General features: G+C 46.0%; 1 protein-coding gene across 1 annotated transcript; it reads right to left on the reverse strand.

Annotated features, from left to right (window-relative positions):
* Positions 1–5442: 5442 nt before the first annotated feature.
* On the reverse strand, positions 5443–56356 carry LOC138492811 (mucin-4-like). The gene is made up of 9 exons (XM_069620164.1): positions 56272–56356; positions 54920–55044; positions 52428–52595; positions 34317–34490; positions 33220–33353; positions 30439–30569; positions 28467–28682; positions 23292–23522; positions 5443–5531 (listed from the first exon to the last, which is right to left on the reverse strand). Exons 1-9 carry the CDS (start codon positions 56354–56356, stop codon positions 5443–5445), a joined length of 1353 nt encoding a protein of 450 aa, XP_069476265.1.
* Between the last annotated feature and the right edge of the window lie 15733 nt (positions 56357–72089).

Consider the following 72089-nt stretch of genomic DNA (forward strand, 5'->3'; position numbering starts at 1 on the left):
TACCTCAAAAATGTGAAGAGCTGGAAACTCAAGGCAAAATCTATCCTAGGGCTCTCTGCTTCTCTGCCCTCTGAATATCTGGATTACCAGGACGTGCTCCAGAAGGAGCAAGCAAACACCCTGCCTCCACACAGACCTTACGACTGCAAGATCGATGTGGTGTCCGGAGCACAAATTCCCTGCAGTCAGATTTACGCTCTAAAGGAGCAAGAAAACCAGCATCTGAAAACTTACCTGGATCAGTAACTAGCTAACGGCTTCATCTGCCTGTCTAAGTCCGCTGCCCCCTCGGCTCTCTTTTTCTACCAAAGAAAGAGGGCAACTTAAGAACTTGTATAGATTATAGAGCGCTTAACCAAATCATGGTAAAGAACAGATACCCCCTGCCACATATCCCGGAGCTTCTAGATCAGGTGAAGAATGCTCAAATTTACACTAAACTGGACCTACGAGGAGCATATCACCTTGTGAGGGTTAAAAAGGGAGACGAGTGGAAGACGGCATTCCGAACCAAATATGGGGCCTCATTCCTGGTTTGGAGCTAACCATGGAGTAATTAGCTCCATGGTTGCCTCCGAAACCGTCCCAAATCCGGCATGGTGAATGGAGTAATTACCGGTCCATTCCAGGGTTGGAGGGACCGGTAATTCCCCATTCACCTTTTGCCCTTCCCCATTCCCATTTCTGCCCCATAGGGCTCAATCGGAATGGGGAAGGAGGTAATTACGGCACCGTAAATTACGGTACCGTAATTACCTCTGAAGTACCTTTGCGGGTCCCGTACTTTAATCCTGCTAAAAGCAGGAGGTAAGGAAGGACCCGCAAAGGGACCTCGGAATACAGAGGTAAGGGATTACCGGCATCGGCACCCTTACCGGTGCTGGTAATTCCTTACCTCCAACCTCGGAATGACCCCCATGGACTTTTCGAGTATCAAGTCATGCCTTTTGGATTATGTAATGCCCCAGCGGCGTTTCAATTCTTTATGAATGATGTGCTTCATGAATTATTCGACGTTTGCGCACTCGTCTACATAGATGACATTCTTATTTATTCGGCTTCCAAGGAGGACCACATCGGCCATGTAAGAGCAGTTTTGGAAAAGCTTTGACAACATTGGCTGTTTGCCAAGTGTTTCTTCCATGTTACAGAAGTTGAATTTTTGAGCTTCATGCTCGCACCACGAGGGGTACACATGGACACACACAAGGTGGATGCTATCCTTCAATGGCCATCACCAACATCCACAAACGGAGTACACAGTGTGCTTGGATTTGCCAATTTTTATTGTCGGTTTATTCCAAGGTTTTTACCAATAGTTCATCCAATTACCTCCCTACTGAGAAAAAATAAGAAATTCTTCTGGTCTCCCGAAGCAGAGAACGCCTTCCAGGAGCTAAAACTTGCCTTCACCACAGCACCAGTTCTTCGACATCCTCAACCAGACTTGCCATACGTGGTCGAAACAGACACCTCCAACGTAGCCATGGGAGTGGTATTATGGCAAAAGGACCCTGACACGGGGCAATTACATCCCATAGCATTTTGGTCTTGTAAGTTTTCTGCGCCTTATTTGAACTATGCAATCACTGACAAGGAACTGATAGCGATTAAGGGAGCCTTCAAAACATGGGCCGTCATTAGGACCCCGGCGGAAAACCATGGTGCGATTAGCACTATGGTCGATGCCGGAGTCTGCCATGGCGGAATGGGGAATTACCACCCCATTCCAAGGTTGGCGGGGTGGTAATTCCCCATGCCACCATGGCCCTTCACCATTCCCATTTTTGCCCCATTGGGCTCAATGGGAATGGGGAAGGCGCTAATTACGGTACCGCAAATTGCGGTACCGTAATTAGCACCAAGGTCCCTTTGCGGGTCCCTACTTTAACAGCTGGTAAAACCAGCCGTTAAGGTCGGGTCCCGCAAAGGGACCTCGTAATTAGGCGCTAGGTGTTTAACAGCGCTGCAGCCTTTTATGGCGCTGGTAAACACTTAGCGCCTGGGTCATAATGAGGCCACGGAGTCAATGGGGGTCATTACGAGTTAGGAGGTAGCCATGCCACTATTAGCGGCATGGCTATCCCCTTACCGGGTACTGGGTCCGAGTTCCTTAAATGAGGAATTACCGAGCCATTCCAACCTTGGAGGGCCCGGTAATTCCTCATTCAAGGCATGTATTCAAGGTACATGCCAATTCCCATTCGAGCCCCCATAGGGCTCAAAGGGAATGGGGAGGGTGCTAACAATGGGCCCGTTAATAACGGGCCCTTTGTTAGGAACCTGGTCTGCTCGCAGGACCCGCTAAGCGTGCTTGGTAAAACCAGGTGGTCTTAGCGGGTCCCTCAAGGAGACCTCGTAATGGGGCGCTAAGGGGTTGATGGCTCTGGCACCTTTACCGACACTGTTAACCCCTTACCTCCCAACTCGTAGTGACCCCCACTATCTTTTGGGAGCAAGACACACGGTCACAGTTATCACAGATCACCGTAATCTACAATACTTGAAGATGCCAAGGCCCAATCCTCACGCCTGCTTCGCTGGGCTCTCTTTTTTGCAGAATATGATTTTGTCATTACTTACCCAACAGGAGTACGCAATGGGTAAGCAGACGCTCTGTCATGCATGGGTGAGGACAAAGAAGCTTTCACCACATCAGAGCCTGTGCCATCATTCCCGAAGAACGGATCCAAAATCAAATCACTGCAACCGCCTGTTTGGAGGCCTTGAAAACCGATCTCCAATCTCAGATGAACCAAACAGCACAACAGGAGTGGCTAGCTAGAGGAGACCAATACACCATCAAAAATGATGTACCCTATTTTCAAGGGAGACTATGGGCCTCATTCTGAGGTTGGAGGTAAGGGGTTAACGGCGCCAGTAATGGTGCGGTGCCGTTAACCCCTTATCGCTGCATTACGAAGTCCTTTAGCAGGTCCTGCTATGGGCAGCTGGTTTTTCCAGGCGCCCTTAGTGAGAGCCGCTAAAGAACCAGCATGCTAATAACGGGCCCGTTAATAAAAGGACCGTTATTAGCATGGTCCCCATTCCCATTGAGCCCCATGGGGGCTCAAATGGGAATGGGGAAGGACCAGGTCTGTGTTCCTTGAATGAGGAATTACCACGACCTCCAAGGTTGGAATAGCCCAGTAATTCCCCATTCAGGGAACCCGGACCCGGTATGCGGTAAGGGGGTAGCCATGGTGCTAAAAGCACCATGGCTACCTCCAACCTCTAATGACCCCTCTATATGTTCAGGACAAGAAATTACAAGACCAGATAATAGCAAAATACCACAAATCATTAGTGGAAAGACACCCAGGGATTGCCAAGACTCAAGCTAAAATACAAAAGGGCTATTGGTGGCCAACCTGGAGAAAAGACATTGCCCAATTCATTGCAACCTGTGGCGTCTGCGTGCAACACAAATCTCAGAAGTTAAGTCCAGCAGGGTTACTACGTCCTTTGACAGTACCACCAACACCATGGCATACGCTGTCTATGGACTTTATCACCGATCTTCCTCCATGCAACGGATTTAACACGATGCTGGTTATTGTAGACTTATTCTCCAAGATAGCCCATTTTATTCCATTGCAGGGGCTTTCCACTGCTTCCGCCCTTGCCATCGTGTTTTTGGAGCAAATTGTCAAGTTACACGGTTTCCCATCGGTGTTGATATCAGATCGCGGAACACAATTTGTCTCAGCACTCTGGGGGAGGTGCTGCAAAATAGCCAATATTGATCTCCAGTTATCCGTGAGTCATCATCCCCAAACCGATGACCAAACGGAATGGACCAACCAGACCTTGGGGTAATACCTGAGGTGTATTTTACAACAAACTGAGGAGTCCTGGAAAAACATCCTTTGGTTGACCGAATTCGCCTACAATAATTCCATCCACACTAGCACCGGACAGACCCCATTCTATACCATGCAAGGTCGACATCCTTGAACGTCCACTTTTGATTGACTTGACGAATTAGAAATGCCAGCAGTTACAGCCTTTCACAAAACTATCACTCGAACCCTTATAAAGAAGCAGCTGAAAATCTGACCAGAGCCAAAGAACAACAGTAATAATTTGCAGATCGACACCGAAGAGAGGCTCCACATTATCAGGTCGGGGATAAAGTCTGGTTGGCACCCGAGAACATTCCCTTGAAAGGACCACAAGCCTTCCGTCCCAGGTACCTGGGACCTTAATCCATCAAAGGCAAGAAATGAACACATCTGCACAATGAAAAGATCAGAAATGAACCTGTTTACTGGTTTTTAGGTGAGTCATGAGGTGCAGAGGAGAGTAACACAACTCTGGCACTAGGTTGTGGGTTTGAGAAAACAAATGGAGGGAGGGTACCCACAGGTTGTGGACTTCTCGCGTCCCCTGCACACTCAGGCTACTGTCAATAGACAGTCAATTAGTATCATTTTCAAGAAATGGCTCTATATTCCTATATAAATCAACTTATTTAGGAAAAAGCTTTCACCAAGTAGTTCTCTAAGTAATTGTTTACTAATACTATGTATATTAAGGTATCTCTAACCGGATATTATTCCATCAAAGCCATAATTAACCCTGCAGCCATGAAATTAGATTTACCATCTAATATGCGGATCCATCCGGTGTTCCATGTTTCTCTCTTGAAACCAATGAAACCAGGTACTCGGATTGAGGCACTGCCCGAGCCCGACATCATAGAAGGAGAACCGGAATACGAGGTCAAGACTTCTAGATTCCAAGATAATGGGATCTAAACTGTACTACCTTATAGACTGGAAAGGTTATGGACCACAAGACCGTACATGGGAACCTAGTGAATTTGTTCATGCTCCATCAGGCAATTCCATCGCAACAACCCCTCCAAGCCAGGACCAGGAGCAAGAGCACCCATGAGAGGGGCCTTGAGGGGGAGTGCTGTCATGGCCACTGGGCAAGAACCACAAGCTCCACTACATAAAAGGTCCAGTTGGACCCACCCCGGGCATCTTTGCCGCCAGGCTCATAAGAAAGTATGCTGTGCAGACTTTTATTCTGGTGCACATGCTGTTTTTTCCCCTGCAGGTCCTCCACATGCCTCCAGGTCAGGCCTGCCCATAGGAGAGAATTGGGCCACATGTGCAGCATCCTCTAGGAGTGGCAGGGTGGGGCCTCGAGTCAGAACAAATGGGCGTGGCTGGGACAGGCTATTTAAGCCTGCCCCACCCTCATGCAAGCGCTTCACGTTAGTCTGCTTATAGCAGCGTAACGCTCACCGCCGCCTGAAGCGCATCCTTACCTGATTCCAGCAGCAACCGCAGTCAGAGCACATCCTTACCTGATTCCAGAAGCAACCGTATTCGGAGCCCATCCTTACCTGATTCCAGCAGCAACCGCAGTCGGAGCGCATCCTTACCTGATTCCGGCTCCCAGCCACAACAGTTACTCGGGAGTCCACTTTCAGCCAGCATCATCACGGATCCAGGCCTCCTTCACTCGCCGGCAGATCTTCGGATAATGCATTCCAGTCCGACATCGCCAGACAATCCCTGCAAGAGAAAAAGACAAAACAAGGTTAGAAAAGCGATAAAGACATTACGCTAAGGTTGCGCTTAGACCAATCCTCGCGCTTGACCTTAAAACCAAACTTACCACCTATTGGGACATCGTGAACTCGCTTTTCTTCCATTGGGGCTCGCTTCTTGCACCGCAACTACCGCTGGGCCTCATATCACCTATTGGGGAAAAGGAAAGACATTACAAAAGATATAGGGCCTCATTACACGGTAGGCGGTAACCATGGCGCTGTTAGCGCCATGGTTGCCCCCGGTATTTTACCGTTCCCGCCTTGGTGGATGGCGGAATTACCGCCCTACTCCAAGGTGAGCAGGGGCGGTAATTCCCCATTCACCAAGGCCCTTCCCCATTCCCATTTTTGCCCCATATTGGGAATGGGGAAGGCACTAATTACGGTCCCGCAAATTGCGGTACCGTAATTAGCACTGAGGTCCCTTTGCTGCACCCTACTTTAACGGCTGGTAGAACCAGCCGTTAAGGTCGGGTCCCACAAAGGGAACTCATAGTAAGGCGTTAAGGGTTTACCGGTACCCGTGCCCTTACCGGTACCAGTAAACCCTTACCGCCTACCGCGTAATGAGGCCCATAGACATTAATCAAGGAAAGACATTACAAAAGAATATGGACAATATTAATTATTGAAAGGATACTTACCTTTGGAGTGCTTCAGCCACAGCCGGTCTGGGCTGTCACGCACAATGACCAGTGAAGAAACTCGGTCTATCTTAAAGCGCCCCTGCAGTGAGAAGCAGGACGGAGAGCTCACCATCATAATTAAACAGTGGCAGTGACAACAACAAGCGCAGTCCACAACACAAGAGCAGGGGAAGAAGCCTGACCAAGGGAAGCCAGTTCCAGCAAGGGCTGCAACTGTGCCTCAACATCCCTGCAGAGACCAGGTGAGGGTAACAGAAACATGCAGATCAGGATATAACAGTGTACAGAGACTCCGCCTACATGACGTTGATTGTTCACTCAGGTCTAGCACGTTGGAAAAGGAGGGGCTACCTCGAGCCAATGGCACTCCAGTGCAGCATGTCACCTTATTTGATAGGCTTATTAAAGCAGTGGAACTCCCAGTAAGCATTGCAGTCATTAAATGGGCAGCTCACACTAATAAGACAGATTTTATCTCACGTGGAAATCAAGCAGCTGATGATGAGGCCAAGCACGCTGCTTATTCACATTCTGTAATGATGAATGTTGAAACACCTGATGTAAATGAAAGCATTGTGGTAATGATGAGTGTGTCCAAATGTTATAGCATTCTGTCCAGGACACAAATAATAAAGGTTCAGGGGGAAGCACCCCAAGATGAAAAAAACTTGTGGACATGAAGAGGGTGTCTTTAAACCCCTCTGAAGCACTGTGGTGACAAGACGGCACTGGAAAACCTGTGATGCCTCCAGCCTTATTAAGGGTGGCGCTGGAACAGCTATACTACACTGCCACACACTAGAGAGAACCTCGCTGCAACTATTGCAGGGGATTTGTTCGTACCAAATTTGTTAGAACACATTGCATTCTATGTAGTGAATTGCATTGTATGCCAAACATATACCTAATGGCCCCTTTCAGCATTTGCATATCGACTATGTCGACATGCTGCAAGTATGCAATGGATATAGATACATGACTGTAGTATTTTGTCCCTTATAAAGGTGGATTGAAGCTGGTCCATGTACACACCCAGATTCCACCTGTGCAGCAACTTTTTTAGTACCAGGAGTGTTTCCTAGTTGGGGAATTTGTGAAGTATTAAGATCAGAAAATGATCCTCATTTTGTAAACCAAATCTTTGAACAGATAAGCTTGTTGCTTGGCATAAAGCACAAGTTTTCCTCAGTTTATCATCCACAAGGAAATGGAATATGCGAGAGGCTCAATGGCTTGCTTAAAGAAAGAATAGCCAAGTTGAAGCTTACCTTGAATTAAGGGTGGTTGCATTGCCTACCACAGGCATTATATGCATTGAGGAAACAACCAGGTTCGGACCACCATCCTACCCCCATGAGACAGTGACAGGGAGGCGAATGAGGACATCCCTCACACCTCCATCCAGAGGTAGAAGTGATGCCCAGCCAACATCAGAATTGTTAGGACTGGAGCTACTTGATTACGGTACCTGTATGACTTCAAGCATCTATGTCATTTCAGATCAGCTTCGGTGAAAAGGGTGTGGGTCAATACAGAACACAGAAGGTGATGCCTCAACAAGTAGAATTCAAGAACTTTGTGTTCCCAAATTATTCCCTGGAGATGCAGTCCTAATCCATAACTTTAAAGGAAGTGGCATGAGCCTCGTTTTACTGGCCCGTTCATCGTAGAGGACGTCACTGCATCTGCAGTCAAAGTGCGGGCAGACGTGCTTGGATTTATTTTCTTGGTGATGTCAAAATGTATGCTGGAGAAACCCCTTTACGCTCGCCCCCTTTGGAAGAAAGCATCGGGGAAGAACCTCAGAACGTGCGGACTAGGACTATTATGTGGAAGAAGGATGCAGAAGCTGTCAAGTAAAAGATCAAGAGTTCATTGGACTGTGGCTTGTTTCAAACAATCTTTTCAGTCAATCATAAAAGAGTTAAGAGAAGTTATTTGGTCATGAGTCACAGAAATGTGTTAATTTTGGACTGAGGCACGCTTAAGCCTTGAGAAGAAGAAAATGTGCCAGCTCTTAAGTTAGTTTTCAGCAATTGGAAGAGGGTAATTTTGCACACATATCCTGCAATTGTGGGGAGAACTACTAGCATTTATGTTTTCCTGCAAGATCCTAAGAAGGGTCTCATCGTAAGGAGATTGCTCACAGCAATCATTGAGCAAGTCCTCCAGTTTCCTGAGTACAGTGGTGAGAGTGCAAATGCCCATATCAGCTGACAATGCACACAGACTGGTCAGCCTAATGTTTTACTACCTGATCAAAGAATGTCCGCAGCTCGTTAATTGACACACTGATGTTCGAACTTTCCTAAGAGACCCAAGAAATAAAGCAGCACTCAATGAAATTTTTAGATACATCATAGTGCAAGTGAACACATATTCCGAGAGAACACTGAGATCCGAGTAAAACTTTCCTCCAAGGGACAGATCCAAGGGTTGCTGGCTAGAACAAATTCTTGTTTCATGCTGGTAGAAGCTCATCATGTCATCTGGTGAAAGACCGATTAGAGGAATTCACTGGGAGTTCGTATTTATCATCCAGTGAGCGGACAGCTGTTTACAGACCGTTGCAGAATCGAATCAGCAGTTTCCAGAATTGGTGCATAATGTTGGAATATTAAAGATTTTACTTTTTCCTTCCTTAATAACAAGGGGCAGTTCTAATAGCAATATCATCATACCAGATCCTGAGAGATTTCCACGTTGTCCAAAAAGTCGATGCTACAAGTTTTCATATTTGTGCATTATTTATGCTTGCATTCTGTTCATAATAATACTGCTCTCACTCACATTGCGCACATCATATTACATAGATGTAAATGGAGCAAAGACGTCTGTGAGTCTTCCTAAGCAGAAGGAGGATACAGACGTGGGAACTACTAGGCTGCCTAGAACCCATGTAGTTATTCCTGTTTAAAAGATTGATGAAACATTACCAGAGTTTGAGGTAATTGTCACTAACCATCGTACTCATGCCAAAAGTGTCTTTGAGATTATTTTTGGACACCAGAAACAGGCCCCACAGGAGAAACAAAGAAAAGGGTGTGTTAGAAAGTGAACCTACTACAGAAGTAGGCCTGAATGTTCCTACTCCCTAATTAGACAAATCTGAGTTACCTTTTGGGGGAAGGTCACATGCAGAGATTATAGCAGATTCCATATGGCCCGCTTTTGCTAAGGCCAAACAGAAATTCTGGGATAGAAATAAACTTTTAGACATTTCTCCTACAAAGATGACACTTGTAAAAGTCCCCAGTCCACTGACAAATGTTCCTATGATTAATCCAATAAGGCGAAGTTATGCTGACTTAATTCATGAGATAATTATAGAAGGTCACAAGAGAAGAATGAGATCCAAGAGGGATGCCAGGGAGGATCATACTGAGCTAAATGATTACCTGGACAGTACAGCACACTTGGGGAATAACATCTGGTATCAACATATGAAGGAAGTGGGAAGAAGAACCTCAAAGGAGGGATGCTTTGTGTGTGCACCCCTACCTTAAATTATGGGGAAGTCTAACATCTTCATAGCTATTGAAATAGATGTCCAGACAGCGCATTGCCTTTCACATATAGCACCTTGCTGCACAAGAGGCCAGTTCTTGGGCCGAGATGCCTACCTCAAATGAGCAACTGAATGGACAGATCCAGATGAAGATGATTATGTGCAAGACTCCAAGACAAGAGACAGAGCTCAGACCAAGAATCACGTGATCAGATACGAGAGGCCTGGAGTAAATGGAGCTGGAATCAGATGAGAAGTAAACAAAAGACTTGAGAGTCCAGAAAAATCTGCACAAGATGTTCGAAAATGTAAAAACAGAGGACAGATGCAGATCTGGGGATCACTGCTTTCTCCAGATGGATGGGAAGAAGGAGTGGTTATCTGTAGAGCCTGGGTAATAATTGGATTCTATAAAGAGAGAGTTGACATACTGTGAAATGGATGCAAACCGTTATGGCCAAGGCTTGCTAAATTACTGACCTGGGTCGAAGATGGAGGAGGACCCTTGCAGATAGTACCTCTGGAAAAAGTTAAATTGTGCTTCAGAAACAATGGCACAAGGAAAATGGGAGAACATCAGAACTATGGACGGATCTTTGATGTACCAGGAATGAAGATTGGAACAGCAGTGATGATGGATCACTACTGGGATTGTGGAGCCAGAGATATATATAAAGTTGCCAGAGAATTGGGGAGGACTTTGCTCAATAGTGAATGTTCAAGTTCCAGCATTGGTGATTCCGAAAAGCAACCTGAATCTTGACAGTTTCTCGAAAGCAGATGCTCACCTAAAAAAGAAGAGATCTGTGGAGCTGATAAAAAGAATAAAGCGAGAGAACTATTTCTCAGCCAAATCAATAGAAGCCTTTGACACTATTCCATATGAACACAGATTGTTCAGCCGGACAGCTTCACTGTTTACACTGATCTTCATTCCAAGTATCCAAGTTGGAGCAAATACCAAATGGCTGCAGATTACCAGATGGGAATTACTACAGACGGTCATCACAACCATAAAGGGATTTAATGCTATCAGAGAAGAGATGAGAGCCATAAGACTGATAACTCTCCAGAACAGATATGTCTTGGACATGATCACAGCTATGGATGGAGTTGTTTGTGTAAAAATCAGAGAATCATGTTGCACGTCTCATGATGACGAGAATGGTACCCTGACGGAGGCCATAGACATGCTGATGAAGCTACATGGCTAGATTTTAGCTGAAGTAGAAGACATTGCCAATGACCACTGGTTTGGAACTCTTTTCTCATGGGTTCCACAATGGATGGCAGACATGTTCAGGTTGCTTGGAGCCCTGATAATAATGATATTGCTTGGATTCTGTGTGATCAAGATAATAATCTCGAAGTGCAAAAAGACTTCAAAGAAAGCCATAGGGATGAAGATCATGATTGATGTTGAACCACGATGGAAGGCCGAAGACCTGACAGATGAAGAAATCAGAGACTTTGTGAAGGCCAGTATCCAAGCACCTGAAGGAACAAAGTTCCTGTATCCAAAGAAAGAACCATAAGAAATATTTGGGATGGTGGATCTACTGCAGTCCAAGTGGACAGTGCAGGCTCATGACATGGAACAAAGATGAGCATGTCAAATCAGCCGGATGCCTGAAGGGAGTCATAAAAATATGGATACCAAAGAAGTGTTACTTCAGACCTCAATGTCTGGATATGAAGGATGATGAGACAGTGGTTGATAAATCACCCATGGGGGGGTGTAGAGGAGGAGCCAAGTACCCCCACCAAAACCACTTAGCCCATATTGCCTATATGTTGGGAGCCAGAGTGTAAAAATATTGCAGTGCCATTGGCGATACTGATACCTAGGAGAATCACGGCAGCATACAAGAAAATATGATGGCCATTTAAACAAGATTCTGCAGAAAGCAGAACAAATGAATGGTCAAGATGAATGGTGACGTCACACAGAGTTGAGCTGATGTGCATAAGAGGATGCAGAGATGAGAGAGTGAAGCTATTCTATAAGACATCAAGAAAGCACCAAGGATAAGTGATATCTCAGGCTCAAGGTGAAGAAGCTTATGCCACAGAAATGATAAAGATATCAAGTCATTTTACACGTGTACAGATGCAAAGAAACGCAAGCAGACAAAGTATTCTTAAAGCTAGCTTTATAGAGAATAGATTGCGGCAAGGGCCAAGGTGTACATATATGTATATGGACAAGTAAAGGATGGATGTTTCTACTACTTATTATAGCAGTGCTGGACGGAAGAAAGAAGGCCTCATTTCTAGTGTGTCACAGTTAAAAACAGTTGAATTACAAAGTGAATCTCTGAAAGGCGAGGCTGGATGAACCCAAGAAGCCATCATCTTCTCAGACTGGAGTATGCTGACATTGGACACAAATCGTGTGAAAGAACGAAGCTCCTGTTCAGGAGGCATAGACAAAACAAAGAAGATGTCAGAGGTCTATTAGAAAATAGTATTTTAATGCACCAAAAGCTCAATTCCATGCTCTTGAGTCACATGGAAGAATGAAGTTGGATGAGGAAGATGGTCACACCTACGCATGAGGGCAGAGCATGCCTTCCCTCCCCTGAATTCTCCAGAGCTAAGAACACTCCCAAGGACATGTTCAAAGCCCTAATTGACAGCAGACCACTGAGGTGATGATGGACGATTATGCTACTTGGCGGTAAGCAATAGTTAAAACGAGCTCACCAGCACCTGGAAGTCCCACCTGCGTGCTGCAAGATGCAGGTGGAAAAGTAATGACGGAAGTTAGAGTGCCAACCAATTGTAGGGGACTGCGTAATTAGGGGTCCTATAGTTTGTGTAGCCAATGGGATGTCTTCCATTTAGTGACATTCATAATGGGCATTTTGAGGGGAGGGCTTAGTTGCTCCACCTGATGTTAAGTAACCAATCACATAAGTTTTACTCTCTTAGACTAATATGGAACGTATCCCAAGATGTTCACTCAGAGCCTATCGCCGCCACTCGTAGGTTTTTGTAGTTTTCCAAATAGGATGACGTTAGTAACAGGAAGGTTAACGTCAATGATGACAAGTTTTTAGGACATAAGCTACGTTTTTTATAATACTCGTTGAGTAAGTGGATCAAGCGTGATCGTTGATGTTCATTGTACTCCCTGTTTTAGATAATTGATATTAAAACAGTTTGCCAACTACCTGAGTCGTTTCGATTATTGATGTATGAATACAAATCTGCATCCCCATCTATCTCCAGGGTATTTCGACTCATCTTAAAGGGCTGGGTTACCCAGTTCAGCATCTAATACCACTTTCCCTTTCTCTTCTCTTCGCTCATTTGCTTCCCTCCAGCACATTAAGGTCTGGAGGTTACCCCTGGAGGGGCATAACGCGCAACTGTATAGACAGGCTTAGATGCTCTGAATCTACTACAGGGGCTATTTGGTGCACTATAAAAGCCTGCTAACATAACATAATATTTCCATCCAGCCACCTGAACCCGTCCCTTGAGGCTGGCAATCTGCAGATTGTTTTGGACACTGACCTCAAACTCCAACACTTATCATCTACGCTGTTACTCTAGGTTACCCTATTTAACAATTCCAAACTTGCCCCAAAATTTTGCATTTGTTCTTGTTTTACAATCTTGTTGTTCTGCATCCTGTCATTGCACATACATTCTGTAAATCACACACTTGAAACTGCATGAGTACCTACACCACACTGGTAAAAGCCTCCAGTTCTATTAGCCTTTTAACTGTAAGTGCTGTAGAAACTTTAGGCACTTCATTGACACATTCATTAGTCTTAACCACTGTAAATAAAGAAAAAGCAGGTGGCCCTTCCCCCCGAAAGATGGGCCTGCACATCTGGCTCTCCATTTCTTTTAAGTACAACTCCTATGATGTCTTATCATGTCCTATGTTGTGTACATCTGATGGGAGATGTAGTTCAGAACATCTGGAGAGCCCAAGGTTACAGATTCCTGACTCAAACCATAAAACAGCTCAGTGACTTCAATGTTATGATTCAATTCCGGCAGGTAACCTGTTGTGCGGTGTTCCTTATCGCCCAACGTCAAATTCAAGCCCTAAGTGGCAGAGGTGACATTTTATGTTCTGTGAGAACACTTTGTTTTCCGAGTTAAAGTAGAAACACACAAAATATGTGTCAGAAGGTCTCCTAGAAAAATGAAAAACGGAGTTCCCAGTGTAAATCCTAGAAGCATGTGGGTTCAAAGTACAGGACCCTGTTCTGCTTAGGGTGCATTGGATCCGGCTCAGGGTGCATTCAATCCGGCCCAGGGGCAGCAGGACCTTAGTCTTTCTGCTTAGGGTGCATTGAATCCGGCCCAGGGGCAGCAGGACCTTAGTCTGCTTATGGTGCATTGAATCCGGCCCAGGGGCAGCAGGACCATAGTCTGCTTTGAATGCATTGAATCTGGCCCAGGTGCAGCAGGACCATAGTCTGCTTTGAATGCATTGAATCTGGCCCAGTGGCAGCAGGACCTTAGTATGCTTAGGGTGCATTGAATCCAGCTCAGGGTGCATTGAACCCGGCCCAGGGGCAGCAGGACCTTAGTCTGCTTAGGGTGCATTGAATCCGGCCCAGGGGCAGCAGGACCTTAGTCTGCTTAGGGTGCATTGAATCCGGCCCTGGGGCAGCAGGACCTTAGTCTTCTTAGGGTGCATTGAATCCGGCCCAGGGGCAGCAGGACCTTAGTCTGCTCAGGGTGCATTGAATCCAGTCCAGGGGCAGCAGGACCTTAGTCTGCTCAGAGTGCATTGAATCCAGCCCAGGGTGCATTGAATCCGGCCCAGGGGCAGCAGGACCTTAGTCTGCACAGCGTGCATTGAATCCGGCCCAGGGGCAGCAGGACCTTAGTCTGCTTAGGGTGCATTGAATCTGGCCCAGGGGCAGCAGGACCTTAGTCCGCTTAGGGTGCATTGCATCCGGCCCAGGGTGCATTGAAACCGGCCCAGGGGCAGCAGGACCTTAGTCTGCTCAGGGTGCATTGAATCTGGCCCAGGGGCAGCAGGACCTTAGTCAGCTCAGGGTGCATTAAATCCAGTCCAGGGGCAGCAGGACCTTAGTCTGCTTAGGATGCATTGACCAGAAAAAGGTGTGATATAAGAAGAGAGAGATGTGTTGAAGTAAACTCGGCAGTGGGGGCGGGGGGGGTTAGAAGGTGTGCACGTTCACAGGTTACTAGTATCATGCAACCTAAACATGCAAACACAGAATCCCATTAAACAGACATTGTATGCAGGTGTATAAAGTCAATATTAATTTAAATTGTTCAGTGAGCGGAAGTCTCATAACTCACCGAAGATGCCATTGCTCATGAGTAAAGGCCACTCACCATGTTCACTAACCTTCAAATAAATCCTGTAGGACCAGATTCTCAAAAAATAGTGTAAATCAAAGGAGCACGGAGATGGACTCGCTTCATTGGTGTTTTTTATTAGGAATGCTCTGGTCACCTTATACCCAAAGGTGACCTGTGCATTGCAGGAGGGGGCAGGCCAGTGCCGCAAAGACGCGCTGTCCAGCCCCATGCATACGTTGGCATATGGAGCCCGCTCACGGCACTAATGTGTGACAGGTCCCCAGCAACCACATGGTTGCTAATCCGCAGGGGGGATGACCCTCATTTCACGGCATTTAAAAGTGCATCCTGGTGAATTCGGAAGCCCTGAAAATTCCCTGAAATTCCCCCTTATTTGTACAAGTACTTAAAGGAAGAAAAAGGTGCATTAGAATGAGTGTGTCTGAGATGAGCTCACTCGGACACCCTTTCAGAATTGGGCTGATGCTTGTTCGGGAATCCGGTCCTATTCTGTCTTGCGATGGCTCTAGGGCATGAAAATAAACCATATGGTGGAAGGCCATGTATTTTGTAAATGCCGCCTCTAGTTAAATGCAGCATCCAGAAAGCTCCTGAGAAAGTTCAAATAAGCTCCATAACAATACATCAGTACCTCTGATGAAATTCCCGGTCACTCCTCCCGAGGTATCGCAATAACCTCTTTCTTTTGTGCAAAAAAAAAATATTTATTATTTCAATTCAAAGTGCTTGATATCTCAAGTTCACATGAGGATTCACTTTCCTCTTTTAAAGTTCAAATAAGGCCAAGGTTACAGTAGAGGGGGGAAGTATGGGATGTTGAAGTGGCCTGGTGATGCTATGGGTGCCTGGGATATTAATTATTATTATTATTACCTATCTTTTTAAAGGGGATCTACATTTGGAGAAGATGTTTTTTCTATTCAGAAGTGTAGCCCTGCTGAAGGTGAGATATCCCGAAACATATCACTGCATGCAGTGCCTTCAGAACACTATGACAAAGCATTTGGCAAAAGTTAAGGGGGGGCATTGTATTGCTGTTACTATGGGGAAACAGAAAACAACTTGAAACTTTGCTTATAAATTACCAAAATAATTTAGGATGAACTACACCATTTGCCGTATTATTTTGCTGAGTAAAATTAATCTTTTTAGGATGATAGACATTTGATTTAAAACAAAACAAACACTGTCTGAGTCTCGAGTTGTGCAACTTTAAAACCGGTTGAGTAAAATGTAGGCTAACATTTGGACCAGACTTTAATTGGCCCTGTAGGAAGTGCTGCAGAGCAGCCGTGCAGTCAGATGTTTCTAAAATATAGAGCATGGAGATTCTTTGGGAGGCCAGCATCTCTGAAAAGTCTGTTTGGCTGGAGAAGAGTGAGGCATGCCACAATCCAAACCAAATACGCCCGTGGCCAGATCTTAACTAAACAATAAGCAAGGGAGTATGGGGTGTTACCAGCCAGTAGCAGCCTGAGGCTCAAGTCACAAGCCTTACCAAACTGACTGCATTAGCATATGCCTTGGCACTATTCTGCCCTGTAAAGCTGCCAGGCGATTTGAGATATTAGTACTCTGTGACAGTCAGTGTATGCCGCAGGGTCCAGAGGTACTGATTAGGTGGGCTGAGGTTAGATGGAGCACTGGAGAAGGCCACAGTGGGAGAGAAGCAGGAGACAGAACATCAATAGCAGCAGAGGACATGTGGCCCTATATGTGGTGTGGAGGCAATGGGCCTCATTACGACCCAGGAGGTAAGTTACCGCCTGGGCCGTGACTTTACCACCATGGCGTAAACTACGTTTACGCCATGGTGGTTGGCGGACTTACCGCCCCATTCCGAGGTTGTCGGGGGCGGTAAGTCCCCAATCCCCATGTACCCTTCCCCATTCCCATTTTTGCCCCATAGGGCATAATGGGATTGGGGAAGGCGTTAATTACGCCACCGTAAATTACGGTGGCGTAATTAACTCCATGGTCCCTTAGCGCCATGGATTTTAACACCTGCTAAAAGCAGGTGTTAAAAGCGCCATGGCGCTAAGGGACCTCGTACTCAGGCGGTAAGGGTCGGCGCTGTTAACGCTGCCGTAAACCCCTTACCGCCTGGGTCGTAATGAGGCCCAATGACATCAACACACCATAATGTAGGAGGTTATATGAAAGAAGGAATTTCACAGTGGGTGTGTGAGGGAGGGCAGTGCAGGCTTGAGATCTTGAACAGATCTAGGTGTCAAGGGAGGAGCTAGGCGCCAAAGGACAGAGTAGGTGAACATGACAGGTGGATTGAGGAATCTTGGCAGAGCTGATGGGGCTTGGCAGGCATATGATCACTGGCATTACCATCAGATAAGTCCCACTGGCCAGCCAATCAGCAAGATGCTGGTCTTTATGCCGACCACTAATACTACATCTGCCACCTAGTCTAAATTAAGGGGCTCAAAAAATGTCAAGTGTTTTTAATTCACTTGGTACACTTTGGTAATCAATGGATCACACCCTTCGACCTCCATTCTATTGTGGTAAAAATGCAAGTTTAGCGTGGTAAAAGTGTGCACAATTATCAGCTGTGGGAGTAGTACTCTGTTTGGGGAGGGGGCTTCCTTGATACCCACACAATAATTTCAACCAGGCTGGAGAATGCCCTAAAAAACAGTATCTCAGGTTAAAGAGCCATAGATAATAAAGATGGGTCACAGGTAAGTATACAAAATTTAGGATTAGGCTGAGCCACGGCAAACAGGCCTCAAATTTGCTAGAAGCCTCAGCAGTTGCAAAAACCCAGGATCCGAGGATCGCACAGTGGGAACCAAACAATGTTTGTTACTTTCGATGTCATAAGCCAGAGGTCATGGGTCCTGCCAAACGGCAATGAATGCACAATCATTTTATAAGTTGGCATATTAATTTACAAAGCCCGATCTACTGACGGTTTCAGGAAGCCCGTGGCGGTTTCAAATTGCCCCTGAATACATTTCTGCCTGGGAAGAAGCTTGAAGAGTTCTTAATGTGCAACATTTACATGTTAACGTGTTCTTGGTTCAAGGCTCTGACAGTGTCATGGTAGAAAACGTTCTCATGAGAATGTAAATGGGATGACCAGGACAGATGAAACACGTTCTGCTAGTCATCTCAAATGTTTCAATGAATTGGCACTATGATGCGGGAATTGGGGGTTAGATTGTAAGCTCACAAAGGGAAGCTAGGTGTGGTGTCGTAAGGTTTGTGGGACCCAATCATAGAAGATAATATATGCCATTATATAGGGGTACGATATGCTTTGACCAATCAGCTTCTTATAGGGAGACATTCAATATTGAAAAATGATTGATGTTAATTAGTTTAGATGACTAGAAAAGCTTTTGATTTAGGGGTGTTAATTTGACAGCGCCTTTTCTGTAGTTCTGTTCTGCGTTCTGTTTGAATATTGCTGTCCCAGCTTCGTCTGGGGGCCCTGAATAAATCTGTGTTACTTCTTGCATGGCGTACACTCCTTTTGACTACTTCTGCAAGTTTTTACTGTTGAGTTCCTGAGGCAACTCACTGAGCACTATACTAAAGGGCATGGTGTGGAGTGGTCTGGCTTTGCACTGCACTGGGGCATGCAATCTCCTCATTAGTACATTCTTTACTAGAAGCCTAGTATTATGGACCATACCTTTAGGGCAATGCAGGTCATGGCTTGCAAGTCTGGCAGGGAGAGAAAACCTCTGCATGTGCCATTGTGCAACCTGCTACCTGAGCACAGCAGGCCTTGTCAAAACCAGCATGGACAGGTCTATGGGCACAATAAACTCAAAACATCCATCATTTCATTTCATCCTCTACAACTAGTGTGAGTTCTTACAACTGATGCCCCAGTGTCTGTAGGCAAAATGCACTTAGAAGGATGTGTGCAGAAATGGGCCACCTTCTGCCCCGGCTGCTTGCTATGCCCAAGAGAGGCCTTACAGCTACTGGCTACTAGACTGAATGGAATGTCATTGTGGTCTTTCAAACCACAATGCCCAGAATGTTCCAGATCACCTCTGGCTCCACAGATGATTTTGGTTGGTTAGAGAAGCCCTGCTTATGACCAATGTGTGTGGCTAGAATGCAGGGAGTTCTGGCAAGTATGCTTCCTCCGGGCCCTCCGTCTGCCGGCGAGCAGAATGCCTTCCCATTGTGTTTCCTGCAGCCGAATCCAGAGTGATTCAGAAAAAAAGGTTTTCAAACAGAAAATTGTGTCCACCCCAAGTGTTGGTAAAAGTAGTGCTAGTGTTCAGACATACCAGTAGTGAACATGTCAGTAAAGCGCATAGTGACAGCAGGCATTAGATTAAGTGAAAAGGTTGTTGCTGGAAAGGTCACATAGGTAATCACTGTTCTAAAACAGAGATATGGGCATGTGGGATATTGCATATCAGACAGCTGGTTGAATAGATGTCCTGGTTGTGGGCCAAAACATAAAAACCATACTCAAAACACAACGAACAGACATAACTCTGGATCTACAGACTGGGTTCTGGGTGGGCAGACAAAGGAAAAAGGCCCCACTCCAGGTCCACAGGCCCCGGTTTGTGTCCACAGACCTAACTCATAACCATCTCCTACCTATTTCCAGGTCCATGGGCACAAACAATGCTCTTTGGGTCCTGCTCCAGGTTCCTGGTCCTTTCAGACCCTGCTCCATATCCATAGACTGGCTGAGACCTGGGTCTGGTGACACAGATCCATTAGACTCACTTTAGACCCGACTCTGGGTCCACAGGTCCCACTGCACGTCCATGCGATCCCTAGACATAGCTATGTGTGCACAGGCAAAGATCAGACTCCAGTCCAGAGTACCAGGTTGGTCCCAAAAAGGTAGATCACACCCAGATCAGACCATCCACAGGGTCTACCTGATGGGTTCAGTCCTCCCTGTGGATCTGTGGACCCCAGTGAGGACTGTGGGTCTTGCTCCAGGTCAATGGGATCCACCCCTTGTCTGTAGACACAACGTCAGGTCTCCTTTTCCCCAGGTCCATGCTCAGGTAAAAATATTTCTCCACCAAACATTCTTTCTAGGTTTTTGGGCATCTAAAAAGCTCACCTTTCCTTTCCAAGTTTGGTGTGTGCTACTTTTTCTCTACTGCAGAATTTACTAAGCAACTGTTCAACTCATCCCTAGCCAATCAGAGGGGCCTTGTTTGAAGGAACCAATGAGAATTAATTTTGCCCAGCTCTGTAGATCCGAAATGGATCTAAATGAGTTGATCAGATTTTGGTCATTTTCGGCTCTTTTTCAGGTATTTCATAAAACACGCTGAATGGATTTCCCCAGATCAAAGGAAGATGACAAGTGGGTCCAGGCCCCACCTTCTCATGCACGTGTGGTGGCTCCAGGCCCCACCTTCGTAGGCACGTTTGGTGGGTCCAGGCCCCACCTTCTCATGCACGTGTGGTGGCTCCAGGCCCGACCTTCTCATGCAAATCTATCCCCCAGTCTTTACTGTACAAGAGGAGAACAAAAAGGGAGATTGAAAGGGGGATATGACGTTTGGGATGCCCCCCATTAACTTCACCCCTCTCTGGAAGGAAGTTCAGAAAATATTCCAAAAATGTCAGCGTTGGATGTAAACTCATTTTTGCAAAGTTGTGTGTAGTTTTATCAAACATCATACAAGTTATGCATCTGAGAAGCCGATCTTCCTTCGGAGAGTCCAGTTTAACGATAACCACAGAGTTACTATCACTGACTCCGTAACAGGTTTATACTTAGTGAAAAAGTAGTTGCAACGCAAAACCTACAAACCCCTGAAATGTGCCACTCGTGGTTGGGAAAGTCCCCCTCGCCATGCATCGCTCGTGATGCGTTTGACAATAAGTTCACATTACGTTTGGGCTTCGGTTTAATCTGATCCTCAAACATAAACAAGTCAGCATAAGCACTGTTGGGGGTTATTGTTCCCCAGTAACATTTCTTTCCTTATGCCCTGTGAGCAATGTGGGTACATGTCTCTAAGCACTATTCTTGGGCCACTTATTGTAACCCTGAAGCAAGCCTTCTTAAGTGTCCTTCAAAGCGCCTCGATGCCTGTGGGCTGTAGTGCGCTCTACAAATCCAAAACAAGTAAATAATTAAATAAATAAATGTATGTCATCTCTGACGTTATATGTGATGCAATCAGCACTGAATGGCGGAGGGCCAATTGAGGTTCGCACCCCTTAAGTTATTTTTACTTGAGATGTGTCCATTCTTTTGTTTTGAATGATAAATGCACCCGTGGGTGTCCGTGCCCAGCTGACACCTGCAGTCCTAAAGACATGGTCCAGGCAGCCAAACTCCCTGCACTGCCCGGAAGGCATGTTTACCTTTCTCCATGGTTATCCGATGCTCTTGGTATGTTCAGTGTGCCTGGAACATTAGACATACAGGCAGTGCCTTCTAGGGCACTATGCCCAGGACATGGTCTTCGGCCATGCCTCAGGCACAGTGCATATAACAGAGATGCCCAGTGGGTGCGTCTTGTGACCAGGGCTGGACTGGCAACCAAAAGAGGCCCCGGAAAGAATTCTCAAAATGGACCCATGTCACACCACTCAACAAGCCCAAGCTTTCACCTATGAGAAGATGTGGAAATACCACATGGAAGAGGCCCAGGGTACAGAGCCCTATGGAGGAATTCTAGAGTTCCATATAGGCCAGTCCAGCCCTTCTTGTGACCATACCCACAGGGCACTGTGCCTGATTGCCTTTGCCCATCCCTTGGGCACAGTGCACATACCACAAGCGATATGCTGTGCATAAGGTCAGGTATATAGCCATGGCTAGTAGATAGTGTGCCCACAACAGAGAACAGATCAAGAGTACCCAGAGTGCCCACTGGGCATGACCTAGGCCATGCCCATCGGGTATTGTTGGTATATTCCCTCCTGTAGGAGCAGTGACCATAGCAACAGTGCCGTCTGGGAACAGCCTAGTCTCATTTCCACAGACGTCTGCGTCTAGGCCATGTGCACAGGATAACAGTGCTCGCTGCATGAACTGCAGCCAATCACGGTCGACAAAATGCCAGGGGCATGGCCTTCAGACATTCTCCGGGCATTGTGCACATACCAACAGTGCTCACAGGACCCATTTTGCTGGGAATGGCATAAGGCCGTGCTCTGGGAAGAGGGATCATACCAATAGAGCCTGCTGGACAGAAGCTTCGCCGCTCTCCATCGGGCCCTGGTGATACGTTGACTGTTCTCGAGCCGGCTTCAATATTGCTTGTGAGTGAAGTGGATCTCAGAGGCGAATTGAACTGTGCGGCCTGGTGCCGTGTGGCTTGAGATCCTGCTACAACCTGTTCAGATTCTGCACCTCTCCTTGCTCCTCCCTCCTACCTCATTGTGGTCAGGGCTGCTGGAGCACAGGCAAAGGGAGAGCCAATGAGCACCAACGGCTGTTTGCGCGGTGGACATCAGCAGGAGCCTAACTGACCCACCTGTAGAGTTGTAAAGCGGCTGGGTGATTGGTGGTGTGAGCTGAACACACTTCAGGAAGGACACTACGATGCCGAAAGCTGTAAGACGAGGGCCTGTAAACCCAGCGTTGCCCCTATTTGAAGGCCTCTGCAGGGGTGTTGGCGCAGGGTGTCAGGCAATTGATGAGTGTAGGTGGTTTATGGATGGAGGTAAGGTGTAGGCTGTCTTCTGCTCTGGTGCTATGTTCTGGAGCCCTCAGGGCCCTGGCAAATTGAGCCTCAATGTGCCCCTGAACGCGTGACCTTGGATGTGGAAAGTTGTGTAGCGGCCATTAGGAACTGGTTGTCCTAAATGGATGGTGTGGCCCTTCTCCATTGGAACAATAAATAGTTAAACAGTTACTCTGTTGGCTAAACTTCCAGTGTAACTGTGGGTGCTGGCTTGTCCCCCTTGAAAGATGAATGACGTTTACTGGAACCTTAAAGGGATAATGTACTATCCTTTTGTGGTGGACAACAACATACTACTTTTAACATCATACACTGTTTAACTTTTAGTGTGTTAAATTTCTCCATAAACCCTTTTTCTGTACAAACATCTAGACTAAAGGAAACCTATATGAGCTCACATCATGTACCCTGCAGTGCCAGTTGCTTTGTCGTCAAACACTCTCTGGTCTTACCATTTGATGCGTCATTCCTTGACACTTTAACCTTCACACAGGCTGTTCTGCGAGCATATTATTTTCAGTTGGCGCACAAAAATAGGATAGCAAGCTGTGGAATCATATGTGTTGTAAACAGACTACCTTTATATGCATCCCGTGATCTTGGGAGCTGAACATTCCAGAAGTGGTTGTAGTATTGCTGGCGGTATACAGTGGGATTATATAGGGCAATCCAAAGGAACTGAAACAGCCAGGGCGCTGGTAGGTACTTCTCCTTCTCCCCGTAGATCAAGTTAAAGTCCCAGCCGTAGTAACACCTGGTACCTGCTCCGGAGAATGTGGGGAAGATGCTTTGGAGGCTCCAGACTGCTCCTATAAAACACAAGTCATGGTGTTAACCTTCTCTCGCAGACATTGTCAGGGGCAGTTTACTCAAGTGGATCCGTCACCCGGGGACGATATCGGCTACCTGTGTATCGGATACAGTAGGTGATACACAAGTCTTGCCACTGGGAACTACCATGGTTAGGATGGACCCTGGATGGGAAGGGAACTGTGTGTTTATTGGGTATCTGGGCCCCCATCATAGGGAGATTGCTAATAAATAGGTCATGGTGGGGACATTTCCCGCCAGAAGTGCTGCGTTGGTTATCAAAATTGGTGCATCCACTATGTATGGCAAGACAGGTACTGAATGGTTCTGTGTGTTCTAACCGCACAATTATTCACCACAGATTAATTTGCTAAACATTTTTTGTGGATCCTTTTTCCACAAAATATTCATCTATTTTGCACAAAAACAAACTACAAAACCCTCAAACCCACACTTCACTTCTCCCAGCACCCAAACTCCTCCCAGCATCCATTTCCTCACCAAACCTACCCCTGCATTTGCATTAACAATGTTGTAAATAATATCTGGTAAAAAATCTGCAGTGAGTTTTGTGTGGTAAAAAGACTGTACGCCATATTGAATACCTGAGCCAATGAATCTATCTTTAATCAAAGTTGGAGTCCCTAACATACTTTTCCCTTGCTAAATAGGCAGCTATATTAAAATGCTTTTCCCTTGCTAAATATGCAGCTATTTTAACATACTTTTCCCTTGCTAAATATGCAGCTATATTAACATACCTTTCTGTTGCTAAATATGCAGCTATATTAACATACCTTTCCGTTGCTAAATATGCAGCTATATTAACATACCTTTCCCTTGCTAAATGTGCAGCTATATTAACATACCTTTCCCTTGCTAAATGTGCAGCTATATTAACATACTTTTCCCTTGCTAAATATGCAGCAATATTAACATACTTTTCCCTTGCTAAATTTGCAGCTATATTAACATACCTTTCCGTTGCTAAATATGCAGCTATATTAACATACCTTTCCCTTGCTAAATGTGCAGCTATATTAACATACTTTTCCCTTGCTAAATATGCAGCAATATTAACATACTTTCCCTTGCTAAATATGCAGCAATATTAACATACTTTTCCCTTGCTAAATTTGCAGCTATATTAACATACCTTTCCGTTGCTAAATATGCAGCTATATTAACATACCTTTCCCTTGCTAAATGTGCAGCTATATTAACATACTTTTCCGTTGCTAAATATGCAGCTATATTAACATACTTTTCCCTTGCTAAATTTGCAGCTATATTAACATACCTTTCCGTTGCTAAATATGCAGCTATATTAACATACCTTTCCCTTGCTAAATGTGCAGCTATATTAACATACTTTTCCCTTGCTAAATATGCAGCAATATTAACATACTTTTCCCTTGCTAAATATGCAGCTATATTAACATACCTTTTCCTTGCAAAATATGTAGCTATATTAACATACTTTTCCCTTGCTAAATATGTAGCTATATTAACATACTTTTCCCTTGCTAAATATGCAGCAATATTAACATACTTTTCCCTTGCTAAATATGCAGCTATATTAACATACTTTTCCCTTGCTAAATATGTAGTTATATTAACATACTTTTCCCTTGCTAAATATGTAGCTATATTAACATACTTTTCCCTTGATAAATATGCAGCAATATTAACATACTTTTCCCTTGCTAAATAGGCAGCTATATTAAAATACTTTTCCCTTGCTAAATATGCAGCTATTTTAACATACCTTTCCCTTGCTAAATATGTAGATATATTAACATACTTTTCTGTTGCTAAATATGCAGCTATATTAACAAACTTTTCCCTTGCTAAATATGCAGCTATATTAACATACTTTTCCCTTGCTAAATTTGCAGCTATATTAACATACTTTTCCCTTGCTAAATATGTAGCTATATTAACATACTTTTCCCTTGCTAAATATGTAGCTATATTAACATACTTTTCCCTTGCTAAATATGCAGCAATATTAACATACTTTTCCCTTGCTAAATATGCAGCTATATTAACATACTTTTCCCTTGCTAAATATGTAGCTATATTAACATACTTTTCCGTTGCTAAATATGCAGCTATATTAACATAACTTTCCCTTGCTAAATATGCAGCTATATTAACATACCTTTTCCTTGCAAAATATGCAGCTATATTAACATACTTTTCCCTTGCTAAATATGCAGCAATATTAACATACTTTTCCCTTGCTAAATATGCAGCTATATTCACATACCTTTCCCTTGCTAAATATGCAGCTATATTAACATACTTTTTAACATGTAACTGCGGTCATAAGGATCTGCAAACTCTTGCTTTTTATGTATTCAAACGATGAGCTTTGTGTCTGATTGTATAGGATGAGGTTCTTTTTGGTGGTATTTTGAGAAGATAAGTAAAGGCATGTTCACTTGACATTTTTGAGGCATTTCAAGTATAGCAAAGTGCATTTGTTTTGTGCATGTTAAGGGCATGTGCAATTAGCATATGACATTGTTATGTCATGTTCTATGTTAAAGCAATGATGTGTTTTGTTTAATAATGAGGCTTTGTAAGTTCCCGATTTAATGCAATATAACATTATAATCACTTTAAAAATATATATAAATACGTATGTTGTGGCTGGAACAATAAAGTGTGTAATGTTGACGTATACGGTTTGACATTCCTAGAAAATAGTTTTTTTTTACATTGGTGGAAGAGGGCAGGTGACACAAAGTATATATTTGGCAATGCCGGAGCAACAGCGTGTATGAGATTGAGTGCACAGGGCGTGTGACACTATAAGAGTTTGGCGTGTGTGTGATTCTGGGAGAAATTGAATTGGGAGAGTGAGTGCTTAGGGTGTCTGACTTTGTAACTGGATGCAGACTAAAGTTGTATATGATGTGCGATGGTGCGAGAAGTGTGCAATATTGGATGAATAGGCCAAGTGACTTTAGCGACAGAGGGTGTGTGCGGTTACCAGAAATTTGGTCGAAAAAAAATTGGTTGAGTGGACAAATGGTCGAGCCAATTTTTTATTTTTTATTTTTACCCTTACTTTTTGGGGGGGGTCCCCCAACCCCTTTTTTTCTAAAAAACCCTTCTTCCCCTAAACTACAACCTTAAAAATATATATATAAATAAATAAAAAAATTCGACCATTTGGTTTTCGACGAAATTACGTCGACCAAATGTCCTGTCGACCAATTGTTTTCGATGAAATGTCCGGACACCGGTGTGTGCCACCGGAAGTCTTATGTGTGTATCACGGGCCTAAATGAAGTTAATGCTTGGAGAAATATACTTGTAAACATTAGAGTCATACTGCGTATGACACTGGAGGATAGGGGTGGTGAGATGTGCCTGCTACTTAATTATGAGAACAGTTCTGTTGTACCTTGTTAGCCAATGGTAATATAAAAAGTGGTCACCGAAAAAGACGACCAGATGATATTTAAATTAGGCTAACAAAATCATTTATTTGCAAGCATTTGTAATCTTCAGATTAGTTCCTGATGAAGTAATCTGAAGATTGCGAAATCTTGCACATACATCATTTGAGTGCCTGACTAAGGTATCCTCTGGTTGTCTTTTTGGGAGCAACACTTTTTATACTACTTATGCATGGTGAGTGGAAGCAATGTCCAGATCTGGAGACTGAGTAGCGTGTCGCGTGTTGGAATGATGGCATGATCATGCCATCCATGACACGTGCCTAATATCTGCCCCACACACCTGTTCAAAGAAATGCATCTTTGACATCATCTTGAAGGGAGGGTTCTTCAATCAACGCTCAGATCCTGGCATTGGAGATAATTGAACCATTTTTGAGAAGGTCTGCCTCAAACATTCTAAATGTTTAACTTTGATATACTTTGAGGGGTTTGTAGGTGTCTTGTTATGTTGGTCAACACACTTTATCTAGGCTTTCCTCCAAGGGGAGTACAGCAAACATCCATGGGGCCAGTCTTGGACCTAGGCTTGATTTCAAAGCCTTGTGCAAGCTGTGACCTGCTTGACCTGTCCCAGCCCCTTAGCCCTCCAACTCGCTGGTTGATCCTCAAAACCTGAGCTCCACACATAGAATTGAAGATGACATATATAATTGAAGATGAGGTGACACCATGAATTGGGCCATTTTACCGTGACGGATAGTCTTAAATTGCCTATGATGTCACTCTGAACCATACAGTGAAAAGGCAAGTGCCTTGACGATTCCGGTCTTCGCCCTGCTTTGACCTTGTAAATGGTGTCACATAAGGGAGAGCGGAGCACTTTTGTCAATCCGCTCCCACTTGCCTCTGTAACAGTGGTATTTCTGGAGACTACCCAGTGACCGTGGGAGCAAAGGACACTGTGCAAGTGTGGCAGCTTGGGGGATCTTCTATAGGAATGCATGGGGCTTCAGTGGGATGTCACACTCTCCACTGCTGTGCCTTCACACCCATTCAAATTAACTTTCCACTGTGTTTGTCAACCAATGAGACGATGTATTTGGGGTGCACCTGCTTAAGTCCTTCAATTTGATAGGAGCAACTTATAAAGAGATCTACCAGTGCATGAAGTTGAAATCTGCAGTGTCTCACCTGCTCACATCAACTTGGGTATTTTGCGTCAATCTCCTTGGTGGGATGAGGGTCAGATTTTAAAACAACTCCTTAGCCCAAATATTAAGCGCCAGTCACCAGACCTTCCCCGACATCTTCGGCTCTCACTCCGGACCCCTCTTCCTGCTCTGCTTTCCACTTACACTCCCTTTCCCAACATTTCTGCATTATATCCTCCCAATTTCCTTTGCATCGTTTAGGTACCCATACAGGGTTATGTTACATCACACCCCGATGTATGTACAGAGGCCCTTTCACTCAGAAGCCGACTTAGAAACAGGTTTGCAAATGGATATGATGAAGCTTGATTCTTACCTGTATCCTTCACGTTATACCCATAATTCCACTGCAGGTCTATCAGAGTGAAGGAGGGATCAAAGATTCCCTGCAGTACATTGCAGGGGCATGCCGGCGTGCCAATTGCCCAGACTGGAGGAGGCTCTTGGTTATACCAATTCAAACACATTTGCCGAGGGTTTGGAGTGTTTTTGGTATTTGTCTCCAGACGATATGCCCAGAATCCCTTTTTTCCTATAAAACAAGAAAATGACTGAGTGCACTGTTGTTACAAACATTGGAAAGAACATTACATGCTAGTCACAGTATGTTCCACTGCTCCCATCTCCCCTTCTGCATTCCTAAATCACTGTAGACTTTCATCCTCGATGCCAATGTCTATGGGGCAATAAACTCTGCAGAAGGGCTCTGGCAATCCAGAGGGAAGCCATTTCTGTGGATGAGACCACAATGGCAGCAGTAGGCACCATGTGCAGCCGCCACCTGTTTTTCCTGGTGCTAAGCATCTTTTCTCCACCTGCGTCAAAGCTGTTTCTTGGCACAATGGAGAGACCAGAGAAGACTCTTGGATGGGATGGCAACCTCCTGTAAGGTTGGTCTCCGCCACTCCTTCCAACATGAGTTGACCACGTGCCGGCCAGAGTGCAAGCATTGCTTGGGAAGGCCCCTCATTTTCTGATCTCCATACTCTGGGATCCCTTTCTGCAGCACCTTCCTCTAAACCGTTGTACTGTTTGATAAATGTGCTATGTAAAAGCGCCTTGGATTAAGGTGCTATATAAATGGTATCTGGTCACTGCATCTAATGCCATTTCATCGAATACCATTTCATCACATTTTTTCCATCTGATAAATGTACATCGAATGCATGTTTTTGGGGGGTAAAGGGTTAATTTTTGATCAGGTGGATTTTAAAGGGTAAAAAACAAGGGTTTTGGCGGAACAATGCACTTTTTAGATGGAAAAAAATCAATGCAAATGCATTTAGATGCAAGGAATTCGCTGCAATGATCATAAAACATATAAATACTAAATAAACAAAACAGAAACATGTTTACTGAGGTTCAGAAGTGCTCTTACGTGCCAATCTATTTTACCCGCATTTGGATTTTAGGCAGTCTATCACCCCTCCCCCTGACTTGCCCCCTCTGTTTCCCCCACAATCCCCTTTTTGCCCTTCAATGCACTGAAGGTGCCTCCTATCAGTAGTGTTTACTGTACTGCCAGGCTTACTGGAGCCTCTTAAATGTAATGCCCTCTCCAGTCCAAATGAAAGGCATTTCTGAAGCATAAACTAAGCAGGTAAAATGCTTCCAGCGTGTCTTATTTAAGCAGTTGCTATGGGCCTCATTACGACCCAGGCGGTAAGTTACCGCCTGGGTCGTACCCTTACCACCATGTCGTAAACTACGTTTACGCCATGGTGGTTGGCGGATTTACCGCCCCATTCCAAGGTGAGTGGGGCGGTAAATCCCCATTTCCCATTTTACCCTTCCCCATTCCCATTTTCGCCCCATAGGGCATAATGGGAATGGGGAAAGGCGATAATTACGGCACCGTAAATTACGGTGCCGTAATTATCGCCAAGGTCCCTTTGTGGCATGGATTTTAACGCCTGCAAAAAGCAGCCGTTAAAAGCCATCCCGCAAAGGGAACCTTGTAATCAGGCGTTAAGGGTCGGCGCCGTTTACGGCGCCGTAAAGCCCTTAACGCCTGAGTCAGAATGAGGGCCATGTCCTAGCTAGGCACACGTAGCGCACAGATCATGTAAATTCGACAGAATAGCCAGTGGGCATTTTCAAAGTGGTTTACTCAATGCTTAAAAAATAAATGAACTACTTGCAAAAGAGAAATGCTGACCACTACTTGGTAACTGTTATTTAAATATTCGAACTGCGTGATAAGTGCTAGGGCAATGTTAAGCACGCATGTACGTACTGGGGCTGCATTCGGAATCTTCACCCACTATGTACTGCATTCTCCCATTTACCTGTATTTAATCCAGTGCTCTGGTCTGGCCGGTATCTCTGCTGAGTGCTGACATGTGATGCCGTCTGAGGATCGTTGAATGCTGGAAAGCTGCTTGAACTGCTTGACCTGGCTTGGCCATTGGAAACACCACTGCAAAGAGGAAAACGTTAATTAGTCCAAGATATCATAGAAACCCACGTGGCATTGAATTAGCATTTGAATGAATTAATACAATGAGCGGTTTATTTTTAAAATCCAGTTCCTTTCCTGCTCAGTGACTCACGTGCAGGAGATTGCAAAGTATCCTCAGTGAATGGTCCCTTACAAGGGACCATCTTCTGGAGGGAGACTACTTGGGCCAGCGCTTTCATATCCCTGGCTTCAGGATCCACTGGGGGACCTCTTTAGGATCAGAAGCCATGAAGGACTTCCCCTGTTGGGGCTCTGATGACCTGTTAGAAGGAACATATATATACATTGGCATGGCCATCGGGTCCTCCCCAGTCGCCATGGTGTGACACTGGGATGGAGTCCACTGCTGGAACAAGAGGCCAGAACAGTGAACAGTCTAAGCAGTCAGAAGGATCGGAAGGTGGAAGAAGGGTCAGTGGAGGAAATTGCTAGTACTGGGAGCACTGGCAAGGTGGGGCGGAAACAAGCACTGGTCTATAGGTGCTGAGCAGCAAGCGGTCCCCTCTAGAGATCGCGTGACGTTTAGTATCCAACCAGCCAGTTTTTACCCTGATCCCTTGGTCTTCCTCCGGGCACCAATAAACTAACCAATGCGCCTTTTAGGCATGGCCTGCACCAATGTGCACTAGTCAAATATCCTGCATTGGCCCACAATGGATGGCCTGCGGCCATACCCAGTGGTTACTTTGCCTGGGGCAGGGCACGCACATGCAGCCTGGCTGGGCTTGATGGGTTAAAGGACACTGGCATGATTTAAAGCCATGTCTGCATCATTCCCAGGCTTGCCCTGGAATGATGCTGGATAGCCAGCAAAGCCTCCCCTAACCTACCCATGGTGCCACTCATCATGGCCTGCACACATGTCCAGTGAATACTTGGCCTGGGCATAGCCATTGGCCATGTTATAGGCCTGGACGCTACCCATGTGGGGCACTGTCCCTGCCTAATCTCCAGGGCCAACAATCACTTTGCCCAGGAATGACCTTTGGCCGTGTCCAGGCAATTACCAAGCCACCGGAGCGGCCCTATGTGGTGGCCAATGTCCAAAACATGGCACATCGCCAGAATCCCTTTTAATCCCAAATGTATTGGCCACTGGTCATGGCCACAGACCATACTCAGTTCTCACTTTGTCCAGGGCAGGAACTTCACCAATTGCCTGGCCATCCAAAGAGATCTGTATTGGCCCTTGGGCATGGAAAGTGGCTCCTTTCTTCCTAAATGGTCATGGTCTATGCCCGCCAGCCAAAAGCAATTCTCTGGGCCACTAAACCAACCACAAAGGCCACAGGCAATCATCGCCCAAAGCATCAAATGGCCATGGTTTGGAGTAGTCCCAGTAGACTCTTTCTACCCACTGGAGGACCTCATGCCATCTTTACACACTTGAGCCACTCATGATGGCTGGAAGCTACCTGGCCAGTTCTATAGGCTGAAGCTGGGTGTGAGCCCTGGCTCATGCCCATGAAGCCGGAAGGACAGCTCAGGGGCAGCGCGTTTGTCTTGGAAGCAAGACAACGCAAGGAGCCATGGGTTTGAATCCGAGTCCTGCGCTTAGAGGCATGACATGAAGCGCAATATAAAAGATCAATTCAATTTTTATTTTTACCATTGACTTTCAGATCTGGTGGGTGGACCATAGACACAACCGCTCTGTACTTATGGTGAATATTTGCAATATTTCTCCTGGCTCAGTAGAAAACTAATACAAATGTTAGAAATATCCTGAAGGACGCTTTGAGTTGAAGCCATGAGTGAAGGCTTCCCGTTGAGGGTGCTCTTTGCATGCCTCATGGATCGGAAGGCTTTTAGTCCAGTTGCTATGGCAAAGGTCAAAAGTCATTCTGCCCGAACCATTGAAAAAGCCTATTGCCTGCTCACTGTTATGTTAGACTGATTTATAAAGCACACGTGCACCCGAGGGCACCATGGCACCAAAGAAAAAGTGGGAAGCTCACTCTTTCCACTTAGCTTCAAAAAATGTGTATTAACGTGTACAAAAAGCCATCATCTCAATTATTGCGAGAACATAAGTCAAAGATACTTAGGCAAAAATGAGGCATACAATAAAAAATAAGTCAAAATAACTTATACTCAAAATCACTCATTCACAAATGAAGACAGCAAAACAAAACGGACCTTAGTAAGTAGTAAACAAAATAATAACATTGTTCAAAGCATGAAGAGATATAATTGTGGTCAGGAGAAATATGGCTTAGAGTAGGGAAGGTTGGAGATAAATGATTGGTTCAGTGGCAAAGGGTTTCCTCTAAATTCATTCTCCAAATTATTGGAAGGAAATTCTTAAAGCAAAAGGAGGAGTGTTGAACTGAATCTCGTTGCTTCCGAGAATATCTGCAATGCTATTAAACCAATATTGCATTTTCAAGACAAATGCACATAATGTATGAGAACAGAATGGACCTTTAACAAATCTAGTTATCTTTTGCTTTCTTCATTTGAAATGTCCTTATTTTGACCATTTGCATTGAAGACCAGCCATGAAATTGTTTTATTTTTTTTATTTTGTAGAACGGGTCTATTCTGACTGTTCTGACATGAGATCTAGTCTAAGCTTGTAAGTTCACACTTCATGGATCCTCCTTACCTGTAATATCCCATGACAGGCATGTTATAGGTGGGCAGACTGTTGTAGTTCCAGTTCATTCCTCCGTCGTCAAACATTATGAGGCAGAAGGAATAGATGCCGTCAGTGGCCAGCACCACTTGGTATGTGTTGGTCTAGCAAGACAGGGAGAGATGCAAAAGGGAGTCAGAAGCACATTCATATATTACGACCCATTTAGTGATGCTGCATGTTCACTAGTAAGGACATGGGGTTGCATTCTGCAGCTCTGCAGATGTGTTGGACTACAACTCCTATGAGCTCTCCCCATTGTCCTGACTGGCTAGAGTAGATGGGATTTCTAGTTCGGAATATCTGGAGAGCCACAGGCCTTCAGATCCCTGGGATGGAACGTGGGTCTGCAACCTGCTGCTCCCCAGATGTTTTGGACTATTACTCCCATGATCCTACACCATTGACTGTGCTGGCTGCGACTGACTGGTGTGGTAGTTCAAAACATTTGATGAACCAAAGGTTACAGGCGTCTGGGTTAGGATATAGTGGACGAGCCGCGCTATAGGAACACACGCAGAACTGAAAACCAAGAGGCGTCTATGGAGTTGCAGCTGTCCATTATGGAGACTAGATGGGGCAAGTGGTCAATATCGAGGAGGAAATGTGTGTCTGATTACGATGACATATGAACCCACAACCAGTAGATGAGTGTCAGTATTATAGGTTCTGAGAATTGAGGTATTGAGTTAATAACTTCCTTACACGTGGTAAAATCCACTTTTACCATCAAGTACCCCTTAAAACGCATGCAACTTCCTAAAAGGTGTGTTTGGAGGCAAGCAAGTGTAGATTTCTTAATGATCAATCCCCACGTCTAAAGAGACATGATCCACTGTAACTGTGGGGGGATCCCACGCCAGCGAGCTTGTGGCACTTCCTCAATTCTGTGCAGTGAACCCTAGATTTCGTGCTGCGAAGCAGCTTAGAAGCCTGTTAACCTGGAACTCCCCACTAAGAAACATCGCACACCCTTTGACCAGCTGTGAAAATGAGCAATGTGTCTTCCATGCAAATACATTTACCAAGATTTGCCCATAACCTTAAATTTCAAAGCACATCCTTACATCTGCAAGAGAGTAGAACACTGCTGGGTAGGGTGGGGCTTTTTCCCAGGTGATCTTAAGTGCCCACATTATTTGGAACGACGGGTCCACGTCTTTGAAATAGGAGTGAATTGAATTTTCTAAAGAAGTCTTAAAACTTGAATTTGAGCCAGAGGAGGTTTCAAAATCATACACCTGAAAATAGAAAAATAGAAGCATTGAGACACATTTTTCAAAACAAATGAAAGGAGGCAACAGTGTGCAGCTACCAATGTGTTTTCTGCACAGTGGGCACGTGGTTTGTAGTCACCTGTAAACAGATATAGTATTCCTAGTGTACTTTGTGATTTAGTGCGAGTTCCCCCATTGGTTCGCTGAATGATACCTCACTTAGTTACTTTGTCAGTAGTTCAATGTATGTGCCCTCCAATGACTAAACCACTAGCATCCTTGGTTAGTTCATTGATGGCTACCTGGATGTTTCACTCACTGCCACACCCCCTGTCCCCAATTAAACCTTCCATGAATGACTCAGACACTCACTGCCTTACACAAAGTTGCACTCATTGGCTGATTGATACACTCCCTTCATCGGCCACTCACAGATTTCGAGAATAGTTTTTTAAAGGTATTCAGTGACCAACACACTGACAGTCTGAATGACTAACTTATTGATGGTTTTGCTGTCTGACACTCTTCATTCCTTACCGATTGACTCATTTAATGGTTCACTCATTAGTTCACCCCTTGTTTCACTCAAAAGACAATCCAGTTCCTCAGTTGTTCATTCACAAATCTCTGAACTCATTCACTGACAGCCGCCATCAGCAATTCACCAACTGGCTCTCTCAAAGGTTGATTCTTAGACACACTGACCCATTCCTTCTCTGACTTAATGACTCCCTAAATGATTGACTACACCGTTCAATAACTGAATCTTCGCTATGGCTGACTGACCTACTCATTCATAAAGCCCCCCCCTGTGCATTCACTCACAGCATCTAGATTTATTAATTTACACACTCCCTCACTATTTCACTTACAAACTACCTGACTCACTGGCTCCATCAGTAATGCACTGATTGACTCACTCAATGGTTTATTCTCAGACTTTCTGGCTCACGATTTTTCTGACATAATGACTCCCTAAATGATTCACAAACTGACTTTTTCAATGGTTAATTCCCGGCCAAAAGAATCCATTCCTTCCCCAATTTAGTTACTCCCTGAAATATTGACTGGTTGACTAACCCGCTCTCTCAAAGGCTCATTCAATGATTCACTCAGTAACTCTCCACTCTTTCCCTAACCATAGCCATCAATGATTAACGTTCATGCTCCTTCAGTGCATCACTCGCGAACTCCCTGACATATTGATTCACTGACTCCCTCAATGGTTCACTCTCAGACTCCACCAACATAATGTTCTTTTTAAAAACGTAGATTCCCGTCGATCGAAGGTTTATTCACAGATTGCCTGGCTCATTCATTCCCTGACTTCCCTGGTGATCTGGAATGATCCAGACACGCTCTCAATGATACACCCGCTAGATCACTCACTCATTTCTACCTGACTCCTTCAGTGAGTAATATACTTACCTCCTCAATAGTTTCCTCACCTACTCCCTGCACGATTCATTACTTTTCCCTGACACCCTAGGATGGCTAACAGCAGATACAGGTTATGGATGTGTTTACTCAAATGCAGAGTCACCTAACCACATTTTTTTATATTAGAGTTGTGTGCAAAAAGGCATAAATCCAACATTTAGAGAAATTAAGACATCAAAATGGTTTGCTAAAACAGAACGATCAGACAAAAAAAATTGAAAGATATTTACAACACACAGTGCCGAAAAAACATTTTTTTGGGACAATCTCCAAATTGTGTGTGTGCAACAAACCGGACTCCTATTAGGGTTTGCCAAGAAATTCACATATTACAGTGTACCTATTCAAGTCAACATTTGTGGAAAACACATAGAACAATGGTGGGTACACAAAATTATTTTTCTTGCGTAAACAGCATTAATGTGCTGTAATTTTGGGGGGAGTAGTGCGTCTACACCAGGTGTTTCAGCTGTTTCTAGGTGGGCTAGGTGTGCCTCATCTTTAACACGGCCTTCATCAGGACGGAGTTCTGTGTAGATTGACGTCTGTGCTATGGGTTAATAGATTTCACAGGCGCTAAATTTGAGATCTGCTAGCCGCATGGGCTGGTCTCTGTATGATCCTCTCACTGGAGGTCGAAAAATGCTGATCCAGGGTGGTATCAGTGGGAAAACAGACCCGTCAATCTACACAGAGCTCCATCCTGATGAAGGCCGTGTTAAAGATGAGGCACACCTAGCCCACCTAGAAACGGCTGAAACACCTGGTGTAGACGCACTACTCCCCCCAAAATTACAGCACATTAATGCTGTTTACGCAAGAAAAATAATTTTGTGTACCCACCATTGTTCTATGTGTTTTCCACAAATGTTGACTTGAATATGTACACTGTAATATGTGAATTTCTTGGCAAACCCTAATAGGAGTCGGGTTTGTTGCACACACACAATTTGGAGATTGTCCCAAAAAAATGTTTTTTCGGCACTGTGTGTTGTAAATATCTTTCAATTTTTTTTGTCTGATCGTTCTGTTTTAGCAAACCATTCTGATGTCTTAATTTCTCTAAATGTTGGATTTATGCCTTTTTGCACACAACTCTAATATAAAAAAATGAGATTTATCTCTATAACATACTATTGAAGAGTGATTCCTTCCTTAGCAATGCAGAGTTTGATAATACATGTGGAGGCGTTGTTCTGAGCCTAGCACCCTTGGACCTATTCATTTGTATCTTTTGTTTTGCTTGAGTGTTGAGTCAAATGGTTTGAAAAAAACATTCCCCTATACAACACCAGTACAATTCTGTGTGAACATCGAACATAAATAACAAAGAAAATGCCACTTTGGTTAGTTGTTGCTCTGGGTCTAATTGTCATCACCTGCCATCTACTTATTGAAACCTTGATCCCAACTCCACCTGATGCTACAATCGCACACTGAATCCTCTTTTTGTAACATCGGTGGGACAGTGAGTGGGGATTAACATGGGCAGATTGTTCAAGTATAATTTATCCAGCAGAAATGTTGAGGAAGAATCAGAAATGGAGGGTTCTCTGTTTAACCTGAAAATTACATTGCAGAGTAAACTGCTGGTGTCTGAAGTAGGGTTTGGTCTACATCCATGGCTTCTATCTTTCATCTCTGTATTATATATTTATATGGTTTTAAGATTGTATTTATTTTTTGTATTTATGTGTCATGGTTCCTTTTAGCACCTTGAATGTAAATACTCTTGGTGATTGTTGCACTTTACATGTATCCTTACTACTAATATTGCAACTGTCCATGCTCCTTATTGTTTGAAAGCCAAGTGATATGGCTGAGAACAATCTTTCTTTGGTGTGGGATCCTCTCTCTGGAGTATTTCCTGCACTCTTTCTATTGATTTCCTTTGCAGTCTATCTAGGTGCTGCCTCTCTGGGTATGCTATTGCTCTATCAGTTGTTGTTTTTTGGGTTTTTGATTCTCAGGGTCCTTTCTACGGCTTTAATGATGTGTATTTCATGACCATTTGAGAAATTGACAGGGTAACAAATACCATGGGCAGCATATCATTTATTTCCCGGTTTGTTTCAGGATCTGTCTGAACAGAGAAGAGTGGCGACTGATGGTGTGCTTGCTGCAGTGGTAGCCCTTCCCCACTTGAGCTGTTGGCCAGAGGTCTGTGAGGAGTATGAGTTCTCCTCCCTATCTTCTTTCTTATCTCCTTCCTTCTATTTCCCTTCTACTCCCCTGTGCTGTGACTTTATGTTTATCCTAATAATTACTGACTTCATTCAAACATCTCAGCGAGAAACTCTTGATGATTGGTTTGTTCTCTTCAATACTTACATGTTCTATGGCCGTTCCTTCATTCACATCTTTCCTACTCTTTATTCCTGGTAGAATTTAGATGTTTACATTGTAGGGAAATGCTGACCAAAGCACAGTGAATGGCTAGTGCTCCAATGCACACCTATTTTAGTGATACATTGGAAAAGTACTTCATGGCATCTGTAAATCATTTCAACGATTCAGGTTGCTGGGGACGTAGTCCAACCCTGGCACAGAGGTTGTGTAGTAACAAAAGAAAAATTAGTATCCTAAAGTTCAGGATACTCCTCTCCCCTGCATACCTTTTAACTGATAACAGTCAAAAATGTGAATACATTTAAATTATAATGCAAGATGATCACAATGTGGTAATAATGGTTTATAGTGATAATATCGGAAAAAAAATGTCAAAAGTCATAATCTTGAAAAAAAAAAATGTATTACGTTTTTTATTCCTAATGGGGGGGTTCCCCCCCAACCACCCGCTTTTTTTTTTGTTCTTCCCTTTTTTTTTATTCACGTACCCCCAAAAAATATATAAATAAAAAAATACAAAATTCGACTTTATTGTTTTCGAGATTATGACTTTCGATATTTTTGATTCGATATTTTGACTGCACACCGGTAATAATGGAATGGGGACAGAGACATCGGCAGACATTAGAACAATGGAAGATGCGGATTCCGTTGGAACCAGGTGGCAATCGCCTACGCCCAAGATCCAGCGATATCCCGGCACTGGCAGAATTGATCAAACCGAAATATGGGGACAAAGTGAACAATCTAATTGAATATCAGCACCTGCTAGAGGTATAAAGAACAAAAAAACAATCTTGTAACAAACCGACTTTTCAAAGACATAATTTCGACCCTGAAGTTGCTTGGAAAAAAAGAGATCTGCGCTCGGCCATAAGAAGAATATATATGAAAGTGATGCCTGACCAAAAACACAAAATAAGAAAAGTAAAGAACATCTACAATAATTGGATCAAAGCACACCGCAGGCTCCTTGAACAGAGGGACGCAGAAGTGATTCTAGTGGCACTGAATAAGAACAGCTCAAGAAGCTTTTGGTCGATAGTCAATGAGTTGGACAATCCTCAAAAAGCAAGGCTAGCAAATATGGTGTCCGAAAATCAATGGATAAGCCATTATGCCAATTTATTCAAAAGAGAGAAAAACACTACCTCACCAATCCTGAGTGTAAGTTTGCCACGGGATCTAGTATTCGAACATGAAGAGATCTTGAACACCATACAAAAGATCAGCTCCTCAAGAGCGGCAGGTCCCGATGGTCTCTCAAACGCCATTCTTAAAAACAACATTGAGGAATGGACAGACTTTTGCAATATACTTTTCGAAAACATAATAAAAGAAGGCCAGATTCCAACTACGTGGATATTGGGAATAATAGTCCCAATATATAAAAAGGGCGACCGCACAAATCCAGCGAACTACTGACCCATAGCCCTATTGGATGTGACTGGGAAAGTATTTGCTAGTCTCCTCCTAAAACTGCTGTCAAATTGGATAAAGTCAAATAAGATCTTTGATGTTCGTCAGACAGGCTTCATCAAAGGCGTAGGTTGTAGCCTAAATCTGTTGATTCTGAATCTGTTGAAAATAGATGCCATTAAATCAGGCAAGAAAATCTACCTGGCATTCATAGATCTAGCCAACGCATTTGATGGAGTCAACTGAGAAATTCTGTGGACAAAACTAAAATTGAGAGGCTGCCCACACAGCATCATTCAGGTCATAAAAGAACTCTACTCAGAGACCCAAATCCAGATTCGGCTCGACATTGAAGGCCACCTAACTAAGCCCATCAAAACCGAATGAGGAGTGAAGCAAGGGTGCCTATTGGGATCTACCCTCTTCAACTTCTATATCTCAGAGGTAGGAACCTCACTCGATGACGTTGTGTCATTCCCACCAAAAGTAAATCAGAAACCCATTAGCTGGATCCTCTATGCCGACGATTTGGTCATTTTGGACTTAACACTGATTGGTCTCCAGAGAACGTTAAATGCCCTGAAACTGTTCATTGAGGACCTAGGCCTTGAGATCAACGTTGCCAAATCAGAGATACTAGTCCTTGAAAACAGGAAAGGTCGACAGCCAAAGACAAAGAAGCTGAGATGGACTTTGGGGATGGAAGCCCTGAACAAAGTAACATACACACGATACTTGTGGACGATGATAAACTCAAACATCAACGATGACCCAATGATGAAGAAGATCGCAAGCAACTGCAAACAGGTAACAACGCAAGGCTTGATTCTGCACAAAAATACGGGAAATTCTCTTATATCCCCATAATAAAGTTTTATAAGAGTCAGGTGTCCCCTATCCTGACATTTGGAGCAGAAAGTATGTTTGGGTGTTCATCGGAGATTTGGACCAGATGTGAAAGTAAGTTCTGGAAACAAATCTTACAAATACCGTTGAGTTTCCCGACTGCCTGTGTTTTATACGAGTTGGGGCTTTCCTCACTAAACGCAAGGTTAATGTGGAACAAATTGTCCCTATATAGGAAGACCCTAGAAGAGGCTGAACTAGCTCCCTTCGAAGTCCTAATGGAGTCTAAAGAAATGCAAGACCAGAAGTCCGCTTTATCCTCATGGAGACAGCAATGTAAAGACATCCTAGCCCAATTGTCCTCTGATGAAAAAACACTATGGGGCAATCCAAATGTAGTAAAGAAAAAACTCCTGCAATTGGATTGGATCGAGACGGTGGATAAAAGATCGAAGCACAAATGTATGGCCAACTCGCCGGTGGAAGCTAAAGGAGTCAATACAATTCCGAATTACATGAACATGTGGCCATGTAAACGCTTGAGGAAGTTGTATCTAAAATTCAGACTGAACTATTCGAAAAAAAAGAAATCTTGGTTCGAAGAAGAATGATTCATGCCGAAAAAATGAACTGTAGATTTTGCAATCACAGTGAAGAAAATCTAAAATATCTAGTCCTCTTTTGCCCGCACCTAAGAAATATGAGAACTTTTTTCTTGAGGAAAGAAATGGACAAAGGTACCACCTACAGTAGCGAGGACTGGTGGCGCCAAATGCACAACAGTGATTGTAAAAAACGAACTCTAGCGCTCACGAGGTATTTGGAAAAGCTTCAAAAGAAGTTGGATGCAGAGAAGTGTCTTCTTGGAGATCAAGTCTAGTGTAGGAATATACAGTAGTTTCGCTTAATGTCCACTTTCTTTATATTTTTTATTAATGTAAAAGTGAAGATGTTATGTAAGTATTAATTTTTGCAGTAAGCGATGCATTTATTTCAAATGTTTAATTAAACTGTATGAAATAATAATAAAAAAATAAAAAATAAAAAATAATGCAAGATTACATACATATCATGAGGTAACATGGAGACATTTGTCTCCATGTTACCTTATGATTTATGAAATATTAGGTCAATCATATATGGTAACAATAAAATATCATAAGGTAAAAGGATACCTTATCATATATAATCGTGCATTCTAATCAATAAAGTTGTATTGAAATGTTGACCAAAAGCTATCTTTTATTTAGGAGAGCCCAAACCTGGGAGATCATGGAGTGGCTGAGGGTATCAGGGAATGAATGATTGGAATGTCGGAACAGGATTGTTTCAGGGTTGTACAGCATGCCAAGAGGAGCAGAATGCTCAGTAGGAGTGGCTTTTGGGGTCCATCATCTTGCCACATGGAGAGTTTTACCTGTTTGAGCCCCTGTCCCTTTCACCTTGATGGATCCTATCCTTTTCCTTGCCATGCAACACTCCTCCCCTATCCCCCCGACCCCTTGCAGGCATTCATATGTCGGGTCCGCTCCATGTCTCTTGTGTGCTTCGAATGTCTGAACTGCTTCTAGAGAAGACTCCCCTATAATGCGTGCAACGATATGCAACAGTGTAAGGTAAGGAGGCCAAGCCAGCGTGTGTTTTTCTCAGTTGGTATTGGCTGGTGGTCATACAAAAAAAACACCTAGGAAAGGAAATTGGGGGAAGATGTTATGACCCAGCTCACAGATGCTGCTCGGAAGCACATGCTCCGAGGCTTGCTGCAATGTGAGATCATACCTGACCTCACTGGAATCCATGAAAAACAAGTCCCTGTTGATCACAGTCAGCTTGCGCATGGGCCATTGACATTGTCCTCCAACCCTCCCTCATATAGTGTGGCATACCAAGAGGGCAACCCTAAGTCTTCCCTACAGCCAGGCACACAAGGGCTGCATCTCCTCCACTTCCCGGAAACCAACTACACAATGACAAAAGGCAGCAATCGTCTTGGGTTTACACCACTAACAAAGCCGCCTGAACCTGAGATACCCTCGCGCCAGTTGCTGAGAGTTTTATCAATGAACATTTGTTTCCATTCATTTGTTGCGGCAACTGCCATGTGCTTTGAGTACTGAAATGAACAAACTCATGGCTCAACCAAGCACGGTGGCGACATTTTGATGTAACATTGGGAGTCTCGGGAGGATAGCTCAGGGGCAATATGCTTACCTTGGAAGCAAGACGACACAGAGTAACACAGGTTCGATACCCAGGTCCACGCTTAGAAACCTCTGGGTATCCGGCACTTTATAAATAACCTATCATATCATATCACTGGATATAGCACTAACAAGGGGTGCAGGGCATAAGTAGCGCAAGAACACCCCAGGCAGATGATGTCCTCTCTTGATCCAGTCCAAAGTATGGACTTAGATGATTGAGAGGCTGGTCAGTTTCAAACCGACGGGCTCCCGCGCCCTACGAAGGAGGGCCCCTCGGCGGGGGCCCCCCCTTAGTGACGACTGCCTCACAAGGCACGGTGGCGCGAGGAGTGGGGGTGAGGGGGGGGTGTGCGCCAGGCATCACTCCACCCTGGTGAGGGAGTGGAGGGGTGGGTGACGTCATCACCCGCGCGCCCATTTGGGGCTTAAATACGCCCGGTCTGAAGACGCAGGGTCTCTCTCTGCCGGCTTCCCTCCTACGTTGCTGTTGTCCTGTTGCTGTCCTGTGTTGGGCGCAGTCGTGGCCTTGTTTTGGTTCCAGTGGAAGTTGGAGATCGGAGCTTCGGTTTTCCAGTGCAAGCTGATCCGGTTCCAGGCGGTAAAGAAGCAAAGCAAGTACGGGTGAGCGAAGGCGAACGGGTATGGAGGGGCCACGGATCCATAGTGGGTTTGATGGGCGCATGCGAAGGGGGGGGTACACGGGGGCACGTGGAAAAGGCAGGGCGGTCTTGGCAGCCACATTAAGGCTATCCACGGGAACATGAATACGCGCGAGGGGTAGGGATGTTGATGGATGGTGGCTGGGTGCTGCGTGGACCCGGGCGGTAAAGCTTGCAGCGTGCACAGGATCGGGGAGCACGCGCCTCGGTTTTAATTCTAAAGTGCGTGGGTGTAATTAACGGGATTGCCTCGCCATGGTAGCCGGCAGTCGGGCCGAAATGGGGTTTCATGCAATCAATTCCCATTGCCTATTTGTCAGCAGCATGTTGCACGGGGAGCTGGGGGCAATGGGTACATTATGGGTGCTGCGTTGGGGGGGGCGATTGGGGGTGAACCCTCGTGGCCAATGGCTGCTGGAGTGGGGGCTAGGTGGCAGGCACTGCCTACCACATTGGCCTTCGGGCGAATTCCACGTGCCCAGTTAAAGGATGAGGGTGGGTTAACACGCTATACACAGGGTCGACACGAGTTAAAGCCCCATACGGCGGCAGTTGGGAAACGGCATTTGGGCATGTAGCTATGCAGGCGGGTGAGTATAGGCGGGAGTGGGGGCATGGTGTCGTGGGTTTCAATGCGCAAATTGTTTACGTTTATTCGCAAAAGAACTAGATCCAATCCGTTGAACATAGCTAATATTTCAAATACCGTTTACACCCATGAAATGTAGACATTGTTGTACGGTTGATGCAGACAGCAGAAGTTGGGGAGCAGATAAGCCAACCCTGATCGCCTCCTTTAGGCACGAGCTATCAGGTATTAATTACAAAGGGGGGCTCAGTATGTGGGAAGTTAAACCCAGCAGAGGGGCCCTGGAAAGAAGGGGGATCAGCTTGTAATCGCATGTCGCTGCCGCAAGAGGGAAAGGTGCCCATAGGGAAGTGTATGGGGAGGCAGAGACGTGACATGTGGGGAAGTATGGCCCCCAAACGTTGGCAAAATGTATTTTAAAGGGCTGGATGGTCCCGTTTTCAATTTCTGGAATGCCATTGGTGGGCTTTCTGGAAGCCGGGACCTCGTCTGGGCGGAGGCGGTTGTAATCTCTGGTGTTGCTGCCTAGCGTTGGGAGGAGCTATCTGCGGAAGGCTTTCGCTCGTTGTTTCCCAGGCATGACCTTTTGGGGGGAACATGGGGCTGCGGGGCGCGCAGTGCCTTGGTCGTAACATGCCGAAATTCGGCAAACAGTAATTGTGGAGGAAAGATTTTGCCTCATCAAGATAATTTTGCTCTGTGCAGCATGGGCTTATGGCCGTCGGCATATCGATGGGTGTTCCCGGAGCTAGGGCTAGTGGCATGGTGCATGAGAGGGGAGGGTGTGCGAAAGGCTGGACGGGTATGCATACACAGGTGGGATGAGTTTGCCACAAGGGGGGTAGGTGGTACATTAGGATCGCACTGGGAGAAGGGGTTGATAGGAAAAGTTGTAGTTGGTTGCTTGATTAGAGATTACAGGAAGGTTTCCGTTCATGCTTCGTGTGCTAGGAAGGCGTTCATCTCCGTTTGCGGCCAGGATTGCGTTCCTGCTTTGTGTGATAGGAAGGCGTTCAATTCCTCTTGCGTCCTCCATGCCATGTGCTTTGTGTCACCGCGGGGGTAAGGATGTTTGGTGAGGTGACATCCGTGCCTTGTGGTTGTTATCACGGATTGGGCAAGGGGAACGGGGAGAATGGGTTGCGGCGCAAGGCTGGTTGGGTGGTCGGCAGCGTGGGTTTAAAGTGATTTTCCAGCCATGGCCTACCTTGTCGAACTTTGTGGCTTTGTGGCCGCGGTGCGAGCTGTACATTGGTCACCGCAGGGGGATTAAAAAAAAAAAAAATAAAATAAAAAAAAAATAATAAAAAAAAAAAAAAAAAAAACATTTGGGGGTGGGGGGAGGGTTCGCTCTTAACGAAGGGCCCATGTGGAATGTTCGGTAGGGCCCGTTTTGCCAGTGCGGTCGGTGTATTTATACAATACAACGGGGTCAGTGTATTTGCTAGTGGCTACAATGAGCTGCTGGGGAAATGCCTTGTTGTGGGGAGATCGCTTTGGGGTGACAACGTAATGCAGCATGTTTCCCCGAATGCATGGGCGCCGCGCCGTGTGTAAAAAATTTAAAGTGTGGCAGCATAGTCAGAGAGTCATGGGCCGCCGCGCCACGTGCACTATTCCAGCTGGGGAACTGGGTGGCATCTTGGGAAGACCTGTAATTAAAGCTATTTGCACTGTAATTAAAGCTATTTGCACTCCAAGCGTGGGTGGGTCGGGGTTCACAAACTTCTGAAATCCCATTTTGCAGTCATAGGTTGGGAACGAGCTTTTTGGGACTGCTTATGTGTGTCAGCATTTCGGGTCTTGCCCTTGGGGTAGTCGCAAATCTGGGTGCCGGCTACAGCGCTGCCGTCAAGGCGCGGACTCGCATTGTTTTCCCTAGGACGACGCAGGGATGCATGTTAAACATTGATGTAGGGATAGGGGGCCCGGTAAGCGGGGAGCGTTCACGGAACCAGAAACACAGCGGAGGGGCCAAGCAAGGAATGTGCGACGAAGAAAAGTTGTATGGCACAGGCTGCGCTGCATGGCTCAGTGCTGCGTTTCCGTACGGTAATTCAGGCAGGGAAGGCGTTTTGCAAGAAAGGTGTGGGGTCGAGGGGGCGGAGTCAGGAGCATGGCGCCTGGCGTCGCTCACTCCGAGTGGACGTTGTCGGGACGGGATTAATGGGCAAGGGGGGGGGCGGCGGAGGAGGGTTAGGTAGGGGCAAATACTGTTATATGAATATGTGGGATGGCCGGGTTTTTTCGGACGAAAATTGCCAGTGGTTTCAGCTTTCGGTGTCGTCACTGCGCGGGGGCAAGGCGGTTTGCCAAGTACAGCTGGGCCCACGCACATGCTGAACTCCCATTGGCGTGCAAAAGAATGCAATGTATGCGCGCGCTCCACCCTTTGCAAGCATGCAGAATGCATGGACCTGCGCTAAAACGGCGAGGTAGAAGAGCCACCTCCGACCCAATCTTCTTCAGCTGGCGCTGAAATCACCCAGAGAAAGCCAAATGAAAGTGACTTGCTGCCTTGGCCAAACATATCCGAACACACGTTTAAATGTGGCATAAAGATATCCATGACAGGATCAGAATGAGCACATAAAGCCCACTGGCCTACCCGATAATTCAAGTCATAATAACATAGTTCCAGCAAAACAAGTGAAAACCACGAGTGATTTTGGACACATACAGGTTTAGGGGGTCAGGTTACGGCTGGGGGGGGGGGTACAACGTTATTAGTATAGAATTGTGGCCAGGTTGGTGGTTACTAGGAGGCAGTCGCTTGACTGCCGGTTTGGCTCTGAGTGGGCGTTTGTGGTCGGGCCTAACGACTGCTTGTTGGGTTTCAGATTAAAGGGAGGATCGTTCGCGCGCAACGGAGGGTGCATGGGTGGAGGTCTGAAGGGGGTTAATTTCTTGCTTACAAGGCAGGGCAGTTGCAACCACGGGATGGGGCAGTGCTAGTGACCAGACCGTGCCAGGTGCGAAATGCTTGTTGTCGTTACCGTTTGGGGTGATGCTCTGGGTAGCAGGCAGAGCCCTCTGGTGGACACAGTTGGTTGCCGGGCAGCATGGTTACACTGGCGACGCCACATCCATTTTGGGAATTCAAGCTAAGGTCGCGCATGATTAGCTATGATTAGACAGAGCATTTTGGGCATGGGTGCATGGGCAAACACGCCCTCTCCGGAAGGGGAAGCGATGGAGCGGCACGGGTGCAATCTCCGCCACAGGCTTAGATGTGGGATGGACAATGGCGCGGGTTAGACTATGGTGAAGGTAGGGCGCGCAAGCCTGATCCCCCTCTCTCTCTGGTAGGAGAAGGGTGCTCGGGTGGGCGAGGGAAGGGGGCAAAGGGAGGGGGTCACTAGGAGGGGCAGAGTACGCGCACATTTACAGGGGGGTTGCTAGGAAGGGGGAGTGGGCGATTGTTGAGGGTACACGGGAGGGGGGATGGAGGAATTGGCAGGTCTTTCAGCACACTGAAAGGACAATACATAGCCCTGGAGTATGGTGTTTTGGGGGGGGGGCAACAACAGTTTGTCGACTCGCTCAACGTGTTTCTTTCATCCTTCAGGGTCCACCTGACAGCTCACGTACCACACAGGGAGAGGAGCCGGGGTATTTTGCGCACCAGGTGGCAGCAGCGGCGAGCCCCCTAGTTTGGGTTAGGAAGACAGGGTCGCCAGGCTTCATCTTCTAATGATGGACCGGGAGAAGATGGGAGACGAGCAGGCAGCAGTGGAAGCAAGGGTCGAGATCGGTCGCTTGCCGCATCCGCTTGAGATAATGAACGCAGAGGCCTGGGCAAGATTTGCAGTGCTGGCCAAGACCGAAGGATGGGAAACTGCGGTGGCCAGGATGGGGGGCCCACAGCCGGACGGCGAAGCAACCAGCTCCCGGGCTGCAGTCGCCTCCTCCTACTCGGGCTCGTCATCTCCTACAGGGAACAAGGTTAACCAGGCGAGTCCTACAGCCAACAATAACAAGGAGCGTGGACAGGCAAGGTCGAGCGAACGGTTTGGGGGCACCAACGCCAGGGGGTGGCGGGCTACCGGAGGACGTGTTCCGAGGGCAGGACACCCTGCAGTCATGTGGGAGCAGAGTGCAGGCCGGTAAAAGGGTGAGGCCTGATGAAAACCTGCTGAACTGGTTGGCGGCATTCAGAGTCATGGAGCAGATAATAACGGAGAAGGACCACGACCAGGGGCCAGCCCTTCAACACTACAGAGAATGCGTGGTGGAGGAACACAGAAAGTGGGGGGTCACGTTTTGGCGGAGGAACGACCTAAGGTTTAGGAAAAGCATGGAGTGTGACCACGGCTTGAGATGGGAGCACAAGCAGGTGGGGGTTTAGTGGCTAGGAGAAGGGGGGGTCAAACCGGACTGACAATAGAAGGGGCAGACGCAAGGGAGGCCAAGGCACGAACAATCGAAGGTATGGGGCCTACAGGACAATTCCCTTTTAAGGGGCACAAGGGCTCAGCCGGAACTCAGTTCTATCAGCAATCAGTACTAGATGGTAATGTAGACAATAATAATGGTCAAAAAATAAATGAGATTTTACAAAAGTGCATTACTTATCGTAGTTGGCGTGGTTCACCAAACTGGGGAAATTCCTAATCAGCAGGGGCTTTGGGTGGGTCAAGCATGCCTGGTTTAGTTTGAAAACTGCGGGTTGCTTCGGGGAGGAAAAAGTTAACTTATCCGAAGTTGGGGGTAAGGGCAATGGTGTACAACCTAAAGGATGCTCTGCAGGGGATGGGCTGCAATTGAACAGCGGTGGGGGGGCAGGGGTGAGTGTCGATTTGGGTTTTTTTTTTTTTTGCAAATAAAGGAAGCCTTTAGGGGCCCGAAACGCCCCCACCCCCACCTAAATCTGGGAGGGGGGTCTCCATTTATGGAACGGAACGGTCAAGGGAAGACCTCTTTCGGCACGCCGCTGCCAGGTCAGTTGGCCCTCCTGCACATGTAAGCTGCAAACAGTCAGGAGGAGCACCAGCGGGGAAGGCTGCGACACAAGTCATCACGCCACCGGTTGTCAGCCGGAGGGCCTGCGTGCCTGTTGCGGACGGAGTGAAAGGGGTGAAAGGCGCATTGATAGTTTAACCGGGGATTCCTGAGCTAAGGCGACCAGGTGCATGAGGGGGAACTCACTACGGCCGGTGGCCCGCTGTGAGTCATGGCGGTGACACCGGTCGCAGCGACTGGTCTTTGGCAGACAAGCCCAGCGGATGTTACCTGGTGTTCCCATTAGAAAGTACTGGCGGAGACCACAAGGGGAACTGCACAGCCATCAGTTTATTAAGAACGGCGCCCAGGAGTATTAGACTCAGGGGAGGCCCACGTTAATGGGGAGGGTTAGGGGGCTTGGAAGACCTTTCCAACTCCAAAAGTGGGTGGGGGAAATGGGAAGTGCATCGTTGGAAACTGAAAATTGCAAAGCATCAATGAAGTCAGCAAGGGGGGGGTGAATTGAAAGTTTGCACTGTAAACGGGGCTCCGGCAAGTACGTTGGTAACTGAGGGGAAGGGGGGGGCCCTGGGAGATAGGGGGGGCTCAAGAGAAGGGGGCCCTTTGGGATTGGCAGCTTAAGGAGATCAAAAAGAAACCTGGGGGGAGGGCCTTGGAGTGCGGGGGCTAGGGGCCAGGAGGAGCAGGGGGGTTAGTTGGGGTGGACCCCCCTTAGCGAAAGGCGGGGGAAGAGGAGGGGGATAAGAAGGATGCTGGGGCTCTGGGGGATAGGTATGCGCTTGATGGATGGGGCTCTCTAGAACAGGAGGGCGCGATGGGGGCCGGAGGGGATCGGACAACTAAGGTAGCGGGGAGAGCTCGGGCTGATCGGGGTCTTGGCTGAAAGGGGGAGAGGGGCTCCCTGGCAGGATGGGCTGGAGGAAGACCTGTTTGGGGAGAGAAAGTTAACTATGATCAATAAGCCAACCCGGGGAAACGGGAAGAGAGAATCCAGGGGAAAGGGAGCAAGAAGGGGAAAAGAAGACCGGAACGCATCCTTTAGAAGGAGCCTAAGCGGAAATGAAGAATGGAAAGAAAGTAAAGCACGAAATAAAAAATTGCACTTAAATAGCGTTGGGGAAAGAAATGAAAAAAGAAAAATTGCAAAATAAAGAAATGGCCAAAGGGTAGAGAGGGACTGCTGAGGAAGGGACTGGGCGCCCGCGTCGGGTCCCCCAAGGACCCGAGGGGGCGGGGGGGGAAAGTTGCTTGCTCTCAGAGTAGAAAATCCTGAGCGTGAACGGAACACCTGTAAGCTAACTCCTGACTTTATGTGTAATAAAGTTTGCTGTGGCAATTTTTCTCCCACTCATCCTACTGGTCTCTGCCTATCCTTTGGGTGGATGGGGGTTGGGTTGCTTTGGGAGGAGGGTAGTTGGGAAGGAGTGAGAGTCGGATTGTGGAATGAGAGCTGGGGGGCGGGGGGGTTATTGGGAGCAGCATGGGCGGCCACCGTGCCACCCCACTGAGGGTGTCGGCGCTACGACGGGCTCCCGCGCCCTACGAAGGAGGGCCCCTCGGCGGGGGCCCCCCCTTAGTGACGACTGCCTCACAAGGCACGGTGGCGCGAGGAGTGGGGGTGAGGGGGGGTGTGCGCCAGGCATCACTCCACCCTGGTGAGGGAGTGGAGGGGTGGGTGACGTCATCACCCGCGCGCCCATTTGGGGCTTAAATACACCCGGTCTGAAGACGCAGGGTCTCTCTCTGCCGGCTTCCCTCCTACGTTGCCCTCCCGCCCTCCCTCTTTACAATGTTGTACTGATGTGTGATGTTTTTTCTTGCAGACAAGCCCAGCGGATGTTACCTGGTGTTCCCATTAGAAAGTACTGGCGGAGACCACAAGGGGAACTGCACAGCCATCAGTTTATTAAGAACGGCGCCCAGGAGTATTAGACTCAGGGGAGGCCCACGTTAATGGGGAGGGTTAGGGGGCTTGGAAGACCTTTCCAACTCCAAAAGTGGGTGGGGGAAATGGGAAGTGCATCGTTGGAAACTGAAAATTGCAAAGCATCAATGAAGTCAGCAAGGGGGGGGTGAATTGAAAGTTTGCACTGTAAACGGGGCTCCGGCAAGTACGTTGGTAACTGAGGGGAAGGGGGGGGGCCCTGGGAGATAGGGGGGGCTCAAGAGAAGGGGGCTCTTTGGGATTGGCAGCTTAAGGAGATCAAAAAGAAACCTGGGGGGAGGGCCTTGGAGTGCGGGGGCTAGGGGCCAGGAGGAGCAGGGGGGTTAGTTGGGGTGGACCCCCCTTAGCGAAAGGCGGGGGAAGAGGAGGGGGATAAGAAGGATGCTGGGGCTCTGGGGGATAGGTATGCGCTTGATGGATGGGGCTCTCTAGAACAGGAGGGCGCGATGGGGGCCGGAGGGGATCGGACAACTAAGGTAGCGGGGAGAGCTCGGGCTGATCGGGGTCTTGGCTGAAAGGGGGAGAGGGGCTCCCTGGCAGGATGGGCTGGAGGAAGACCTGTTTGGGGAGAGAAAGTTAACTATGATCAATAAGCCAACCCGGGGAAACGGGAAGAGAGAATCCAGGGGAAAGGGAGCAAGAAGGGGAAAAGAAGACCGGAACGCATCCTTTAGAAGGAGCCTAAGCGGAAATGAAGAATGGAAAGAAAGTAAAGCACGAAATAAAAAATTGCACTTAAATAGCGTTGGGGAAAGAAATGAAAAAAGAAAAATTGCAAAATAAAGAAATGGCCAAAGGGTAGAGAGGGACTGCTGAGGAAGGGACTGGGCGCCCGCGTCGGGTCCCCCAAGGACCCAAGGGGGCGGGGGGGGAAAGTTGCTTGCTCTCAGAGTAGAAAATCCTGAGCGTGAACGGAACACCTGTAAGCTAACTCCTGACTTTATGTGTAATAAAGTTTGCTGTGGCAATTTTTCTCCCACTCATCCTACTGGTCTCTGCCTATCCTTTGGGTGGATGGGGGTTGGGTTGCTTTGGGAGGAGGGTAGTTGGGAAGGAGTGAGAGTCGGATTGTGGAATGAGAGCTGGGGGGCGGGGGGGTTATTGGGAGCAGCATGGGCGGCCACCGTGCCACCCCACTGAGGGTGTCGGCGCTAAGGGTGAAGATCCAGGATCCTTGTGCTCGTCCATGATGCCCACATTGACTGGACTGAAAATACGCAAACACAGAGAGTGCTCAGATCTCCATCCTTGGCGGTTGTCACGAGCGCTAGATAAGGGCATCTATAGACCTCTAGGCGCTGACTAGAAGTAGGACGGACATCGCAACCCACCAATGACCTTCGGATCTCCAATGTGCACATTGTGAAGATTGTGAACCTATTGTGTACGTGTACATCAGGGCCATGCTCTTCTGGTGGCAAATGATATCCTACAAGGAGGTGGCTTGGTGCAATGCAGTACTCAGGAGGAAAAAGGTTACAGGGTTACCCATTTCATGGGTGGCTTTTGCTTCTCCAAAAGACAGCATTTGCAATGTTTCCTCACCATGTAGTAGAGGTCCCCCATGCCTGCTGAGAAATCGGCATTAGCCCAGAAAGGTGCAATCATTGCTTGAGTGGCCCGGGAACTAGGAGGAAAGTAGAAAGGGTTGGCGTAGGTGGGCACGGCACCGTAGGCGTTTTGCTGGAACACAATGACTCCATTGTCAGAGAACTGAAACAATAAAAGAACACAGAGGGTTAATGTTTTTTTTTTTTACTTTTCTTTATTGGCAAGCAGTAGTGGCAGCTACACAGAAAAAAAAGCATGTACAGATGCATTTTAATACACTGATTCCTTTTTTTTCACATTACAATCGAGATTTGTTTAGCAGAATGAATTATTAGCCTGGTGTGTAGCACAAAGTAGGGGTATAGGTTAGTCTTGTAGAGTTGGTGAGTGAGGGGAGTCCAGTTCCGTATCCTCTTTATTGTTAAGATAACTGCAAAAGGCTGTCCATATATTTCTGGGGCCGGACTGCACTGGGAGAGTGTTGATATAATCTCCTTCACAGGCCTGTGTCCATGTGAGTGTGGTCAGCCGCATCTGAAACGTAGGTGGGGAGTGGTGATTCCAACATTGTAATAAAACATTTTTTGGCCACCATGACACTTACATTTAAGAATGTAGACATGTTCTTCATTGCTTCCCCATTCCATATCCCAAAGAGTATAGCCAGTGGATCTGGGCTCACTGTGGTCTCGATTATCTCTGAGAGGGCTTCAAGTACTGCCTTCCAGAACGTGTAGAGTGCATTGCAGGACCAGAACATGTGTGTATGATCAGCGTTCCCAGATTTGCATCTAGGACAAGTGTGTATCTGCTCATGTGTGAATTTCGCCACCCGGTGAGGGTTAATGTTTTTAAAGTCTGATGGATTTTGAAAACACACATCTATATTTTACATGTGGACACAATGAAATACCTGTGCAATATGTCACATTGTTGCGAAGATTAATATTTCGGAGCACTGTTGTAGCTTTATAGTGGTATGAATAGTCACACTATTCTTTTTTGTGTGATAGACAGTATTATAGAATCATTGGCCAATGGGCACACTGGGGAAGACATGGGTGCATGCCAAAGGTCTACTTCACCCCCATTGCAGCCATTCACAGTAAATACTTTCACAATGGCGAGCCTTCAGCTGCAGGCCATGTCCAGAGGCTGCTTTGATCGAGGCATAGTTTTTTTGCCCTCTCGTGTCTATCACCAAAGTGCCCGCCTACAGGCCATGCTCTGCTGTCATGCCCAGTGGCGACCTTGGCATTGTCGCTGAAACCCTTAATCCACCCAATGCACCCATTAACATAAATCCCAAACCCCTGATTCCTACTGTGACCCCTCAGGCCAAGCCCAGTGGCTGAATTGGCCAGAGCACCCTGTAAACCTTCAGGCCTGGAGACCATTTGCCACCCAATAGGCCTAAAGTACATGGCCCACTGCCATAGTCAGTCCTACTGTGGGTGGGCCTCACTTGACCGCTGAAACACCCACGAACCCAGTGGGTGTGTCCTGTGGCCATGCCCAGTGGCTACTTTGACCAGAGTAGACCATGGCTACTCGCTACTGGGGGAGATTCGGGGGACTCGGGGCATGACCCAAGTGCATGCCTTCAGGCCATGCATGGGGTTGGTTGTAGCACACAGTGCCTACAGCCAGCCTACTTATGAATGCATTAGTGATGTGCAAGCACTTATCACTAAGCTATTCATTAGTTAGGGTTACCCACTTGGGCGCATAGCTGAGATCAGCCTCTGGCAAGACCTCATTTTGCAGCTCTGTTGGGGAGCTCGGAAGTGATATATGAACTCAAGCGTTCATGAAAATAATGCATGTTTCTATTCTTTGCAGGAGAATGCTGCCAGGGCACTATACAGTCTCTAAGGACCAGTGGCGTGTCCAGATCCTTTTAACTGGGGTGGCCCAAGTGGGGCACTGACATATGCAGGGGTGGCATGAAGTAAGAGCCCACACACACATAATGATCATGGTTTAGGATAATGGGGTGGCACTTGGGGTGGCCAATCAGATTCCAGGTGTGGCACGTGCCACCCCAGGCCACTCCGTGGACTTGCCACTGGTAAGTACCCCTGACAACATTATGCTTTTCCCGTGCCTATAACCTGGCAGGGGATCACACTCGCAGGGGAAAGAGGTGTATCACAATTGCACTTCAAAGCATTCAGTTAAAAATCAGGGTGAACTCTCAATTGCACCTGTCACGCCCCCTCTCCACCCAGGTCTTGCCACTGACTGGCCCTCATTCATAGCATCGCAAATTGCTTTTTGAGAATCAGGAGCATGCAGTTTGCCTTTTTTCTGTGCATCTATGTGTGCCCCTTGTATGTGCAGATGCAGAGAAGTGCTTTGAGAGTCAGGCCTAGTAAGCGCAAAGCAGAGCATTACACCGAAGTCGCGCTTTGAGGGGCCTGTGCTGTGTTTACACGTTCATTCAGTACATGGCGGCAGGAGCCAGGAGTGGGGGGGGTACTTACGTAGAGGTAATTATAGAAGGCGGTGTCGAAGGCAAACCCCATGGGGATGTTGATAAGCGGACTTGCAAAGTTCGTGAGGCGCCTGGTGATTTTAGTGTCTCCCTGGTATTCAAAGAGACGGTTCTCTGAAAAAAGAGCAAACAAAAAGTGAAAAAAGAGCAAACAAAAAGTCATACCAGAAATATGGCTGGCAAACACAATGTCCAAGAAGAAAAAAAACAAGCAAAAAGTCACACCAGAAACAAGGCTACAAGCAAAATGTCACACCAGAAACAAGGCTGGCAAACACAATGTTCAAGAAGAAAAAAAAACAAGCAAAAAGCCACACCAGAAACAAGGCTGGCAAACACAATGTCCAAGAAGAAAAAAAACGAGCAACAAGTCACACCAGAAACAAGGCTGTCAAACACAATGTCCAAGAAGAAAAAAAAACAAGCAAAAGGTCACACCAAAAACATGGCTGGCAAACACAATGTCCAAGAAGAAAAAAAACAAGCAACAAGTCACACCAGAAACATGTCTGGAAAACACGATATCCAAGAAGTAAAAAAACAAGCCAAAAGTCACAGCAGAAACAAGGCTGGCAAACACAATGTTCAAGAAGAAAGAAAAACAAGCAAAATGTCACACCAGAAACAAGGCTGGGAAACACAATGTCCAGGAAGAAAAAAAACAAGCAAAAAGTCACACCAGAAACAAGGCTGTCAAACACAATGTCCAAGAAGAAAAAAAAACAAGCAACAAGTCACACCAGAAACAAGGCTGTCAAACACAATGTCCAAGAAGAAAAAAAAACAAGCAAAATGTCACACCAAAAACATGGCTGGCAAACACAATGTCCAAGAAGAAAAAAAACAAGCAAAAAGTCACACCAGAAACAAGGCTGTCAAACACAATGTCCAAGAAGAAAAAAAACAAGCAACAAGTCACACCAGAAACAAGGCTGTCAAACACAATGTCCAAGAAGAAAAAAAAACAAGCAAAAGGTCACACCAAAAACATGGCTGGCAAACACAATGTCCAAGAAGAAAAAAACAAGCAACAAGTCACACCAGAAACATGTCTGGAAAACACGATATCCAAGAAGTAAAAAAACAAGCCAAAAGTCACAGCAGAAACAAGGCTGGCAAACACAATGTTCAAGAAGAAAGAAAAACAAGCAAAATGTCACACCAGAAACAAGGCTGGGAAACACAATGTCCAGGAAGAAAAAAAACAAGCAAAAAGTCACACCAGAAACAAGGCAGGCAAACACAATGTCCAAGAAGAAAAAAATCAAGCAAAAAGTCAGGCCAGAAACAAGGCTGGCAATCACAATGTCCAAGAAGAAAAAAACAAGCAAAAAGTCACACGAGAAACAAGGCTAGCAAACACAATGTCCAAGAAGAAAAAAAACAAGCAAAATGTCACATCAGACACAAGGCTTGCAAACACCATGGCCACGAACACGTTCACTAAACAAGTATCCCCAAAGAAATACCCCTTTAACAAAAAATGAAAACGAAAAAAAGGACTGATTTACAAATATGTTTTCAATGGGACTTTCCCATGTTAAAACATTTGTGTAAATCAGGCCCAAAGTTTTTACATTTCATATCCGTAAAAAAAGGATGCAGAAATAACAATAATCTACAGTCACCTGCTCGTTAAGACCTCCCACAACCCCCACTACAAATGTGCTTCCTGATCCCACATAGGCAGGAGGCTCCTCCTCCCACCCAGATGAAGTCAGCCAACCAATGCATTCCTAGGGCTTAGGAATGCACGCAACAGTGAGAGATGCAGGGGTGGGCTGCATGTGTGCCCCTTTTACCCGGACCCCACTCGCCTGCAGGCACATCCTTGTGTCAGTTAATGATGGGCGTCGGGGAAACATGGGGGAAAGCCCGCGAGGTCCACTTTGCCCCTCGAATCCTGCTCATTGCAAATTTGCTGGTAGGTGTCGAAATGCTGAGACACCTGGGGACAAATTCACCTCCACAGGGTTTTATACAATTTCTCCCAAAGATGGTGGATGTTTCGACACGTGATTGGTGTGTGCATAAAAGGTGGACGAAATCACAAAAAGAGGCCATGTATTTCAGCAGGATTTTTAAGGACCTGCTTTGCCAGAATTTGACACCAAAGGTAACTGACTTTGAACAGAGAATCCTACTTTTAACAGTGCTCTGCTAGAAGAAGCAACTCACCAGGCAAAGTTTCACGTGCACTGTTACTGATTATAACCACAAATCATGATAGTCCAGCCCCCCCCCCATTCCCCGTGGTGCACAGCACTTCCGTACCTCTGCAGGTAAAGCCATCCCCTTTGTAGCCGGCCAGGCAGGAGCAGTGATACGATCCGATAGTGTTGGTGCAGACTGCCTTGGGATCACATCTGTTGAGGCCGGTGGTGCATTCGTTCACATCTGCAGGAGAAAAGATGGTTCCTGTGTCACTTTTCAGGTTAGGGACAGGCATCGACCGCGCAGTGACTAAAATTTTGTGTGGATGATGAGGAGTGCAATGTCTGTAAGTGTGAGCACAAGGGGGCCACAATGTGCCCAGCTGAACAATGCTCCAGCAGACATCACAGTGCCCTCCTGCGCTGTACATCAACAATGAAGATCAGGTTGCTAGGTGGCATGCTTGCCATTGAATGGGTGGTGGGTGGCGTCATACTCTCCAGGACCCTCTTTCCATTCTCAGCGAGAAGACCTTTGCAGGACGTGCTTTTTTCTGATGTAGCAAAGAAGGGATGTGCAACATATGTGTCGATTTTGCTTTTCGAATTTTTGTGAAACGATGCATTCAATTTCCGCAATTTCCTTAAATTGGTGAAAACAATCAGTCCTTTTGCAGTAAATAAATTCCACAAAAATGAGTTTTGTAGTTTTCCAAGACCGACAACACTGTTGACAGTAGTGAGCAAAGGGACAGTTCCTGGAGATTTTTCTTATCAAAGCTATCACTTTGCTAAGTCTATTAGCAGCAATAGTTTATCTGCAGTGTTTCTCATAGCAAAGTAGCAAACCAAATTGACTAGTTTTAAACCAGAGGATTCAATTCATGTTTCTGATTACAAACACCCAACCAATCATTTATTTGCAGGATTTCTTATCAGCTAACTACGGGGAAATGCTTTACTTGAGTTTCCTACTTATTTTGCTGATACAAATTCTGCAAATTATGATTTTCTATCCACCAAATTAAGTGATATCTTCACGCTACAGTTATCCACCTATTTTGTTGTAAAAGAACTTTGCAAAATCTAGTTTATAGGATTCAGCAATTTCAACAAAGGTCCAATTGGAAAAGCTATTATAAATTTTGCTATTTCATGAAGTGAATTTTGACCAATTATGCTAGCAGTTTAAACTTTGCCCACGCCTACTTTCAACCATACAGAAATCAATGGATACACCTCTGGCTAACAGGGATTCATAATTTTCTAACAAACCCTATAGAAGTGGTAACTTTAGGAATCTGCTGTGGCGTCCCTCAGGGTTCCATTCTCTCCCGCTCATCTGTAACCTCTGTTTGGAAGAGTTGGGCTCACTCTTAGATGTCCCCAATGTCGCCATGCACCATCACAGAGATCACACGCAGTTGCACTTGAAGGTCAAGGGCCTAAAAGATATCACTCACCTTCACTCATGCCTTGCAACCATTCAACCAAGGTTGACAAGACTTTACTTAAAGCTAACCTCCACTAAGACTGAATTTGTACTCACGGCACCGCCCCTTCAAGCAAGAAGCCACTCAAAGTTTTTTGCGTTGTACAAAATGTGCTTGGTCGCTTTGAACCCTAATCACATCTACTCAGCAAAGTCCCATGGTTTCATTGTGGATAGCAATCTACCCTTCCAACATCACATCACAGAAAAGGCTCTAATGGATTGTTAACAGATCTCTCCTCTCTGCCACCTCACGCTCTTCCACTGCCTGCAGGACAGATGAAAGGTCATGCAGGCCCGAGTGACCTTGCGTATCAATGGAGATAATGCATTTACTTATCACCTGGAACCCCTCAAAGTGGACCACTACCGCCGTAGCTTGCCTCATCACCAGCTCCACGACATTTGACTACATCACCCCAGCCTTGCTTGAGTTACACTGGCTTCCCATACCAGCTAGGACCTGGTTCAAAACCCCTTGCCTCACCCACAAGGTAACCACCGCCAGTACTCCAGCCTATCTTCATTGGCTGCCGGTTGCTTAGAGTATCAAATTCAAAGCCACATGCTTGGTACACTGTGCCTATGAGGATCGGGGGCGGAATATCTCCAGGATACATTCTGCCCTTATGTACCAGGCCGTGCACTTTGCTCTGCTGATGCCTGTCTGCTACTGGTCCCTAGGTAGAGACTTAGCCGGATTGGTGGCCAAGCTTTCTCGGTCGCAGCCTCCTTGCTGTGGAATTCTCTGCCCTTTAAGCTTCACCGTTTGCCTAATAACTTTATTTTTCAGCGAGCGTTGAAAACTCATCTTTTCTAAATAACTCTCTGTCCCACAGTTCTGCTGAGTAGCGTCAAGGAGCCCCTGTGGTGAATGTTGCAATCTACAAATAAATAAACATACCTGATGGTGAAACTAAAAACAATGGGTGGCACATGGTCATTTGACAGAAAGAACAACACCAGATTGTAAACTAGACTGACTTGCCAGGAGAAAACTAGTAAACAGTCCTTCTCGTGCTACGCTCCGATCCTCTGGAAATGCTCCACGCCACTTTCAGTTTAGAAAAGACCTGAAGACCTGGCTCTTCCAACAACACCTTGGCATAACGTACATTTCGCCTCTCTCCTGTACACCCCATCCGTACATTGTACTGTGATCATTGTTAATAATGTTTACTTGATGAGGGGTTACGTTAAATTGCAATGACCTATTCAGCGCTCATTCATTTATTTAAATGGATGGAAGGCAGTGGAATGAATGACCTACTCAGTGCTCCGCTGCTCCCGAGCTATGTTCAAGCTATAACAATGTGTAATGATAATATAATAATGTTAAATATGCAAACGCAAACCCACATAACTAAGAGTCGTGTGAACATGTGGAAGTTGCAGAACTGGAGCGATTCAATCAAAAGGAGCAAAGTTTTATAATAAGGACCTAAAAATCAAATGTGCAGTAAACAGTGAACGGTGCTGCACATTACAATGAAGAGGATAAAACACCTTCATGAAAGTTAAAGAAATTAACAGGAAACCTAAACAGCCTTAAGAAGAGAGAAAAGTTCTGTGTATCTGATTCACAGATGCGTTTTATAATGGTGCAATCCCATTGGAAAAAGCTCAGTGAATCAGGCCCTTAGTGTCCAAAATGGAACTGCAGACTAGAGCTTACCCTACCTAAAATGCTAGTATATTATCAACATTTTGCAGAATGTTTCTATCCTCATTTTTGGTCTTCTTCAGGCGGAAAGTCACTTTATTATTTCATGTCTCATTATTTATATTTTTCAAAATACATTGCAATTTCCAGAAAGTTAAGAACACTGTTAACTGGTTGAGATACTACACAACCGAACCGTGAGAAGTTAATGCAATATCTCACTGAGTAGTCCTTACCTCAAAAGACACAATGGACGTAAGAGAGCAAAATGTCACTTTTCCTTTTCTGCTGAGTGGAAATAGTGCCAGGGCTTGTGAGTCAAGTAGCTGCCAATGAATATGTGGGCTCTTTCCCATCCTAATCTGTGAGAATTAATGTGACATTGTGTTGTCTTTTCATGCATGAATTGTACTAATGGTTGATTGTTCCCAACACCGAAATATGGCATTAATGCAAGCGTTCACTCGCCACTGTCGGCGGCCATTATTCTAGCTATGGGATAATCCTTTTCCAGAAGCTTCACTGTGGCACTACCTGACCATTGTTGGGGAGAATTCTCATAAATGGCTGATTTCCCTTACCTAATGAGTCCCTAAGCAGCTTTGCTGGATTTCTAGGATTTATTTTTTTCACCTGGTAAGAGTGTGAACCCTTTTCCCACTCGTACATGTGTTTTGCTGTGTGTATTTTTTCAATTTGTGTGATCTTGGGCTCTGGAGCCTCACCTACTCCATGAGCATCCTTTGTGTGTGTTACACAGCACCTTCAGTGCAATGTCACAGGGTTGTCTTTTAGACTTCCCACTTTCCTGGGACTGACTACTGTCTCCCAGAAACATGTAAAGTTGCCATTAACTTTATGTAGTCTCTTTAAACCACAGACCCAGAACCTCTCATCTTACATGGAGTATTGGAAAGGGTTAATTCTTATCCCTTTTTGGCTGTTTCTCTTGGGGCACTATTTCGCTCCCTTTTCATCAAGACTTGGCTGGTGGCAGTGGTAAGTACCCTATTTTTTCTACCGCGGTTATCTTAAATAACCATGCTATTGTTTTAGGATATTATATTAGCCTCGAACATAAACCCGCTTGAACAAATATATTTTATTTCGGCTCCGGCTGGGTTTATTCACCATTTGTTTTTGTTAAAGTCTTTCTCGTGTTTTACTCTGCGCGCCAACCAGGTTTGGTCCCTTTGTTTGCTGTCTTTTCGTGGGCTTCTACACAGAAGCCCTCCTTAAGGTGCCTGAACGTTTGGGTAGGCAGAATGTGAGGGAGGGGTCTTAGGACCCCTGCCATGGGTTCCCTTGGTAACCCAAGTCGCACTCCTGTTTGATTGGCTGGGGGACTGTCCTTGCCAGGACAGCCACCCTGCTGTGTGATTGACAGCCAGGCTGTATGAATGGGGGAAAAATGCATAAAAACAGGTCTCTGGGACTGGAAAGGCAGAGTCACCACTGGAACGAAAGAACCAACGAGGAGCTGAGAGAAGAGGACCCCTACAACGACTGAACCGCCCGTTGAAGCCCTGCTGCAGGTCCGAATCTTCAGAATCCGATGACAGAGAAGATCCTCCAGGAAACGTCTTCCCTTGAGCTTCAGTTCCTGTAGTTAGCCCATGAGATACCTTTGGCTGGACACTTGAGTTTCAAGAAGACCAAGGAAAGGCTCTCTCTTTACTTCTACTGGCCTAAAATGGGTTCAGAATTTGAAATATTCTGTAGGAGCTGTCACACTTGCCAAACCTCTGGCAAGATTGGAGTCAAGAATATGGCACCCTGGTGCCTCTCCCAGTGGTGGAAGTTCCTTTTAAGAGGGTAGGCATTGACATTGTCGGTGCCCTTGACCCTCCCACATCTTCAGGGAACAGGTTTATCCTGGTTGCAGTAGACTATGCTACAAGATACCCCGAAGAAATACCTATGAGAACTGTTACGGCTCAGGCTGTAGCTAAGGCTCTACTTGTTTTTTTTTACCAGAGTAGGGTTTCCTAAGGAAGTGATATCCGGCAGGGGGTCCAATTTTATGTCCCACTACATGCAAGCCATGTAGAAAAACTGTTGTGTCACTTACAAGTTCTCTACAACCTACCATCCACAGACAAATGGACTGGTAGAGAGGTTTAATCGTACTATAAAGAGCATGATAGGTGCTTTAGAAGATCCCCTTAAGAGAAAATGGGTCCCTCTACTGACATGCCTTCTCTTTGCATATAGAGAAGTCCCTCAGGAGGGAGTTGGATACAGCCCCTTTGAACTTCTCTATGGCCATCCAGTCAGAGGTCCATTGGCTCTGATTAAGGAGGGGTTGGAGAGTGCTCCTTCCCCCAAGCCAGTCAGAGTAACTGACTATGTGATAGGTCGACAGAGGAGAATGTCACACATGATGGCAGAGGCAAGTGAAAACTTAAAAGCAGGTCAGGCTCTGGTCAAACATTTGCATGACCAGAAGCCCAGCATGGTTGAGTTTACGCAAGACCCGCTTGTATTAGTTATGGTGCCAACAAGGCAGAGGGACTTGCAAGACAAATGGATAGGACCCTTCAAGGTTGTGGGCAAACTTGGAGAGGTGAACTATTTGGTGGACTTAGGCAGACCTAAGGAGGCTCCCCGAGTCGTTCAAAGCAATCATTTAAAGGCTTATGTCTCAAGACCAGAAGTGGGAGCTTTGCTTCTAGCTTCAGCTCAAGCGGAAGAGGAGAGTGAACCTCTACCTGACCTCCTCAGAGGCCAACCTTTAGATGAAAAAATAGGAGTTAATCTCTCTTCTCAGCTGACTTCTGCACCACAGGAGGAGTGCAACGTTCTGTGGAACCAGTTTGCCTCCCTGTTTTCACTATCACCAGGCTTGACCCCTGGGGGCAAGCATGATATTATCACTGGTGACTGTTTACCTGTGAAAATCAGAGATTACAAATTGTCAGAACTTGTGAGATCCCACATCAAAGGAGAGGTCAACAAGACGCTTGATCTCAGGGTTATAGAGCCATCTACAAGTCCATGGTCTAGTCCAGTTGTTCTAGTACCAAAAGCAGGACCAACAGATTTGAGATTCTGTGTGGACTATAGAGCTCTAAATGCAGTCACAAAAACTGATCCCCATCCTTTGCCAATGACAGATGAACTGGTGGATATACTTGGTTCAGCCAAGTACCTCAGTACATTTGACCTAAACTCAGGCTATTGGCAAATAGCCCTGACAGACCTTGCCAAGGAGAAAATTGCATTTTCAACCCCAGCAGGCCTCTACCAGTTTAATATTATGCCTTTTGGACTAAAGAATGCACCGCCTACATTTCAAAGGATGGATAATCAAGTTCTTAATGGGATGGAGGATTTCTGCATGGCATACTTCGATGACATTTCAGTGTTCAGCCCTACATGGAAAGAACATTTTGATCACCTGGGATATATTTTGCAGGCTCTTGAGCAGGCCCATCTGACCATAAAGGTAAGCAAATGTCAAACTGATCAGAGCAAAGTGGTCTACCTTGGTCCTAAGGTAGGAGGAGGTGAGATAATGCCATTGCCCAGCAAAGTACAAGCTGTGCAAAACTGGGCCACCCCAACTACTCAAACCCAACGGAGAGCTTTCCTAGGTCTCACTGGATACTACAGGAATTTCCTAGAGAACTATGGAACCATAGCTTCTCCCTTGAATGTGATCTCCTCTCCAAAATTCCCTAAAAAGGTTAGATGGAATGAGGAGTGCAAGTCTTTGAAAATCTGAAGAAAGCCCTTTGTCAAGCTCCAGTCCTAAGAGCTCCTGATTATCACCAACCCTTCATTTTGCAAACAGATGCCTCCAATAAAGGTATAGGTGCAGTCCTTAGTCAAGTGGATGAGAAAGGTAGGGAGCACCCCATTTGCGTCATTAGTAGGAAACTGTAGGAACCAGAAATAAGGTGAGCAACCATACAGTGAGAATGTTTTGCCATTGTGCCTTCTCTGAAGAGGTTTCGACCATACTTGTATGGATCTACCTTTGTCACTCAGACAGACCACCAACACTTGAGATGGTTAATGCAAATGAAAGGGGAGAACCCAAAACTACTAAGATGGTCAATCTGCCTGCAAGGATTTGATTTCACCATTGAGCACAAAGCAGGATGTCACCACCAAAATGCTGATGGTCTCTCTAGGATGTTTTTAACCGACTAGAGGTAGAGATTCATCCAGGAATGGATTAAATCCTCCTGTCCCTTAGTCTGGGGGGGGGGGAGTGAGTGTTAGGGAGAATTCTCATAAATGGCTGATATCCCGTACCTAATCAGTCCCTCAGCAGCTTTGCTGGATTTCTAGGGTTTCTTTTTTCACCTAGTAAGAGTGTGAACCTTTCTCCCACTATTACATGTGTTTTTCTGTGTGTATTTTCTCAATTTGTGTGATCGTGGGCTCTGGAGCCTCACCTACTCCATGAGCATCCTTTGTGTGTGTTACACAGCACCTTCAGTGCAGTGACACAGCGTTGTCTTTTAGACTTCCCATTGACTCCATTTTTCTGGGACTGACTACTGTCTCCCAGAAACATGTAAAGTTGCCATTAACTTTATGTAGTCTGTTTAAACCACAGACCCAGTACACCCCATCTTACTATGGAGTATTGTAAAGGGTTAATTCTTATCCCATTTTGTCTGTTTGTCTTGGAGCACTGTTTCAATCCCTTTTCATCAAGACTTGGCTGGTGGCAGTGGTAACTACCGTATATTTTCTACCGTGGTTATCTTAAATAACCATGGTATTGTTTTAGGCTATTATATTAGCCTCGAACATAAATCCGCTTGACCAAATATATTTTATTTCGGCTCTGGCTCGGTTTATTCCCCATTTCTTTTTGTTAAAGTCTTTCTCGTGTTTTACTCTGTGTGCCAAACCAGGTTTGGTCCCTTTGTTCTCCGGCTTCCACACAGAAGCCCTCTTTAAGGCGCCTGAAAGTCTAAGTATGCAGGATGTGAGAGAGGGGTCTTAGGACCCCTGCCATGGGTTTCCTTGGTAACCCAAGTCACACTCCTGTTTGATTGGCTGGGGACGGTCCTTGCCAGGACAGCCACCCTGCTGTGTGATTGACAGCCAGGCTGTATGAATGGGGAAAACTGTATAAAAAGCAGGTCTCTGAGACTGGAAAGGCAGAGTCGCCACTGGAACAAAAGATCCAATGAGGAGCTGACAGAAGAGGACCCCTACAATGACTGAACCGCCCAGTGAAGCCCTGCTGCAGGTCCGAATCTTCAGAATACGACAACAGAGAAGATCATCCAGGAAACTTCTTCCCTTGAGCTGGTGGGACCAACCAGTTCACCCAAACTTCAAGCCAGGACCCCTCCTCTGGTTGAATTCGCTGTACAGAGCTACAGTGGGCCGTTTAGCCAGGAAAGTCATACCCTGCTTGGGTTTTAAGGAGCGCACCTTTTATTGTTTCTTTGCTCTGCTGCTGGTTTCTTCCCTGGGTAGTGCAGGACCCTCCAGTCTTCCTACTTCTTGTCAGTCTGACAGTCGCTTCAGGAACCGTGAGTCTGCAGGAACTACCAGGAATGTCTGCCTCAGCTACAGCTTTCTCTCCGTTTTAAGGTACTGTGCAAATCCGGTTGTTCGTTTCATTCAGCCGCAGTGAAAGTGTTTGAAATCGTTCTCCAAACCGAGGGCTTGTCCTTCTCTTCTCTTTGAACTAACTTTTCTGACAACCAACCTCGTCCGGAACACATGACCCGAACTTTACCGTGAACTACCCTGAACAGTGTAATCTTGAGCAAAACACTTTTGACCTAGTGACTTTGGCCCTGAACCTTTTCTACCTGATTATATCATTGTAGTTCCTTTTGCTCAATTGCCCTGAGTACTTACCTGTTGGTGTGGTTCAATTTTTATTAACTTTGTATTTCCCTCCCTTTTAAATTGCTGGACTGCCATTTTGCTCCCACTTCATTTTGTGAGCTTAACTTGTCTGGAATTTATTGGGAGTGGTGTGGTGTATTAAGAGAGTGATTTTTAAACTGATTTAATAATAGTGAAATGTTATACAACTGCAGAGTAAAATAAATGTATATTCTTTTACTTAAAAACCTTGAGTCAGTGTTTGTTTGAATCATAGTAATTGCTGTCCTTTTTGTAACTATGTGATACTGCTCACTTACTCTTGAGATAAATCTGGCTGCTCAGCCATCGCTACCACTCTAACTGTGTAGTACAGGCTTGTACCAAAGGTGAATTTGTACTGTCACTTGTAGTCTTAATTGTGTGTGGTGTTCCCAAAGGGTACTGTATGTAATTCTGCCTAAGAACCATTAGATGGCAACAGGCAGAACATGGTGTGATTACCTGGGCCTTCGACAGAAGTTGCAGGATAATACATATGTAATAGATATACCCAAGCCAAAACTATTGGCTTTGTCAATGCTTGTTTTAACAGCACTTCTGTACAAGTAACAGATATGAATCAAGTGGCTTAAGGTATACTTGGTGAAGATATTTGTATTATTCCAGTAGCACATTTGTCGCTGCAATTAAGCCATTTACTTTCAGCATTCAACAACAAACCAACGTTTCATATCGTGTGATTAATAAAACTGTCTCCAAGAGATCCTAGGATTATGTCTTTTGCGTGTGGAGCGGCAGGTGGTGGTGGGGAATGGCCATAGGGATTAGCATGGCCATGGGAAGTGAACGAGTGAGTAAACACCTAAGCAACACCAACGAGCTGTGTGTACCTCCTCACATGTCACCTACCTACCTACCTACCTCCTAGCTGTACTCCAGTGCAATCGTTTCACCTTCTAAGTGGCATTTTAATGACTTTATCAGACACTTGAGAACAACAATTCTACAGAAGCAAGGGTAAAGCTGGAGACCATGCAAGGGACAGTGTGTCTGGCAAATGCATGTACATCGACTTTCTGGATTGTACCAATGGCCTTTCTCTGTCATCGAAGATCTGTGTCCACATGTACAATGGGATTCCCCAGCTTTAGAGAGCTAACTGCCCTCAAATGAAGGGAAAGATCAACTGAATGCAGTTTGGCAGTTAGGCAAAATGTGCCCTGAGTGTGTGGGCTGTGTGTCATGGAATGCATCACTGTTTCACAAAGGAATACGGCCTGGGATGCCTGCTCCCTGTGACAGCCTCCTCCTACCTCTGGTCTGCCCTGTCACAGACCAGCGACAGGTGAATGTGAAAAGCAGAGGCCATTTTAGGCCACCAGTGGCCGTGCAGTGGCCATTATAGAAGCACGTCGGTCAGCTTTCATATTAATCGCACACATTGGAAATGGTCTTCCATCACACAGGTTGGTGGAGCGTGGGCTGCTAGACATCCGCCCGCCTGGATGCCACAGTCACATGACTATGTGCCAGATGTTAACTGGCCCTCTAACACTCAGATATTCAAAGTGTGCCACGCAATGAGGCACTTGAGCTCTGAGTGGTCCTCCATGTCAAAAGAGCTCAGAGTGTCGTCCCCCCTGTCCATAGCCTCTTGCCAGCCGTTCTCCCCTCAACCCCGAAGAAATCTAACTTTTCTTTTTGGGCCATAGCAAATCGAGCAAATGGTCAAGAGCAAAAAAAAAAAAAACAGAACATTTCTTTCGCTTAATGTTCCTAGGTCATAAAATTACACGTCTGCATTGTTTTCAGTCATGTTTGAATAAAGTGAACTTTGCGCTATGGCCCAGAGACCAAATCTCCCCTTGGCTTCCTATTCATGTCATTCCTTCATGCCCTGTCTTTCCTCTCGCACCTCTATTTCATTCTCACTCTCTTCCCTTTCCTGGCTTGCCTTCGAATCGCGTCTCCTTTTCCACTTTCTTTCCACTGTCTTCAAATACATTCATGTTTCGGCTCCTCCATAACTTCTTCCTCAGGCTCCATTTTTATTCTTCCTTGTATTTCATGTTCTCAAACTCAATTGCTTTTAGTAGTTCCTAAGCTCCCCTACTACCAATCCTGCTCCTTTTCACTCCTTGCTCCCAAGCATTGAATTCTCTCTCTCTTTCTTTTTGCTCTTGCCCCACTTATTCATTCATCTTTTATGATGTGCTTAACACCGGAGGCCAGTCTCTAAGCACGGGCCCGGGATTCGAACCTGTAAAAGCGTTGCTCTGAGCTATCCTCCCAGCCCTTATCCTCCTTATGCTTGGTTTCACTCTCGCCTGCACATGTATTTGTGTCTTTCTCTTGCTTAATGTAGTCATACCATCATCCATTTGTGATCGCATTATAATCTACCATTTTATTTCATGAGCTTTGCTTTGGCGAAAGCACAATGCAAATAAATACAAATAAAAATGAGTTTGAGATCAAAACAGCAAGAGACCCAAGGACAAGGCAAGACGCAGGTGCCATGTGATGCCTTTCATGAACTCGAAAGCGCAGAATTGAGATTGTGGGCGTCTTACCTTGGGTGCAGTTCTTTCCCTGCCAGTTGGAAGGGCAATGGCACTCATAATCGTTCAGTTTATTAGAGCAGACCCCTCCATGCTGGCAGAGCGACACATGAGCATCACACATAGGAATTACTGAAAGAAGGAAAGCAACAACAGATTGTTAATACTTGTAACCAACAGAGATAAGAGTGAAGATGTCATTGAATTTCCCAAAGTCTAGTGTTCCACAAAGGACTGTAAAGGTAAAAACATAGTGCAAAGGTTAAGGAACAGGCCAACCCATCGTATCCTAAGCATAATTTTGTCTAAGCAAATGTAATGTTTTTAAGCTCTGTACAAATGTAACCGGTATGCAACTACGCCCTGATGTCCTCGGGCTTAGGCACTTGTTAGGAAAGATTTCGTTATTGTAGGGAACTTTCCTTCCATGTGGCAACCCCTAAACTTTTTGCTATTGTTTTCAACCTGTTTTCTTGACTTTGCCAGAGAAGTGCAGCCTTCTGCTGTACTCCTCTGGGCTTTCGCTCCTTTCTTACGGGGAAACTGACATGCCCTTAAGACAGTCAGTACCGGGGAACGCTGTTTCCCGTAGTTTCTCTTATCGTGTCGCCATTTTAGTGCAACACGACACAAGAGGGCACTGTAAGCTAAGTTACAGCTCTCTTGGGTCTCTAGCCTTCTACAGACCCTAGACACTCTTGTAGGATGGTTTTTGGATCGGTGCAAGTCATTCAGGGACTGGGCTGGTGGCAGCGATCATTTGGTTTATTTTGAGCTCCTTTTGCCGTTCTGAGCACGTTTTTGCCGCGAACACAAAAGGGTGGCCCGGCTACACAAAATGGCCGGACCACGAGGCTCCTTTGTCTCGTCCACTGTCCGTCTTGCTCCCTTTACCTTCCCCCAGGTCAGGCGACCCGGGGCCTTCCTTATTTGGGCATGTAGTTTCCCGCGAAACACGGTTGCTTTCGCGGGCTTCTACATGTCGTTTGAGTGCCCCCAGGATGTGGGCTGGGCTGTCTGGTCCCAATACACATCCTGGGTGCCAGAGAGTCTAGGGTGGTGTGAATGCCTGGGACCACTGTGGTCCGTGATTGGTCCACGTATGGTATGGGTGTTGATGAGCGGATCTCCCATTGGCTCCCCTCCGTTTTGGCGCGAAGGGAACCGTGGATAAGAGGGAGCTGGAAACACCACTACCAGGTCGATCTCCTGAGTTCTTACGAACCCAGGGATACAGGAGCCAAGTATCCTGCGAACACGAGGCTGGACCGAGGAATCACTGGTGACCCCCTGAAGAACTTCTGCTCCTCATTGCTGTCGTCCGGTGAAGCCCTTTCCACCTAAGATCGAACAAGAAGGCCTGTACTGGCGCTTCGACCTATTGGAATAGCAGGACCAGCTATTCCCGGCACCTTCATCAACTCCTGCTGTAAGCCTTCGGAAGTGTCTCTGGGCCATCCAGTTGACTGACCAGCTTACTAAGGAGGCCTGCTCTGTAATCGCCGACAGGTTGGGTGGTATTCTGAGTCCGGGGCATGCTCACACGCTTCGTTTGCTTAGCAGTCCTAAGCTAGAGGTGAGCGGTGCTCGTTTGGCTTGAATACACCCGGCCGTTCCGTTGCCCTGCGGTGGCGACAAAACTGTGCTTGTTTCTTCGATCGGGACGTCTTTTTACTCTGCACGACGACGAGACGTTCCCTGCTCTTCAGAACCTGCCAGAAGCTGCATCTATCGAGGAGAAGCTCGGGCCTGCTTGCTTCGGGGACCGGTGAGTAGATTAGCTAGGATCTGGTCGCCCTCCTGCAGTGCCCTTTGCTTTTCCCCGCTGTGAATACAGCACCCCTTGTCCGTACTCGCGCCCTGCTTCTGCCTCACAGTGGAGGCTGCGCTAGAGTCGCGGACCGTGTTCTCCTTCATTAGAGCTCCCTACAGAGCTGTTCAACGTCCTCCGAAGAGCTTCACCTTCTGCCCATTGGCACCGGCGTGTGCAGGTACTTTTGAGCGCTAGGCTCCACTCTTCGTAGGGATTGGACTACCATCCAGTTAGGGGCCTCAGAAGGCGGACATATCACTCGCATTGGTTCGCACTGCCTGTTTTCCTTCCCCTGCAGGTGGATAACATATTTCGTGCTGCTAATGCTGTGAAACTGTGTATTCTGTATATATATTGGGTGGATAGTGTATGTGTTGGTTTAATATCGTTGTATATTGCTGCTTTTACTGTGGTTATTAGTTTCAAGGCCTTATAATAAATGTGTATCTATTTTTGATATAAACAACTGTTTGGAGTAGTTTGTAAGCGCTCTTGCTTTGTGTGCTCATTGTGAGCTTTCAGTCACCCTCACCCCTCTTGAGACCTAGTCTTGACCGCCGCGATCGCTACCTTGATTGGTCTGGCTTGTCCAGAGGTTACCCTGTTCCAAGTAATTAGGTTGGCCTTCTGAACTTCTGCGCCACCAGGACAGAGTTCAGAAATCCGTCTTAACAAATTGGTGTACAGCGGTGGGATACGACTGAAGGTATCCAGTGTTGCGCACGAGCTAAGGCGTTTTCAGGTTATTCCAACCAGGACACGCAGTAAAGTATTGAATATAACGTTAAAAAGGCCATAGTCCTATCGACAGTATGGAAACGAATACTTTATTAACCTTAAATGCTTCGAAATCTGAAACATTGAAGAAGATGTGTGCGGAGAGAGGGGTTTCCTCTCAAGGCACTAAATTGGAAATGATCCAGAGAATCGTGGCGTGGCAAGAAGCGCAGCTTGACGCTATAACTTCCGAGGACAGTGCAGAAGGTGGTGGGGCTGCTCTCACTGGCAGAACCGACGGTTCTGCCGCTGCACTGATCCATCACGACCACGAGGACAGGGAGGATGTAATGTCTAACGTTTCCTCTGCCAGTGTTGATGGGGAGGCTATGCTTGAATTCAAGAAGCAAGAGCTGCGGTTTAGGCAGCAGGAGCTTGAATTCAGCATAGCCAAACTGAAAATCGACCAGGCAGAAAAACAAAAAGACAGGGATCACCAGTTGGAACTGGCCAAGCTTCAGTTCGCAAATGGGTCCAAGGGTCCTGGACATGGTTCTGGGGCTTCCTCTCATCCACGGTTTCCAAAAGATCTGCTCAGTGTGTATGAGGAACGAAATGACATTATGGACTGGTTAAATGCGTTTGAGTATGCATGCGAGGTTCAAGAGGTTGATAATGCGGATAAGATTGCATGGTTACTCAGCAGACTGCCCCATTCTGGTTGCAGTGCCATTATGGAAATGTCGAAGGCTGAGCGCGCTGATTTTGCAATGTTGAAGCAGACTCTCATTTTAAAGTTTGGGAAGACTCCGACCCAATATTTGAAAAGGTTTAGAGAGTATAAAAAAAAGGAAGGTGGTACTTGGGTGTCGTATGTAGCTGAGTCCCTGAAAAACTTGACTGGCTGGGTTGAAGGTTATAAGGTTTCTACCTTCGAAGGCATGATCAA

This window comes from Ambystoma mexicanum, chromosome 10, assembly GCF_040938575.1.
Source record: "Ambystoma mexicanum isolate Mex_15411 chromosome 10, UKY_AmexF1_1, whole genome shotgun sequence".
Classification (NCBI taxonomy): domain Eukaryota; kingdom Metazoa; phylum Chordata; class Amphibia; order Caudata; family Ambystomatidae; genus Ambystoma; species Ambystoma mexicanum.

What these genes read in the sequence shown, in the direction of transcription:
- LOC138492811 (XM_069620164.1), bottom strand. Translation starts at nt 56,356, where the DNA reads ATGGTGTTTGCAAGCCTTGTGTCTGATGTGACATTTTGCTTGTTTTTT. An exon ending in GTTTGCTAGCCTTGTTTCTC is followed by an intron (nt 55,045 to 56,271) that starts GTGTGACTTTTT and finishes CTCTTTTTTCAG; the next exon opens with AGAACCGTCTCTTTGAATAC. An exon ending in CCTGTCATGGGATATTACAG is followed by an intron (nt 30,570 to 33,219) that starts GTAAGGAGGATC and finishes TCCTCTTTGCAG; the next exon opens with TGGTGTTTCCAATGGCCAAG.